Source organism: Camarhynchus parvulus, unplaced genomic scaffold, assembly GCF_901933205.1.
Source record: "Camarhynchus parvulus unplaced genomic scaffold, STF_HiC, whole genome shotgun sequence".
Lineage (NCBI taxonomy): Eukaryota > Metazoa > Chordata > Aves > Passeriformes > Thraupidae > Camarhynchus > Camarhynchus parvulus.
This window is the reverse complement of record NW_022148424.1, coordinates 128,802-186,004: the sequence shown is the minus strand read 5'-3', so window position 1 is coordinate 186,004 and position 57,203 is coordinate 128,802. Positions and strand designations below refer to the sequence as shown.

The following is a 57,203-nucleotide window of genomic DNA, read 5'->3' as shown; positions in this document are numbered from 1 at the left end:
TAGGCCCGAGTGGCTGGCTGGCTCCTGAAAAATCGGGCGATACGCGGGATGCCTCCCAGACCCAAGCTGGCACCAGTGCCAACTCGGGCTGGTTTGATAGTGCCAACGGAGTCCCACAATCTGCCGTCACGGACCGGGGCTGGTGACTTTTGTTTAAGAGGGAAAGGCCCGTTGTTTATGTCTGGGGGCCATAGGCCCAAAGTGACCGGCTGGCTCCTGAAAATCGGCGATACGCAGGATGCCTCCCAGACCCAAGCTGGCACCAGTGCCAACTCGGGCTGGTTTGATAGTGCCAACGAAGTCCCACAATCTGCCGTCAAGGACCGGGGCTGGTGACTTTTGTTTCAGAGGGAAAGGCCCGTTGTTTATGTTTGGGGGCCATAGGCCCGGAGTGGCCGCCTGGCTCCTGAAAATCCGTGATACGCAGGATGCCTCCCAGACCCAAGCTGGCACCAGTGCCAACTCGGGCTGTTTTGACACTTCAAAGTGACTCCTGCAATCTGCCATCAGGAACCTGTGCTGGTGAGTTTAGTTTTCCAGGGGAAAGGGCTGAACTTGCTGTTTGGGGGTCAGTGCCTGGCAGTGGCCCGCTGGCTTCTGAAAATCTCCAATACGCAGGATGCTTCCCAGACCCATGCAGCCACAATTTGCAACTCAGGCTGGTTTGACAGTTCAAAGTGACTCCTGCAATATGCCATCAGGAACCTGTGCTGGTGAGTTTTGTTTCCCATGGAAAAGCACAGAGGTTTGTGTTTTGGGGCCTGTGCCTGGCAGTGGCCGGCTGGCTCCAGAAATTCTGCAATATGCAGGATGCCTCCCAGACTCAAGCTGGCACCAGTGCCAACTTGGGCTGGTTTGACAGATCAAAGTGACTCCTGCAATCTGCCATCAGGAACCTGTGCTGGTGAGTTTTGTTTCCCAGGGAAAAGGGCCGAGGTTGTTTGTAGGGGGGCAGTAGAATGTAATCTTACCCCTCCATGAGTTGCAGCTGGGATCAATTACTAGAGATTAAGAACACCTGTAACTAATGAGAACAAGTGTCATCCAAGGGTGTACCAAGTGGAGGAGTCAGATGGCTGCTGCAAGGATCCAGAGGAGTCACTGCTCAGAAGAGCTGCTCCATGAGAAGCATCAAGACGGTATGAAGGTCAGAAACTATGGGATCCTTGCACCGCAATGATAATAGAACTGTTGCCGTGCACCGTCATAAAATATAAGGCAACGGTTGGTGTTTGGGGGCCAGTGTCTGGCAGTGGCCGGCTGGCTCCTGAAATTCTGCAATATGCAGGAGACCTCCCAAACCCAAGCTGGCACCAGTGCCAACTCAGGCTGGTTGGACAGTGCCAACAGGCTCCTGCAATTTGGCCTCAGGAACCGGGGCTGGTGAGTTTTGTTTTCCAGGGAAAAGGGCCGAGGTTGTTGTTTGGAGGCCTGTGGCCCGGAATGGCCAGGTGGCTCCTGAAATTCTGCAATACACAGGATGCTTCCCAGACCCAAGCTGGCGCCATTTACATCTCCAGCTGGTTTCACAGTTCAAGGTGACTCCTGCAATCTGCCATCAGGGACCGATGCGAATAGTAAAATTTATTGCAGTATTATCTTTCTGGTTTTACTATGCTTTTAAGAAATCCTTTTCAGGTAGTACTGCGGCAAGGATCAGAATCATGGAAGGAGGGTGAATTCACACCAGCAGGATCAAAGGACTCTTGAAGAAACCTGAGCAATGTACTATCACATTTTCAACCGGGTGATACTGAACTGACTTTCCAATGGGGACTGAGTGGTAATAGTTTAGAAAAACCCAAATGATCCAAGATATGTACAAAGAAAAACACTGAATTAAGTAGTAAGACAACACTTATACCACTGGTTTCAAGCACTGCCTGAATAAAACATCTCCTTCGGGGAGGAATACTTCAGATAGAAAGATCAGGACTGTTTTTGTATTCTGACCTTAGCCTGAGAATTGTACGGGGGAGAAGGGGAATTACCATTTCCATCAGTAAACTTAATTTGATTCATCCCACTACTGGACATGCTAGCTGGGTTATAAGTAAATGCTTGATGTGTGAGAATAATTAGCATTGTAGTTCACAAAATTCATGTTCTTATTGCAAAAATGTTAAAGTAACAACTTAGTTTTGTGGATGGGAATTATAAGTGCCTGTTGAATGAGAGATACCTGAGGAATGGTAAGCGACCACAGTTAAAGGGTGTGAAAACCAATTTGCCTGGGAATTAGTTAAGAGAAAGTGACAAGGAAATAGAGGACAAGACCAGATTGTCCTCTGAATTTCGCCACCAAGAAGATCAAATACACCTGCTGTGGGTTGCAACCTCACAGGCATGGGAGGTGGGAGTATAAGCCATACTGGACCTCTGTTACTCCTGTTTCTGGCACTCATTTGCTGTCTTTTCCCTTTCGGGATGTCAGCAAGATCGTGTCACAAATGCTACAGGAAGCATCACATGGAAAGAAACCAAAGTTCCTCTTTTATTACACACACCTATGTCAACGGCCACTGTTATAACCCATCCAAATTAAGAATCTGTAGGCAAAACAGAGTGAATTATGGGATTACAAGAAACTTAGGAAAAAGTGGTAATCGATTTGGAACTGAATGTCCAAAAGGAGAGAGATGGATTTGTTTTAAATTTAATCTTGAAGATATGGTTCAAGATTTGGTAAAAAAAACAAATAATAAATGAAGAGGTAAAACCAGCACAGCAATTTAACTCTGTATTGACCCTAAATTATCTATTGAGTCATATTACAAGACTCCAGGCAGTTATAGAAACAATAGCAAATAAGGCTGCCCAGACATTTAAGGTAATATCAAGTCAGCTAAGCCAAACAAAAACTGTAGGGTATCAGAATAGGTTGGCTTTAGACTATTTATTGGCCAAAGAAGGGGATGTTTGTGGAAAGTTTATTATATCAGATTGTTGAAAATTGATGACCACAGAAAAGTCATTCTAGAAAAAGCAAAAGAAATCAAAGAAGATATATATATGCATGCGTATAATAACCCCCGTGGCTGGCGGCCGGCGGCGCAGTGGGCGGTGTGGCTGCAGTGCAGTGGGTGGGGCGGCTGGCGGCGCAGTGGGCGGGGCGGCCGGGGCAGCCGGAGCGCAGTGGGCGGGGCATGGCGGGCGGTGCAGGAGTCTTGCTTTACGGCACCTTTTACGACAGTCGCGCTTTACGGCAGCTTTTACGAACGTGAGTAAAATACTGCCTATATGGCACAAAATAGTGCCTGTAAAGCGTCAAGATGTAACAAAGACCTATGACACAGAAGACAATGGACGCGGACTACATAACACAGACACGGGTGACACAACATAGACATAGATGGCATAACGCAGAGACAAGCGGCAACTGCCGAGCGCTTTCAACTTATGGACCCGAGATTCCTAGCGCAAGATGAGCCAGAGGCTGATGATGCCAAAGGAAAGAAAGCCCTATGACAATGGCATGTGATGATGAAATGTAACTCATTAAAAGAAGTTAGTGCCAAAGCAGTTAAGAGGATGGTTGAGGGGCTCAGTAACCTTAGAGAAAGAAGCGGATTGCCGGGTGACCGTGGCTGTAGCTCCGGCCCCTTTGTCCCTCAGCCCGCAATGTCCCCTCCCAGTCCCTCCCAGTATAAACCAGTAACCCCTAAACCCCTCCCAGTCCCTCCCAGTATAAACCGGTAACCCCCATACCCCCTCCCAGTATAAACCAGTAACCCCTAAACCCCCCCAATCCCCTCCCAGTCCCTCCCAATCCCCTCCCAGCCCCTCCCAGTATAAACCAGTAACCCCTAAACCCCCCCCAGTCCCCTCTCAGTCCCTCCAATCCCGTCCGAGTCCCTTCCAGTATAAACCAGTACAAACCAGTTGTCACGGTTTGACGCTGGCACAATGCCCGCGCCCCCATGAAAATACCTTCTCCCTGGTGTGTGCTGCGAGATGCGATGAGGAAAAAGCAAAGCCGGCCCCCACTTAGGAATAAAGAAAATAAACCCACTTTATTAACTAAGCTACAACTCTAAGTAAAAAGAAATGGAAAATGAAAACTTTCCAAAAACATTTTCTCCTCCCCCCACCAAATTTCCAGTACATCTATCTGCCAAATCACCAACTCTCGGTCCATCACCACCCTTTACCAAGTTATCACCACATGTTATCAAGTTTCTGGCACATGTTATCAAGTTTCGAGCCTGTCCTAGGCACATGTTATCAAGTTTCCAGCACAAGTTATCAAGTTTCCGGCACATGTTATCAGTTCCAAGGTAGCAGTCCCGGCACAGGCTGCACTCTCTCTCTCTCCCCTGGGGGCGCTGCCCGATGCCTCCCGGTGCTTCTCCCACCTTTCCACCCTCGGGGGCCCCTTCCCCTGCCCTCTCTGTCCAAGGCCCGGCTCCCTTCGCCCCACAGCCCGTCCCCCCCCCACCCTCCCGCCCCACCCCCGCCCACACCCCCCCACACCCCCCACCGCCCGACCTCCAAGCCCGCTCCCCGCCCCACAGCCCGGCTTCCCAAAGCCCGGCTGCCCCCGCCCCACAGCCCGGCTCCCCCCGCCCCGCAGCCCGGCTCCCCCCGCCCCACGGCCCGGCTCCCCCCGCCCGGCCGCATGGCCGCCCCCGCCCCGCCCGCAGCCAGGACAGGGACAGAGACCCGACCTCGTTCCCCGCCGGAACCCGAGAGAGCTCCGGCCGGAAGTGCTCTGCGTTTAACCCCCGCGCGCTCCGAGGCGCGGCCACGTGCCGCGTGCCGATATCCAACGCTGAATATTCAACGCTCAATATCCAACGCTGAGCGCCCATTGGTTGAACCGCAGCATCCCAGAAAACTCACTTCCGGTCAAACGGCGGCAACCAGTAACCCCTACCCCGCCTCCCAGTATAAACCAGTAACCCCTACCCCGCCTCCCAGTATAAACCAGTAACCCCTACACCCCCAGTGTAAACCAGTAACCCCTACACCCCTCCCAGTATAAACCAGTAACCCCTACCCCCCAGTGTAAACCAGTAACCCCTACCCCCCTCCCAGTATAAACCAGTAACCCCTCCCCACCCCCCAGTATAAACCAGTAGCCCCTACACCCCCCCAGTGTAAACCAGTAACCCCTACACCCCTCCCAGTATAAACCAGTAACCCCTACCCCCCAGTGTAAACCAGTAACCCCTACACCCCCTCCCAGTATAAACCAGTAACCCCTACACCCCCCAGTATAAACCAGTAACCCCTACACCCCCACCCAATCTCTTCCCAGTCCCTCCCAGTATAAACCAGTAACCCCTACACCCCCCCCAGTCCCTCCCAGTCCCTCCCAGTTCTCCCAGTACAGCGCACACTGGACACGTTTCTGTCAATGCTTGGATATTTTATTGATATGGGGAGGGGAGGGGTCCCAGGGGTGTTTTGGGGAGGGGTCCCGGGGGTTTTTTGGGTTTTTTTTTGAGGGTTTTTTGAGGGTTTTTTGGTTTGGTTTTTTTTTTTTTTGAGGGTTTTTTTGAGGGTTTTTTAACTGGGTTTTTTTGATTTTTTTTTATGGTTCTGAGGGGTTTTTTAGCAGGGTTTTTTTTTGGGGAGGGGTCCTGGGGGGTTTTTTGAGGAGGTTTTTTGGGGGGAAGGGTTGAGGATTTTGAGGGTTTTTTGGGGGGTTATTGAGGGTTTTTTGAACTGTTTTTTATTGGGGGAGGGGTCCCGGGGGAGTTTTTTGACCAGGGTTTTTTTGGGGTTTTTTGAGCGGGGTTTTTTTAGCAGGGTTTTTTTTGGTGGGTTTTTTTGGGGTTATTTTGGGGTTTTTTTTGAGGCTTTTTTTGAGGGTTTTGAGGGGTTTTGGGGAGTTTTTTGAGATTGTTTTGGGGGTTTTTTTGAGAGTTTTGAGGGTTTTTTTGAGGTGGGATTTTTGAGTGTTTTAAAGGGGGTTTTTGGGGTTTTCTGAGAGGTTTTTTTTGAGGGTTTTGAGGCTTTTTTGAGGGGGATTTTTGAGGGTTTTCCTGGCGGGTTTATTGAGGGGAGATTTTTGAGGGTTTTCAGGGGTTTTTTTGAGAGTTTTAAAGGGGTTTTTGGGGTTTTTTTTGAGGAGTTTTTTGAGCAGGTTTTTTTTTTTTTTTGGGGGGATTTTGGGGGTTTTTTTTTGGGGGGGGGGGTCTCTCAGGGGCTGGCGGGGGCGGCACGGCCCCGCTCCCGGTGCTGCCCCGGCTCAGGGTCCGGCTGCGGCCGCGCTCGGCCTCGCCCGCGCTGATGGAGCCGGAGCCGGTGCGGGAGCGCGACAGGCGCGTCATGGCGGAGGCGGCCACTGCGGGGACACGCCCCCTTGGGACATGCCCCCTGCTGTCCGGGACACGCCCCTTCCCTGCCCAGACACGCCCCTTCCCCACCGAGCCACGCCCCCTTCATCAGGGAACCACACCCCTTGATGTAAACCACACCCATTACATGTTTAACTCCACCCCTTTAAGTAAGCCACACCCATTCCCTCCAAACCACGCCCATTCCCCATTAAACCATTCCCATTCCCTACTTACCCACACCCTTAGATGTAAACCACACCCATTTCCCATTAAACCCCACCCATTTACCCAAACCACACCCATTTCCCATTAAACCCCACCCATTCCCCCAAACCACACCCATTTCCCATTAAACCCCACCCATTCCCCCAAACCACACCCATTTCCCATTAAACCCCACCCATTTTCCCCAAACCACGCCCATTCTCCATTAACCTTCCCCTTCATGCAAACCACACCCCTTCCCTCTTAAGCCATGCCCCCTTGCTTCAACCACACCCCCTTTCATACAAAGCGAGGCTCCGTCCCCAAGCCACGCCCCCTTCCCGAAGCCACGCCCCCTCACCCTTTGTGTCAATGCACATTAATGAGTAAATCATGCATATTATTGAGCTCTCATGCATATTAATGACCCAATTATAGATGTTGAGTTTTCATGCATATTAACGAGCGCATTATTCATATTAAAGAGCCCATCATGCATGTTGAGTTTCTCATGCATATTAATGAGCATATTGTGCATATTAATGAGGCCTATCATGCATATTAATTACCCCAACATGCATGTTTAGTTTCTCATGCATATTAATGAGCTTGCAAGCATATTAACGAATCCATTGTGCATGTTGTTTCTCATGCACATTAATGAGCCCCTCATGCATATTAATGAGGTAATCGTGCACATTAATGAGCCCACCCTGCATATTAATGAGCCCATCATGCATGTTGAGTTCCTCATGCATATTAACAAGCCCTTCATGCATATTATTGAACCCATCATGCATGCTGAGTTCCTCATGCATATTAACAAGCCCTTCATGCATATTAATGAACCCATCATGCATATTGAGTTTTCATACATATTAATGAGCCCATCATGCATGTTAATGAGCCCACCATGGATGCAGAGTTTCTCATGCATATTAACAAGCCCTCATGCATATTAATGAGCTCACTCACTGTAGCCCATCCCCTGCAGGAAGTACTTGATCGCCTCGGTCAGACGGCCGGGCTGGGGGAGGGGGCGTGGTCAGCGCTGGCCACGCCCACTGAAGGCTGGCAACACCCCGAGCGATGGCCACGCCCCTCAGGCCACGCCCCCATCGACCTCTGACCCCTCACCTGGGCAATCTGAGGCTGTCCGCCCCCGTCGGCCATCTGCAAAGAGGCGTGGTCACTCAGGGGTCAGGGGTCACTCAGGGGTCAGGGGTGATTCAAGGATCAAGGGTCACTCAGGGGTCAAAGGTCACCTTCAGGAACGACGTCTGCGTCGGATCCAGCTTGGCGTTGCACTCCACCTTGGGGGCGGGGAAAAATGGGTCAGGGGGCGTGGCCAATGGCTGGGGGCGTGTTCAAAGTGACCACACCCCCCAAGTGACCACGCCCCCTCCCCCAGCCCTGCCCCCACTCACCACGGCGTCCTCGTGGGGGGCCTGGTCACCGACCACCAGCAGGGCGGGGCAGCTGGGGGTCAGAGGTCACAGAGGGGTCACTCGGGGTGACTCAGGGGTCACTGAAGGATCACTCAGGGGTCAGGGGTCAAAGGTCACTCACCGCAGGTTCCCAGCCCCGCTCCGTTCCAGGCCCAAGTCAGCGCGGCTGAGGGGGCATGGCCACAGGTTAGCCACGCCCACTATGATCGCATGCATTGTAACCCCGCCCACAGTGGCCACACCCCTTTCTGACCCCACCCCCACCCCTTCAGGACACACACATCACCCCCTCCCTTTTGACCACACCCCTTTCCTCCCTTTGGCCACGCCCCAATCTCTAAAGCGACAGCCCCAACAAAGCCACGCCCACCAAAGCCACGTCCACTCACATTAAAATCAATAATTAGGAAACCCTATACATTTTTATTGGCTTTTAGCCACGCCCCCTCCACACCACACCCTCCCCCGAGGCAGGCCACGCCCCCAGGGCAAGCCACGCCCCCCCAGAAGCTGGTCACGCCCCCTCACCTGGTGTACATGCTCCAGAACAGGGCGGGGTTGGGCGCGGCCGCCAGGTGCTCCCGGACCCGGCGGACGGGGGGAGGGGCGGCGGCCAGCTCGTCCTGGGTGACCCCAGAGTGACCCCTGAGTGACCCCCGGAGTGACCCCTGACCCTTGAGTGACCGCCCACCAACTGACCCCCGGAGTGACCCCTGACCCCCGGAGTGACCCCCAGAGTGACCGTGACCCCCGGCTGGAAAAACCCTCACAAAAACCCACCAAAACCCCAAAAAACCAAAAAAACCAAAAACCGCCAAAAAATTTAAAAAAAAACCAAAGCCCCCAACTGCCCCCCAAAAAAACAAAAAAAACCCCCAAAACCCCCCAAAACCCTCAAAATCCCCCAAAAATCCCACCCCCCCAAAAAACCCACCAAACCCCCCAAAAAACAAAAAAAAAACCCCAAACCTCCCCAAAAATAATAAAAAAATCAAAAACCCCCAACCCCCCCCAAAAAGCCAAAAAAAAAACCCAAAAAAAACCCCAAAATCTCCCAAAACCACCAAAAATCCCCCAAACCCCCCAAACCCCCAAAAATTTCCCATAACCCCAAACACACCTCAAATAACCCAAAAAGCTCCCCAAAAAACCCTAAAACTCACCAAAACCCCCCCAAAAACCCCCAAGAAAACCAAAACCCCCCAAACGTCCCAAAAATACCCCAAAAAACCCTCCAAAACTCCCCAAACCCCCCCAAAACCCCAAAAAGCCCCAAAATCTCCCCAAACCTGGGTGAAGAGGTGGTTCAGGATCATCTCGTTTGTCGACATCGTCAGACCCGAAAGCTGGAGGGGGAGGGGCTTTGTGAGACGCCTCCCAAAAAAAAACCCAAAACCCAAAACACCAAATTTCTCCCCCAAAAAACCCAAAAAAACAAAAAAAAAAAAAAACCCCAAAAAAATCCACCAAAAAAAACCCCAAAAACCTCAACCCCCCCCCCAAAAAAGCCCCAAAACAACACCCAAAAAAAGCCCCAAATAACACCCAAAAAAACCAAAATAAAGCAAAAATAAAAATAAAAAAAACAAAACAAAAAACCCAGAAAAAAAACACCCTGAAAAAACCACCCCAAAAAACCCCAAAAAGAAACACTCCCAAAAAAACAAAAACAAAAAAATTTAAAAAAAAACCCACCCCCCAAAAAAAGGAAAAAAAACTCAAAAAACCGATAAAACCCCCACCCTAAAAACCCTAAAAATAAACACCAAAAAACCCCCAAAAAACCCCAAATAAACCACGCAAAAAACCCAAATGTTCCCCGAGTCCCCGCCCCCTTCGCCCCACCCCCGGAAGCCCCGCCCCTCAGGCCCCGCCCACCTTGCTGGCGGCCCAGTCCATCCATCCCTTGGCTTTGGGGTCGAGGTTGAGCAGCACCAGCCCCTCCACGGCCTCGGGGTGCAGCAGCTGCGGGACCCCAAAATCGCCCAAAATGGACCCAAAAATGGGCCCAGAATCAGCACAAAATCAGCACAAAATTATCCCAAATAAACCCCCAAATTATTCCAAACAAACCCCCCAAAAAAACCCAAAATTATCCCAAATAAACCACAAATAAACGCCAAAATTATCCCAAATTAACCCCCGGGGGGACCCGGAAATCAGCCACAAGGGACCCAGAAATGGGCCCAAAATCAGCACAAAATTATCCCAAAATAATCTCAAAATCAGCCCAAAATAAACCCCAAAATTAGCCCAAAATGGGACCCAAAAATGGGCCCAAAATTATCCCAACTTAACCCCAAATCAATCTCAAACAAATCCCAAAATTACCCCAGAATTACCCCAAATAAATCGCAAATAAACCCCAAAATTACCCCAAAATGGTGACCCAAATATGGCCCCAAAATGCCCCCAAGATGGTGACCCAAATATGGCCCCAAAATGAGCCCAAATAAACCCAAAATGGTGACCCAAATATGGCCCCAAAATAACCCCAAAATAACCCCAAATAAATCCCAAATAAATCCCAAAATGACCCCAAAGATGACCCCAAACCCCCAGTCCCCCCCAGTCCCGCCCCAGTTTCCCCTCCCCCACTCACCCCGAACTTGGCCAGCACGAAGGCCCCGGCCCCCACCCCCACCCCGACGATGCTCCGGATCCTGTCAGGGGTCAGAGAGGTCACAGAGGGGTCAGAGGTCACACGGGGGCGTGGCCTGACCTTTGACCACGCCCCCCGAGCCCCCGAGCCCCTCCCCCACTCACCCCAGGCCCTGCAGGACGCCCGGGAGCGCCTCGGCCAATTGCTCCAGGGAGGGGTACTGGTACCTGCAGGGTCAAAGGTCACCCGGGGTCACCTGGGGTCACCCGAGGGTCAGTCGGGGGTCAAGGGATGGGGGAGGGGCAGTTTTGGGGTTTGGAGGCGGGGTTTTTGGGGGCGGGGTTTTGGGGGGCGTGGCAGGTTCGCGGCGGGGCGTGGCTACCTGGGGGGGTAGGGCGGGGTTTGGGGGAGGGGCAGTCTTGGGGTTATGGGGATTGTGGGGGAAGGGCAGTGAGGGGGCGGGGTTTTTGTGGAGGGGGCGGGGCATACCAGGGGAGCTAGGGCGGGGCAGTTTTGGGGGCGGGGTTTTGGGGCCAGGACCGGTTTGGGGGCGTGGTTGTAGTGGAGGGGGCGTGGTTAAGCAGGGGTAGGGTGGGGTTTGGGGGCGGGGGTTCCCAGGGGTGGGGCGTTACCAGGGGGGCGGGGCAGTTTTGGGGATTTGTGGGAGGGGTTTGTGGGTTTGTGGGTGGGGTTTCAGAGGAGGGGGCGTGGTTACCCGGGGGGGTAGGGCGGCGCCCCCTCCTCCATGCCGGGCGGCTCCAGGTGCACCAGGTGGAAGCTTCTGGAAATCTCCAACATCTCCGGGTGCCCGAAGAGCTCCGAGAAACACGTCAGGTCTGGGGGGGGGAGGGGCCAGGGGTCAGGGGTCAGCGGGGGGGATGGGTCAGGTAAGGTCTGGGGGGGGAGGGGCCAGGGGTCAGGGGTCAGGGATCAGCAGGGGAGGGGCCGGGGGATGGAGAGGGGTCAGCCAGGGTGGGGGAGGGTCTGGAGGGTGGGGGAGGGTCTTAAGTGGTGGGGGAAGGGCAGGTGGGTGGGGGAGGAGTCAGCAGGGCGGGGGAGGGGACGCACGGGTGTGGCCCACATCCGGGAACGTCAGCAGGGCGGGGCGGCCGGGCCGGGGGCACCCCGAGGTCCAGGCGTGCACGACCCCGAACGGCGTCTCCAGGAGGTGCTGGGGAAAGGGGCAGAGAAACGACCCCAAAAATTGGGGGTTTAGACTCAAAAACACGGGGATTCCCAAACCTAAAATACGGGGATTTGAGCCTCAGAAAAATTGGGGTTCATACCACCAAAAAATGGGATTTTAGACCCCCAAAAAATGGGATTTTAGACCCCCAAAAAATGGGGTTTTAGACCCAAAAAAGGGCGATTCACGCCCCAAAACATCGGGATTCAAACCCCAAAAATCGATATTCCCCATTTCCGCCCCACATTCCCCTTTGACCCCAAAATCCCTGAAATCCCAAATTCCTGAAATCCCAAATCCTCAAAATCCCAAATTCTCCAAATTCCCCAAATTCCTCAAAATCCTCAAATCCGGAAATCCCCAAAACCCTAAAATCCCAAATCCCCAAAATCTCTAAATCTCAAAAATCCCAAATTCCCAAATCCCAAAAATCCTCAAAATCCTCAAACCCCAAATTCCCAGAATTTCCAAATTCCCAAATCCCCAAAATCCTAAATCTCCAAATTCCAAAATCCCCAAATCCCTGAAATCCCCCAAATCCCCAAAATCCTCAAATCCCAAGTCCCAAATTCCAAAATTGTCAAAATCCCCCAAAATCCCGAAATTCCCAAATTCCTAAAACCCCAAATCTCCAAAATGCCCCAAATCCCGAAAATATCGAGTTCCCAAACCCCCAAATTCCTGAATCCTCAAATTCCAAATCCCCAAAATCCCCAAAATTCCCAAATTTCCAAATTTCCAAACTCCCAAAATCCCAAATTCCCCCCCCCCCTTCCCTGCCCCGCCCCGAACTCCCGGAACTTCCCCCAAAATTCTCCAAAATCCCCCAAATTCCCCCAGATCCCCTCGCCCGCCCCTCCCCCCCGGCCCGCCCCTCCCCCCACGCGGCCCCGCCCCCGATTTTTCCCCAAAAAACCCCAAAAAATTTCCTAAAAAAAAAAAAAAAAAAACCCGCGGGAATTTGGGGGTGGGGGGAGGGGCGGGGTGGGGGGGGAGGGGGGCGTGGGGGGAGGGGTGGGGGTCGCGCCCCTCCCCCCCCCCAAACTCACCTTGACCTCGGCGGGGGGAGGGGCGGCCTCGTGCAGCTCCATTGACCCTGAGCTAAAGGGAGGGGTGGGGGGGGGAGGGGCCGGGGTCAGAGGTCACGGCCACAAACCCCTCCCCCCACCCACCCACCAGCGCCCCTCCCCCCAGCGCCCCTCCCCCCACCCCGGGGTCGGAACCTGCGGCCACCTTGGGGCGCCCTCTGAGCGCGGCCCCGCCCCCACCCCCGGGCCCCTCCCCCACCCCCGGCCGCCCCTCCCCCACCCGCGGCCCCGCCCCCCCGGTTCCCACGGGGTGGGGGAGGGGCGCGGTCCCGAAATAGCCCGGGGGGGGGTGGGAGCCCCGCCCACGGCCCCTCCCCCACCCGCGGATCTTTAATTGCTTTAATTAACTCAGCTCTGACGAGCTTCGTTCTGCTCTTAATTAACTGAAAATAAAACTTTGAATTAACTTAAAAAACTTTTAATTAAAATGTTCACCCTTAACGAACTTCTAAAAAACGTTTAATTAAGTCCATTCCTTTCTTAGTTAACTTTGAAAAACTTTTAATTAACTTTAAAAAACTTTTAATTTATTTTTCTCACCCTTAATGAACTTTAAAAAAAACTTTTAATTAAGTTAATTGCAATCTTAATTAACTCTGCAAAACTTTTAATTTAACTTTTTTCTCCCTCAATCAACTTTTTAAAAAGTTTTATTTAGTTTGTTCCGTTCTTAATTAAATTTCGAAAAAGTTTAATTGACTTTTTTCACCCTTAATGAACTTCTAAACAACCTTTAATTAATTTTTAATTAACTTTTTTTGCCGTTGATTAGCTTTGAAAAAACCTTTTTATTAATTGAATTCTTAATTAACTAAATGTGTTCCACCCTTAATAAACTTTTTAAAAACCTTTTAATTAACTTTTTCCACCCTTAATTAACTTTTGAACAACTTTTAATTAACTTTGCTCCACTCTTAATGAACTTTCCGACTTAATTAACTCGACTCAACCCTTAATGAACTTTTTTCCCACTTTTAATTAACTTTATTCCAGCCTTAATTAGGTTTTAAAATAGTTTAATTAACCGTTTTCACCCTTAATATTTTGTGATTTGTAATTAATTCCACTCCAGTCTTAATGAACTTTTAACCAACCTTTAATTAACACCACTCGACTCATAACGAACTTTCAAACCGCCTTTAATTAATTAGCTTTAATGAGCTTTCACTAATTAATCACCGTTTGTCGCGCTCACGAACCGCCGGCCGAGGCCACGCCCACCCCTCCCTTCATTAATCACTAATTAATTAATTAATTAACTGGCCTGCAGGGAGGGGGAGGGGCGGCCTGGAATGTAAACGAGCTGGAATGTCTGGTTAATTATTGAGTAATTAATTAATTCATTAATCAGGGAGCAGCGCGAAGGGGGATGGAGCGGCCCAGCGGGAATTGGCTAATTAGCCGCTAATTACTGATTAATTAAGCCTCTGGGGTTAATGAAGCCCCTGCAGGCACAGCCTCAATTAATTAAGCAGGGTAATTAATCAGCCTTTGCTAATTAACAGCAGGCGCCGTTGGCATTGGTTAATTAATTAATGGCAAGGATGAGCCCTGAGTTAATTAACCTGGGGGGGGTAATGAAGGGTTAATAATTAATAATTAATGATCAGCCTGGGCTAACGAATCATTAATTACCCTGACTAATTAATTGAGGGGCTATTTAGCCTTAAATAATTAATTGCAGCAGTTAATTAACCGTGACAGCGCTAATGAACCCGGGGCAGTTAACGGGGTGGGCTAATTAATCCAGAACGATTAAGGAATGGGGATTAATTAGCCTGGAATGCTTATTAATTAATTAATTAACAGAACGAGACTAACGAACCTGGAAGGATCACTGGAGGGGATTAATTAGCCTGGGGTAATTAATCAATGGTTAATTAACCATTAATTAATGGGATTAATTAACCCTGCCCCTGAGAGGTCGCCGCTCATTAAGGGCTGCTAATTATAGGGGGGGTAATTAATTAATTAATTAATTAATTACAAGGAATTAAGGCAAGATCCGGAGGGGACAAAGACTGGGACAGCATGGAATTAATGAGTCGGGATTAATTAATGACCCGAGATTAATGACACAGAATTAATGACACGGAATTGACGAGTTGGAATTAATTATTGACACGGAATTAATTAATGACACGGAATTAATGACACAATTAATAAATGACACAGAATTACTTAATGACATGGAACTAATAATGTGGAATTAATTAATGACACAGAATTAATTAATGACACGGGATTAATTAATGACATTGAATTAATGACATGGAATTAATTATTGACACAGAATTAGTAAATGACATGGAACTAATAACGTGGAATTAATGACACGGGATTAATTAATGACATTGAATTAATGACACGGAATTAATGACACGGAATTAATTATTGACACAGAATTAGTAAATGACATGACTAAAGTAATGACACAGAATTAATTAATGACACGGGATTAATTAATAACATTGAATTAATGACACGGAATTAATGACACGGAATTAATTATTGACACAGAATTAGTAAATGACACAGAATCAATAAATGACACGGAATTAATAAATGACACAGAATTAATTAACAGCACGGCATTAATTATTGACAGGGGATTAGTGACTCGGACTTGGTGACATGGAATTAATGACACGAGATTAACGACTGGGAATTAATTAATGACAAGGCATTAACAACACAGACTTAATTAACGACACAGGACTAATTAATGACACAGAATTAATTAACGACACGGAATTTGGCGGATTTCCAGGGAATTAAGGCAAAATCCAGCGCAAATCTGACAACGCGGGAATTAATGACTCGGGTTAATTAATGACACAGGGTTAATTAATGACACGGGGCTAATTAATGACACGGGGTTAATTAATGACACGGGGTTAATTAATGAGACTGGAATGTTACAGAATTCCCGGGGGTTTCCCCGATTTTTCCTATTTTTTCTCATTTCCCCCCAAATTTTCCCATTTCCCCGCCCTCTGCCCAATTTTTACAATTTTTTCTCGTTTTCCCCCAAATTTCCCCCCCCAACTTTTTAGGGACTTTTTTGGGAATTCCCAGGGAATTTTGAGGGGATTTTCTGGGGTTTTCCCGAGGGAATTTTTGGGGGGATTTTGTGAGGATTTCCAGAAAATTCCCAAGGGGTTTTTGGGGATTTTTGGGGGATTTTGTGGCAATTCCCAGGGGATTTTTGGGAGATTCCCAGGGTATTCCCAAGGGATATTTTGGGGGGGATTTTTTGGGGATTTTTTTTGGGAGATTGTTTGGGGATTTTTGGGGGGATTTCCAGGTGATTCCCAGGAGATTTTTGGGGAGGATTTTGGGGGGATTTTGTGGGAATTCCCAGGGATTTTTGGGAGATTCCTAGGGTATTCCCAGGAGATTTTTTGGGATTTTTGGGGGGATTGTTTTGGGATTTTTTGGGGGATTTCCAGGTGATTCCCAAGAGATTTTCTGGGATTTTTCGGGGGGAATTTTGGGGGGATTTTGGGGGATTTTTTGGGGGATTTTGGGGGGATTTTTTGGGGCATTTCCCGGGATATTCCCCACGGGACCAAGGCACCGCCCCCCTCTCACGGGGGGGGGGGGCGTTCCCAAGGCACAACCGCGCTGACGTCATCCCCGTGACATCATCATCGTCACCCCGAGGATGACGTCGCCCCCGCCGCGATGACGTGGCGGAGGGGGGCGTGTCTCCCGGGCTCGTCCAATCGCGGCGCCAGGGCGGCCAGCAGCGCGCGCAGGTGCCGCGCCCCCTCGCGCGCGGCCGCCAGCACCTCCTCGTGCTCCGCGTCCGGCGGGGCGGGGCGTGCTTCCGGCCCCGCCCCTCCCCCTTCCCCCGTGACGTCACAGGCGACGTCATCGTCGTCCTCGTCGTCGCTGTCGGCGGGGGCGTTGTTGGTGATGAGCGACAGCCCGAGCACGCGCAGCCCCAGGTGGCGCGCGGTTTTTTCGACACCGTCGCTCTCCCGGGGAGAACGGGGGTCAGCACACCTAAACAAATACACCTGGGAATAAACCTGGCACCGGATAGACGGGCACACGCGGGGGTGGGGTCAGGGCACACCTGGGCACACCTGGGCACCTGGGTACCTAACCTGGGGACACCTGGGAATAAACCTAACCACACCTGGGCACACCTGGATAGACCTGGGCACACCTGGGCACACCTAAATACACCTGGGAATAAACCTAACCACACCTGGGCACACCTGGGGATAAACCTAAACACACCTGAGCACACCTGGGCACACCTAAATACACCTGGGGATAAACCTGGGCACACCTGGGCACACCTGGGGATAAACCTGGGCACACCTAGGGACACCTGGGAATAAACCTAACCACACCTGGGCATACCTGGGCACCTGGGGATAAACCTGGGCACACCTGGGCACACCTGGGCACACCTGGGCACACCTGGGGATAAACCTGGGCACACCTGGGCACGCCTGGGGATAAACCTAAACACACCTGAGCACACCTGAGCACACCTGGATACACCTGGGCACACCTGGGGATAAACCTAAACACACCTGGGCACACCTGAGCACACCTGGGCTGGATTTGGGTCTGGATTTGGGGCTGTTTTGGGTCTGGATTTGGGTCTGGATTTGGGTCTGGAATTAGGACTGGATTTGGGACTTTTTTAGGGTGATTTGGGGCAATTCAGAGCTGGTTTGGGGCTGGATTTGGGGTAAATCAGAGCTACTTTGGGGCTGGATTTAGGACTAGAATAAGGCCTGCATTTAAGGCCAGATTTGGGGCAATTCGGAGCTGGTTTGGGGTTGGATTTGGGGCAATTCAGAGCTGGTTTGGGGCTGGATTTGGGTTAATTTGGAGCTCCTTTGGGGCTGGATTCAGGGCTGGAATTAGGCCTGGCTTTAGCACCACATTTGGGGTAATTCGAAGCATTTTAGGGCCAGTTCTGCTCCTCTTCTCGCTCTGACTTTCGCCTCTTTCGGGACCCCCCCTTTGGGGATTATCTCAGGACCCTTTCTTAGCCCCTCCCCCTCCCTCCCGAGCCCCGCCCCCGCCCCAAGCCCCGCCCCCGCTCACCGACGGCGTGCGCCCCCACCCTGCGCAGGTAGCGGCACTCGGCCGGGGTCTCGTAGCTCGGCCCCCCCACGCCCACGTAGACCCCCGAGCGCGCCCGCAGCTCCTTGGGGGCCAGGGCGAGGGCCAGGCGCCGCAGGGCCGGGTCGTAGGCGTCCACCATGGGCGGGAAACGGGGACCGAACCTGAAAACGGCACCAGAATTAACCAAAAATGGCCCTTTTTAGCCCAAAAATGTCTGTTCCTAACCCAGCCCCAGGCGCCGCAGGGCCGGGTCGTAGGCGTCCACCATGGGCGGGAAACGGGGGCCGAACCTGAAAACGGCACCAGAATCACCCCAAAATATCCATTTTTAGCCCTAAAATCAGTCCTAAAATTGGCTCTGAAATGTCTGGTTTCAGCCACAAAATCGGTCCCAAAATGCCCATTTCTAACCACAAAATCGGCCCTAAAATATCCATTTCTAGCCCCAAAATCAGGCTCAAAATCGGCCCTAAAATGTCCATTTCTAACCCCAAAATCAGGCTCAAAATCGGCCCTTGTAACCCCAAAATCAGCCTCAAAATCAGCCCCAAAATGTCCATTTTTAACCCTAAAATGAGCTCCAAAATCAGCCCCAAAATGTCCATTTTTAACCCCAAAATCGGCCTCAAAATCAGCCCCAAAATTTGCATTTCTAACCCTAAAATCAGTCCCCAAACCAGCACAAAAATGTCCATTTTAAACACCCAAATCAGCCCCAAAATGTAAATTTTTAACCCTAAAATCAGCCCCAAAATTGACCCTAAGATGTCCATTTTTACCCTCAAAATTGACCCCAAAATGTCCATTTTTAACCTTAAAATCGGTCCTAAAATCAGTCGCAAAATGTCCATTTTTAACCCCAAAATCAGGCTCAAAATCAGCCCCAAAATGTCCATTTTTAACCCTAAAATCAGTTGCAAAATGTCCACTTGTAACCCCAAAATCAGCCTCAACATCGGCCCCAAAATGTCCATTTTTTACCCTAAAATCAGCCTCAACATCAGCCCCAAAACGTCCATTTCTAACCCCAAAATCTGCCCCAAAATGTCCATTTCTAACCCCAAAATCAGCCCCAAAATGTCCGTTTTTAACCCCAAAATCAGCCCCTAAATGTCCATTTTTCCTCCTGCAAAAAACCCTTTTATTCCCCAATTCCCCCCTTTTCCCAAAACCCCCCTTTTTTGCCCCAAACTGTTACCTGTCATCATTGGGCCCCACGAGGGGCGAGCGTCCGGCCAGCCCGGCCAGGTCGATGTGGTCGCGGATGACCAGCAGGTGCCCGGGGCTGAGCTCCGGCCGCAGCGAGCCCGCGGCGTTGGTCAGCACCAGGGTGTGGACACCGAGCAGGGCCATGGTCCGGATGGGAATGACCACCTGGGAATGGTCACTCAGTGGTCAGTTATGGTCACTCAGTGGTCAGTTATGGTCAGTTATGGTCAGTTAATGGTCAGTTATGGTCAGTGGTCACTCAGGGGTCACTCAGTGGTCACTCTGCGGTCACTCAGTGCCCATTGGGCGTGGCCAGGGGGCGTGGCTGAAGGATGGGGGTGGGGCAGAGTGGCCAGGCCTGTGGGATGAGCTGGGAAGGGGGTGTGGCCTCACATGTGGGCGTGGCCCCAGCTGTGCCCTGCCCTCAGGTGTGTTTATCCCCCCAGGAGTGGGCGTGGCCCAGCTGTGGGCATGTCCCCAGGAGTGGGCGTGGCCATGAAACTCACCTGGCTGGGGGTGTGGCCCTCGTAAAGGTGTGGGTGTGGCCGAGGAGTGGGCGTGGCCCAGGTGTGCCCTGCCCCCAGGTGAGTTCATTCCCCCGGGAGTGGGCGTGGCCCGGGAGTGGGCGTGGCCCTGACTCACCTGGCTGGGGGCGTGGCCCTCGTAGAGGTGGAACCGCCCCTGCAGGACGGCGCAGGGGGCGGAGCCGAGGCGCCCCACGACCAATCGGCCGGCGTGGCCCTGCACTGGGGGCGGGGCCGGGGGTCACCATGCCCATCTGGGACGCAGGTGACCCCCAGGCCCGCCTGGAACCCCAAAATGTCCCGAATACCGCCCAAAAATACCCAAATCCCCCAATATATCCCCAAAACAGCCCAAAACATCCCAAAATCCCCCAAAATAGCCCCAAAACGCCCCAAAAATACCCAAATCCCTCCTAAACCACCTAAAATCCCGCCCAAATCCCCAAAAACATCCCAAAATCCCCCAAACCCACCCAAAATCCCAGAGGATCACCTCCAAAACATCCAAAATCCCCCAACACACCCAAACCCACCCAAACCCACCCCAAAATATCCCCAAACCACCCAAAACCGCCCCAAATCCCCCAAATCACCCAAAGTACTGCAAAACCACCCAAAATCTCCCAAAACCACCCCAAGATCCCACAGAGCCGGCCCGAAACCACCCAAAACCCTGCAAAAAACCCTAAAATCTGTCAAAAACCCCCCAAACCACTAAAATCCCCCCAAACCATCCCAAAACCTGGCCACAAGCGCCCAAAATCCCTCCAAATCCCCCAGAACCAGTTCAAAACAACCCAAAACCCTGCGAAACACCCAAAATCTCCCAAAACCACCCGAAATCGCCCCAAAATCTGCCCCAAATCACACAAAATCCTGTGAAACACCCAAAATCCCCCGAAATCCCCCAAACCACGTCACGGTATGTCGCAACAGTCAAAGCTCTGTCAGCTCCCAGTCCCTCCCAGTCCCTCCCAGTCCATCCCAGTATAAACCAGTAACCGCTCCCAGTCCCTCCCAGTCCATCCCAGTCCGTCCCAGTATAAACCAGTGCTCCCAGTAACAGCTCCCAGTATAAACCCCGCTCAGTCCTGCTCTGCCCCGGTACCGGTGCTGCGCGGGAAGTGCGGTATGTCGCGATAGTCGATGGTTTGGGGTCGCCCCCAGCCCCTCCCAATCCATCCCAGTATAAACCCCGGTCAGTCACGGTACCGGTGCTGCGCGGGAAGTGCGGTATGTCGCGATAGTCGATGGCTTTGGCCTCCGTCAGCTCCTCGGCCAGCGCCCCCAGCCCCGAGCCGCACACCAGCGCCACCCGCGGCGGCTCCCGGAACTGCGCCCGCAGCCAGCGCGCCGCCTCCGAGCACGCCTCGAAACTGGGGGGGGGAATGAAGCGGTGTGGACCGGTAGGGACCGGTATGGACCGGTATGGTATACGGTATGGACCAGTATGGACCAGTATGGACCAGTATGGACCAGTATGGACCAGTATGGACCAGGATGACCTCAGGATGACCCCAGGATGACCCCATGACCCCGAAATGACCCCGGGATGACCCCAGAATGACCCCGGAATGACCCAAAGTGACCCCAGGACCCCCGAGACGACCCCAGATGACCCCAGGACCCCCAGGATGACCCCGGGATGACCCCACAAGCCCCAAATGACCCTAAACTGACCCCAGGATGACCCTGGGATGATCCCAGGATCCCCAAAATGACCCCAGAATGACCCCCGGAGTGACCCCGGAGTGACCTCACCCCGCCCCTGACCCTCGCCCTGGGCCCGGGCCCGGGGCCAGCCGGACTTTGGGCCCGGCCCCGCCCCCAAAAACCCCGAAACCGCCCCAAAACCGCCCAAATTCCCCCCAAACCCGCGCCCCCCCCTCCCCTCATTACCATAATTTGGGGAGGGGGCGCTCCGAGACCCCCCCAGGCCACGCCCCCCCGCCCGCCGCTGATTGGCCGCCGGACCCCGCCGGGCCGCGATGCCATTGGACGATCCCACCCCCCCTCCATCTCCCCGACCCCATCCCATCCCCGAAAAGACCCAAAAAGAGCAAAAATCGCCCCAAAATCGCCCCCGGCCGCCCCCCCTCACCTCCCGTCCATCTCCGCAGCGTCTGAGCCGCGGGCCCCGCCCACAGCGCCTTATATGGCGGCGCTTCCCCTGACGTCACCGGCGCGCCCCCCGCGCCTCGCCCAATCGGAGAGCGCTGCCGCGTCGCCATGGAGACGGGAAGAAGGAGCGGCGGGAGGGGTGGCCAATCAGAGCGCGCGGCGCCGGGGGAAGCGGCCAATGGGAGGGCGCGGTGGGCGGGGCGGTGCCCGGAATGCATGAAATGGAGGCGGGGGATGTCACGTGATGAGTGAGGAGCCAATGGGAGCGCGGGGAGGGGAACCCGGAAAAGATGAGCGAGGGCGTTGTCAAGGCAACGCCGAACAAAAGAGAGGCGGAGGGGTCACGTGGAAAAGCTGGGCCAATAGGAGCGCGAGGAGAAGAACCCGGAAGAACGGAGCGCAGGCGTTACCACGGCAACCATGAGTGCTGCGGAGGCGGGGAGCGTCACGTGACGCGGCGCGGCCAATGGGAGCGCGCGGTGGGGGACCCGGAAAACCCGGGCGCGGGCGTAGTCAAGGCAACGCCGGTTAAAAGCGAGACTGGGAGGATCACGTGGTAAAGCAGGGCCAATCGGAGCGCGCGGTGGGGGACCAGGAAGAGCGGCGCGCTGGCGTTGCCAGGGCAACGCCGAATTAGAATGCAGGCGGAGTGTCACGTGATCCACGAAGAGCCAATAGGAGCGCGCGGCGCTCCTCACGTGAGGCAGCGCGGCCAATGGCGGCGCGGGCGGTGGCGGGGCCGCCCCCGCGTGACCGGGATGGGCCAATCGGGCTCGGGGGGGCGTGGCCGCAGGGCGCTGTCATGGCGGACGGGGAGCGATCGCCGCTGCTGCCGCCCGAGGCGGGGCCGGGCCCGGGCGGGGCCGCGGCCGCCGGTGAGAAGGGGCGGAGCCCCGCCGGGTGGGCGGGGTTTAAATCGTGGGCGGGGTCTGCGTGAGGCGCCAAATCCGGAGGGGCGTGGCTTAGCGCGCTCCGGGGAGGGCGTGGCTTTGTGGGCGTGGCTTCGTCCGTAAATCACCGCTCTCCCGTTGGCAGGCGGTGCGGGGGCGGGTCCGGGCGAGGCCCCGCCCCCTTACTCGCCGTTGGGCAGCCCCGAGGCGCCGGGGGCGGGGCCTCCGGCGGTCACGTGCCGCGTGTGCCAGCGGCCAATCAGCGTCGAGGGGAAGACGCACCAGCACGTGGTCAAGTGCGGGGGGTGTGGCGAGGCCACGGTGAGGGGGCGGGGCCTGGAGGGGAGGGGAGCGGGGCGGGGTCTGAGTGGGTGAGGCAGGGATGGGCGGGGTTTGGGGTTATGTGGGCGGGGTTTGAGCGGGTGGGCGGGGCTCTGAGGGGCGTGGCTTGAGGGGGAGAGGCCGGGGCGGGGTTTTATGTGGGTGGGCATTGTCTGAGTGGGCATGGCTCCATGAAGGGGCGTGGCCTCACTGTGGAGAGGTCTGGGCGGGGTTTGGGGTGGGTGCCGGTGGGATGGGCGGGGTTTGGGGTGGGTGGGCGGGCTTTGGGTTGGGTGCCGGTGGGATGGGTGGGGTCTGGGGTGGGTGGGCGTGTCCCCCGCTGAGGCCACGCCCCGCTCCCGGCGGCAGCCAATCAGGACGGCGCCCGGCGGGAAGAAGTACGTGCGGTGCCCGTGTAACTGCCTGCTGGTGTGCCGGGCCTCGGCGCAGCGCATCGCCTGCCCGCGGCCGTACTGGTCTGTACTGGGAGCACTGGGAGGGGCTAAAGGGGAGCTGGGTTATACTGGGAGGGCCTGGGAGGGGTTTAGGGCTTACTGGTTTATACTGGGAGGAGTTTTGGGGGTCACTGGTTTGTACTGGGAGGGGATTGGGGGTCACTGGTTCGTACTGGGAGGGACTGGGAAAGGGTTAGAAGGGGAATTGGAGTTACCGGTTTGTACTGGGAGGGGGTTTAGGGGTCACTGGTTTATACTGGGAGGGACTGGGAACCATTCTGGTCCGTAATGGGAGCCCTGGGAGGGACTGGGAGGGGATTGGGGCTTACTGGTTTATACTGGGAGGGGATGTGGGGGTTACTGGTTTATACTGGGATGGACTGGGGAGAACTGGGAGGGGCTGGGAGGAGTTACTGGTTTATACTGGGAGCACTGGACGCATCCCTCGGGTGCCCCGCCCCCTTCCCAGTCCCTCCCAGTATAACCCAGTCCCTCCCAGTATAACCCAGTCCCTCCCAGTCCATCCCAGTATAACCCAGTATAACCCAGTAAGAGGAACCAGGGCTGCACTGGGCGTACTGGGGGGTTCCCAGTCCCTCCCAGTACAACCCAGTTCTCCCAGTAAGAGGATCCAGGGCCGCACTGGGGGCACTGGGGGGTTCCCAGTCCCTCCCAGTACAACCCAGTTCTCCCAGTAAGAGGATCATCAACCTGGGCCCGGTGCAGACGGGCGCGCCCAGCCCTGACCCCGCCCCCGGGGGCGTGCGCGTGGCCTGCGCCCACTGCGGGGGGCCCTTCCTGGTGAGACACGCCCCTTCGGCCCCGCCCACCTCATTGTGCATGCAAAGCCACGCCCCTTCCCTGGCCACGCCCCATTAAACCACACCGCGTTTTCATTAACCCACTGCGGGGGGCCCTTCCTGGTGAGACACGCCCCCTTCGGCCACGCCCACCTCATTGTGCATGCAAAACCACGCCACTGCCCTGACCACACCCCCACTTGCGACCCCACCCCATTAAACCACTCTCCCGTTGTGGCCACGCCCCTTCCTGATAAGCCACGCCCCTCCTGCTTCAAGTCCCACCCTTTAAAGTTCCACCCACTTAGGCCACACCCACTTAAGCCTCTTCCACTTTAAGCCCCACCCCTTAAATCCCCACCCATTTACTCCCCTTTAAGCCCCACCCCTTAATGCCCCACCTCTTTAAGCCCCACCCACTTAGTCCCCACCTTTCAAAGCCCCTCCCACTCACCCTTTAAAGCCTTACCCTCTTAAGCTCCTCCCCTTTAACCCCACCCATTAAAGCCCCGCCTATTTAAGCCCCTCCCCTTTAAACCAAACCTTTTTACCCCCGCCCCTTCAACAAATCCCACCCCAAACTCCGCCCCCTGAACCCCCAATCCTCTCCTGCTTCATGCCCCGCCCCCTCTGGCTGCTTAGCCACGCCCCCGTGTGACCACGCCCCTTTCCCCGCAGTGGGCGGAGCTCCCCGAGCGCTCATTGGCTCGCTGCCCGCACTGCCGCAAGGTGTAAGTCAGGCCCCGCCCCCTTTATACGGAGACCACGCCCCCTCATATGTGTGGGCGTTGCCACGCCCTTTCCGGATCTGACCACGCCCCTCTGGCCCCGCCCAGGTCTGCGATTGGCCGGCGGTTCCCACGGCGACGCTGCCTCTGCTGCCTATTGGCCGCCCTGCTGATGGGCGGGGCCGCGGCCGGGCTGGCGGTGAGGGGCGGGGCCAAAGGGGGCGGGGCCAGAGGGGCTGCAAGAGGAGTTTGGTGGGGCGTGGGCAGAAAGGGGTGGGGCCAAAAGAGGAAATGGGTGGGGCTTAAAGGGGAGGGGCTTGAAGGGGTGGGGCTTAAGTGGGTGGAGATTAAGAGGGTGGGGCTCAAAGGCATAGGGTTTTAAGGGGCAGGGCTTTAAAGGGCCGGGCTTGAAAGGGGAGGGGCTTGAAAGGGTAGGGCTTAAAGGGGAGGGGCTTAAATGGGGAGGGATATTTAAGGGGTGGGACTTAAGTGGGAGGGGCTTGACAGAGGTTGGCCTTAAATGGGTGGAGCTTGAGGGGGAGGGGCTTTAAAGGATGTGGCTTTAAGGGGTGTGGCTTGAATGGGTGGGGTGTAAAAGGGGAGGGGCTTTAAAAAGTGGGGCTTAAGTGGCCGTGGTTTTAAAGGGTGTGGCTTCAAGGGGAGGGGCTTTTAAGGGTGGGGCTTATGTGGGGGGTTTTAAGGGGTGGGGCTTAAGTGGGTGGGCTTTTAGTGGGTGTGGCTCTGAGGGGCGTGAGAAAAGTGGGTGTGGCTTGAAGGAGCACGATGTAAGAAACAAGAGCAGGGCGTGGCCAGGGGGGCGTGTCCAGAGGCTGACCCCGCCCCGTGTGGCCCCGCCCCCAGGCCGGCACGTGGTGGGCGTGGCGCCGGGGGGCGCGGTGGGTGCCGGCGGCGTGCGGCGCTGGGGCGGGGCGCGGGGCGTGTCTGCTGCGCGCGGCCTATTGGGGCTGCGTGCGCGTCAGCCAGCCCCTCCCACCGCGCGCCTGACCACGCCCACCCGCCCGGACACGCCCCTCTCCCGGTGGGACACACCCTTTTCCTCGCGGGACACGCCCACTTCTTCATGGGACACGCCCCTTTTCATCAAAGGACATGCCAGTGGGCGTGGCTTGTCACTATGATGTCACACAGCCACGCCCCTTCGCCATTGGACGACTCATCCCCTTCCGGCCCCGCCCCTTCTTTATTTTGCATGGTCCCGCCCCTTTCCCGCATGTGCCCGCCCACTTGTACATAAGCCCCGCCCCCTTTCCGTGTACAGCGTTATTTATTGGCCACGCCCACCGAGGGGGCGTGGCCGCATTGTAAATAAACCCGAAACCGGCATTTTTCACCCCAAAATTCACTTTTATTAAAAGAAAAACCAAAGGGGCGGGGCCTGAGGGGGCGGGGCTGGGGGAGGGGTCTAAGGGGGCGGGGTCTAAAGAGGGGGAGGGGCCAGAAGGGTTTTGGGGCAGTTTTGGGGGATTTTGTGTCCGAGCAGCGGCAGCAGCACCTGAGAGACCCAAATTTGGGTAAATTGGGGGGAATTTCGGTAAAAACGGGGGTGGGGCATCGTCTTGGGGCTGATGACGTCAACCTAACTGAAATTTGGGTGGTTTTGGGGAAATTTGGGTAAAAACGGGGCAGAGAACCATTCTGAGGCTGATGATGTCATCAGAACCGGAATTTGGGCATTTTTGGGGAAATTTGGGGTAAAAACGAGGTTTTGGGTCAGTTTGGGGAGGTTTTGGGTTGATTTTAGGACATTTTGGGTCGATACTTATAAAAACCAGAGAAAGCCATTTTGGCTTTGATGACATCATCAACAACGAACTCTGGGTCATTTTGAGGGAATTTCAGCCGATTTTGGGACGATTTCCGCCCAGCCCAACCAACTTTAACTTTGACTCATTCCAAGCCAGTTTTGGGTCAATTGGAGCCAATTTTGGGCCAAAATGCATCTAATCAAGAATGTCAAATTTCGAGTGATTTTGAGTGAATTTCAGCCGATTTTGGGTCAGCTTAACTCAATTTTGGGGCAAAACACGTCCAACTAAATGTGTCTCACTTTGACTGACTTGGAGTGAATTTGAGCCAATTTTGGGTCAATTTGAGCCAATTTTGATCTAAAGTACTTCTAATTAAAAGCGGACAATGGTATCGAACTACAAGTTTGGGCGATTTTGAGCGAATTTCAGCCGATTTTGGGCAAAAACATATCCAAGACCAGAGCATGGCATGAAACTCGAATATTGAGCGATTTCGAGCGATTTTGTGTGAATTTGGGCCAATTCTGAGCTAAATCGAGCCGATTTTGGGCCAAAACATATCCAATTAAAAGCATCTCTAACTCTGAGTGATTTTGACTGAATTTGAGCCAACTTTCAGCCAATTTTGGGCCAAAACCACTGAACTGAAAGGCAAAAATGCTACAAACTCAAACTTTGACCGATTTTGACCCAATTTTGGCGGATTTTTACCCAGTTTCCGCCCCTTTAAACGGCCAGCAGCGCCGTGATGGGGCAGTGGTCGCTGCCCTGGACGGCGCTGCGGATCTTGCAGTCGCACAGCGCCCCCAGCAGGCGCCGCGACACCACGGCGTAGTCCAGCCGCCAGCCCACGTTGCGCGCCCGCGCGTCGCCCAGGTACGTCCAGAAGGTGAAGGCGCCCCTGGCCTCGGGGTACAGGTGCCGGAAGGAGTCCACGAACCCGGAGTCGAGGAGTTTGGAGAAGCCCTCCCTCTCCTGCGGCGTGAAGCCGGCGCTGGCGCGGTTGGCGCGCGGGTGGCACAGGTCGATCTCGGCGTGCGCCACGTTGAGGTCGCCGCAGAGCAGCACGGGCTTGCGCGCGTCCAGGCGCTGCAGGAAGCGCAGGAAGGCGGCGTCGAAGCGCAGCCGCGGCTCCAGGCGCACCAGGCCCCGCCCGGCGTTGGGCACGTAGGCGCACACCACGAACAGGGAGGGGAACTCGGCCGTGAGCACGCGGCCGTCCACGTCGTGCTCGGGGTCACCTGGGAGGAGATAAATGGGGTTGGGAATGACTGGTCTATACTGGGAGAGAGCTGGAGTGCATTGGGAATCACTGGGATGGGATTTGAGGGGATTGGGAGGGACTGGGAGGGATTTTGGGGTGGTTTGGGGCAGTTTGGGGCGATTTTGGGGCCTCTCTCTGCGCAGTTTTCAGGTCAGTTCCATGGCAGTTTTGGGCTGGTTTCGGGGTGGTTTTGGGTTGATATATTTGGGTGATTTTGGGCTGGTTTTGGGGCAGTTTCAGGGCGGTTCTTGGGGCAGTTTGGGGTGATTTCAGGTCAGTTCCATGGCAGTTTTGGGGCACTTTTCAGGGTGGTTTTGGGGCAATTTCGGGGCAGTTCTGGGTTGATGTATTTGGGTGATTTTGGGTCGGTTTTGGGGCAATTTCAGAGTGATTTTTGGGGCAGTTTGGGGTGATTTCAGGTCAGTTCCAGGACAGTTTTGGGGCTATTTTGGGGCTGTTTTTAGGGCGATTTCGGGGCCATTTTTAGGGCAATTTATGGGCAATTCCAGAACAGTTTAGAGACCAATTCTGGGGCAGTTTTCAGGGTGATTTCCAGGACAGTTCCGTGGCAGTTTTGGGGCGATTTTGGGGCTGTTTTTAGGCCGATTCAAGGACGATTCCAGCACAGTTCTGGGGCTGTTTTTAGGCCGATTTAAAGGCAATTCCAGCGCAGTCCTGCGGCCATTTTCAGTGCGATTTCAAGGCAACACTGGGGCGTTTTTGGGGCGGATTCTGGCCATTTCGGAGCGGCTCACCGATGCCGTAGGTGACGTCCAGGGGCTCTGTCTTGGCCAGCAGCCCCACGCCGCTGTAGCCCGGCCGGTCCTTGGCGCTGCTCCAGAACTGGTGCGGCAGCCCCGGCAGCTCCCGCAGCTCGGCCGGCACCGCCGACGCCGCGCACTTGGTCTCCTGCAGGCACAGCACGTCCGGCGCCTCCTCCTGCACCCACTGGGGAGGAAAAGCACGAAAACGGTGAAAATCTATCTGAAAATACCTAAAAATGGGGAAAAGCCCCATCAAAACCAGTGAAAAACGGCCCAAAATTAACCTAGAAACGGCGAAAAGCTCCTCCTGAACACACTGGGGAGAAAACACCCCAAAACGGTGAAAATCTATCTGAAAATACCCAAAAAACGGTGAAGAACTGTCCAAAATTAACCGAAGATGGAAGAAACTCCTCCCACTCACCTTGGCCCCGCCCCTGCATAGCCACACTCTCACAAAGCCCCGCCCACTCACCTGGCCCCGCCCTTGTGCCGCCCCCATGCCCACAAGCCCCACCCCTTACCTTGGCCCCGCCTTTTTTCAGCCACGCCCTCAGCCCGTCCACGTTCCATGACGTCACCTTGAGCGTCCAGCGCCGCCCGTCGGGCGTGGCCTCGCGGGTGGGCGGGTCCTCATAAAGCGGGGCCGGCGACGCCTTGGGGGCCTTGGCGGGGGCGGGGCCTAAAGGGGGAGGGGCCAATGGTTAGTACTGGTTTAAATTGGTCCATACTGGTTTATAATGGTTTATACTGGTCACTCACCGGCCTCGTCCCCGCTCCCGTTCTCCTCCTTCTTCTTCCCGCGCTTCGGCATGGCGCCGGCCCCGCCCCTTCCGCCGCTGGACACGCCCTCTCGGCCTTTAAGCTCCGCCCCTGCGCCGGAGAGAGAGGAGGACGTCATCGGCGCGAGCCAATGACAGCTCGCCGGGGGATTTAAACCCCGCCTCCCCCTCAGACTGGCCAATCAGCGCGCGCCGCGGCTTTAAACCCTCCCCTCACAGCCCAGCCAATCAGAGCTCTCCAGGCTTTGAGCCCTCCCGCCTCCCCTCACTGCCCGGCCAATCAGCGCTCGCCATGGCCTTAACACCCGCCTCCCCTCACAGCTCTGCCAATCAGAGCGCGCCTCCCTACACGCCGCGCCAGCCAATCAGCGCCCGCCGCCGCCACGTGCGGCTTTGGGGGCGGGGCCGGGCCTGAACCGGGAGCGATCGGCCCCGAACCGGGCCCGAACCGGGCCCAACCCGCCCGCTCCGCCCCTCCTGCACCGTCTGTCAATCATCTTCCGCAGTGCCCAATCAGCGCCCGCCGCTCTCCCGGTTAAACCCGCCCCCCCATCCGCGGTCCCTTCCCCCCAACCAATCAGAGCGCGCCGTACCTCAGCGCGCGGGACCAATCAGAGCGCGCCGTACCTCGGTGTCCCCGCCCCCCCCCACCCGGGGCCAATCAGAGCGCTATGTACCTCAGCCCCTGGGACGACCAATCAGCGCCCGCCGTGCCTCAGCGCGCGGGACCAATCAGAGCGCGCCGTGCCTCAGAGCGCGGGACCAATCAGCGGCGGCGGCGGGAGCGGCGGCTCCGCGCGCGCGGGAAAGCGTGAGGGGAGCTCTGGTCAATGGGGGGGCGTGACCGGAACCGGAAACGCCCCTGAGGCTGGGAGAGGCTTGAGGCGGGAAACGGAAGTGACGTAGCGGAGCGGCGGGAGAAGCGCCGTGAGGCGGAGAAGCGGCGGCGGCGGCAACACCGGGGGAAAGCCCCGTGCGTGACGTCATGCCGACCGTGCTGGGCCTGGAGGGCTCCGCCAACAAGGTGGGGGCGGGGGTGGTGCGCGACGGCGCCGTCCTCAGCAACCGCCGCGCCACCTACGTCACGCCGCCGGGACACGGTGACGTCACTTCCCCTTCCTTCATTCTCCCGTCCCGGTTCCGGTGCCGGTGCCGTTCCCCGGTGCTAATCCCTCTCCCTCCGCAGGGTTCGCCCCCGGGCCCACCGGGCGGCACCACCGCGCCGTGGTGCTGGGGCTGGTGCGAGCCGCGCTCAGCGAGGCGGGGCTGCAGCCCCGCGACCTGGACGGGGTGGCCTTCACCAAAGGTACCGGGCCCGGAACGGCACCGGGAACGGGACCGGGAACACACAGAGACCCCGTAAATCGCTGTTAGACCCTACAGATCCCACAGATCCCATAAATCCCCCATAAATCTTTATAGATCCCATAAATCCCCCATAGGTCCCTCATAAATCACACATAAACCACGTAAATCCCCCATGGACCCCATAAATCCCCTATAGATCTCCTCTAGATCCCCCGTAGGTCTCCTACAGACCCCATAAATTTGGTTTTTGGGGTTTTTATTGGGATTTGTGGGAATTTTGGGGAGTGTTCTGGGGTTCCCATTGGGGTTTTTGGGCGGTCCTGAGGGGATTTGGGGCTCTCGGGGGGTTCCTGTAGGATTTTGGGGGAGATTTTTGGGGTTTTTGGGGTGTTTTGGACCCTCCCACTCACCCCGGGGGGGGATTTTTGGGGGCTTTTGGGTTGTTTTGGACCGTCCCCCTCACCCAGGGGGGGTTTGGGGGAATTTTGGGAATTTTTGGGATGTTTGGACGCTTCCACGCACCCCGCGGGAAGGGGGGGTTGGGCGATCCCTTTCACCCCCGGGGGGATTTGGACCCTCCCACTCACCACGGGGAATGGGGGGGGTTCTGGACGATCCCATTCATTCCTGGGGGAGGGTTTGGACGATCCCATGCACTCCGGGGGGTGGGTTTTGGGGGGATTTTGGGGTTTTTTGGGTTATTTTGGCAGCTCCCACTCACACTCCGTGGGGTTTTTTTAATTTAATAATTTATAATTTATTTATTAATTATTGATTGGTTTGTCGCGGCGCCAGGCCCGGGCATGGGCTCCCCTCTGGCCGTGGTGGCGGCCGTGGCCCGGACGCTGGCGCAGCTCTGGGGGCGGCCCCTGCTGGCTGTCAATCACTGCCTGGGCCACATCGAGATGGGCCGCGCCGTCGGCCCCGCCCCCGACCCGCTCGTGCTCTACGTCAGCGGCGGCAACACCCAGGTGCCGCCATAGGGGGCGATAGGGCCGCGATAGGGCCGCGATAGGGGGGGATAAGGGGCGGGGGGAAGGGGCAGCGGCCAGTATCGTGAGATATCGTGATGGGGGAGGGAGGGAATGGCCGATATCGCGAGGTATTGCGATGGCAGAGGGAGGAAGTGGCTGATATCATGGGATGTCACAATGGGAAAGGGAGGAAAATGGCCGATATCGCGGGGTATCGCGACAGAGGTGTGAGGAAATAGCCGATACCGCGACGGGAGACGCAAGGAAGGGCCCCTGTCGCGATAGCCACGCCCCCTGCCCCGCCCCCAGGTGATCGCGTACGCGCGGCGCCGGTACCGGATCCTGGGCGAGACCCTGGACGTGGCCGTGGGCAACTGCATCGACCGATTGGCCCGGCTGCTGCAGGTGGGACACACCCACCGCGACCACGCCCACCGGGACTGGCCCCGCCCCCAGACTGACCCCGCCCCTTTGCCCGCAGATCCCCAACGCCCCCAGCCCCGGCTACAACGTGGAGCAGCTGGCCAAGAGGTGAGCCCAAAACCGCCTGGAATTGACCCAAAAGTGACCCCGAAAGTGACCCCAAAACTGCCTGAAATTACCCCAGAACTAACCCCAAAAGTGACCCCAAAACCCCCTGAAATTACCCCAAAAATGACCCCAAAAATGACTCCAAAACTGACCCCAAAACCCCCTGAAATTACCCCAAAACTGACCCCAAAAACTCCTGAAATTACCCCAAAAATGACCCCAAAAGTGACCCTGAAATGACCCGAAAATCCCCTGAAATTACCCCAAAACTGAGCCGAAAACTGACCCTAAAATGGACCCTGAAATCCCCCAAAGTGACCCCAAAACCCCCAAGGTGACCCAAAACCCCAGGATTTTCCCCCAAATTCCTTTAACTGACCCAAAACCCCGGGATTTTCCCTCAAATTCCTTTAACTGACCCAAAACCATGGGATTTTGCCCCAAATTGCGTTCGCTGCTGCCAAACCATGGGGTCATCGGCCCCAAGGCAGGGCGTCTCCTTCTCGGGGCTGCTCTCCCACCTGCAGGTACCAAAAACCCGGAAATTCACCCCAAAACCGACCCCAAACCCGCACAGGGACCAAAAACCCGGAAATTCACCCCAAAACCGACCCCAAACCCGCACAGGTACCAAAAACCCCCAAATTCACCCCAAAACTGTCCCCAAACCTGCACAGGGACCAAAAATCCCCAAATTCACCCCAAAACTGTCCCCAAACCTGCACAGGTACCAAAATCCCCAAATTCACCCCAAAACTGACCCCAAACTATCCGAACCCATAAAACCTTAAAGCTGACCCCAAAACTGACCCAAAAACCCCAAAACTCACCCCAAAACTGACCACTAATCATCCCAAAACCCTAAAACCTTAAAACTGACCCCAAAATCCACCTGGGGTTCCCGAAAACCCCTTGGGGACCCCAAAATCCCTGGGATTGACCCCAAAATCCGCAATCTGATCTCAAAATCCCAAAACCGACCCCAAAATTTCTGGAATTGACCCCAAAATTCACCTGGGGATCCCAAAATCCACCTGGAGACCCCAAAAACCCCAAAACTGACCCCAAAATCTCTGGGATTGACCCCAAAATCCCAACACTGACCCCAAAACTTTGGTTACCCAAAATTCACCCCAAAATTGAGCCAAAAATCCCAAAATTGGCCCAAAAACCCAAATCTGACCCCAAAACCCCCAAAACTGATCCCAAAATATCTGGGATTGACCTCAAAATCCCAACACTGACCCCAAAACTTTGGTTACCTAAAACTCACCTGAAAATTTAGCCAAAAATCCCAAAACTGACCCAAAACCCCAAATCTTACCTCAAACCCCAAAATTGACCCAAAACCCCTCAAAAGTGACCCCAAAACCGCCCCAAAAACAGCAAAAATTGACCCCAAACCCCAAAATTCACCCCAAAACCCCAAAATTGACCCAAAACCCCCCAAACTGCCCCAAAATTTGGGTCTTTCCCCCCAGGCTGTGACCCCGAAGCTGCTGGAGTCGGGGGAGGCGACCCCGGAGGATCTCTGCTTCTCCCTGCAGGTAATGAGCCGTTAATTAGGGTGATTAATTAGGGTAATTAATGAGGGGCCGGATTAATTAACGGGGATTTTGGGGAGTTAATTTTGGGTGCAATTTTGGGGCATTTTTGGGGCATTTTTAGGCCATTTTAGGGCCATTTTTGTGCTGGTTTTTGGTCCATTTTAGGACATTTTTAGGCCATTTTTAGGACATTTTTGGTTCATTTTAGGGCATTTTTGGGCCATTTTTAGGACATTTTTGGGCCATTTCTGTGCTCGTTTTTGGAACCTTTTTGGGCCGTTCTCAGGAAATTTTTGGGATGTTTTTGGTCTGTTTTTTGGGGAGTTTTTGGGGCATTTTCGGGGCCATATTTTTGAACAGATTGAGGGCATTTTTGGGTCATTTTCCGGGCTGATTTTGGGCCATTTTTGGGACAGTTTTTGGGGACATTCTTGAGACAATTTGAGATATTTTTGGGATATTTTTGGGATATTTTTAGGGACATTTCTGGGCCTTTTTGTGGTGGTTTTTAAGACTTTTTCGGGATGGTTTTGGGACATTTTTGAGGCCACTTTTAGGACATTTTTGGACCATTTTTAGGCCGTTTCTGGGTCATTTTGTCAACATTCTTGGGACAATTTTGGGGACATTTTTCGGGTGATATTTCGGCTGTTTTTGGGGTAGTTTTTGGGACAATTTTAGGCCGACTTTGGGCCAGTTTTAGGACATTTTTGAGGGCATTTTGGGACATTTTTGAGGCCAGTTTAGGCCACTTTTAGGACATTTTTGGACCATTTTTAGGCCGTTTCTGGGTCATTTTGTCAACATTCTTGGGACAATTTTGGGCCATTTTGGGGACATTCTTTGGGTGATATTTGGGCCATTTTCGGGGTAGTTTTCGGGTCTTTTTTGTGCCATTTTTAGGACATTTTGGGGCATTTTTGAGGCGATTTTTGGGCCATTTTTGTGCTGATTTTTGGGCCCTTTTTAGGCCATTTTCGGGATGGTTTTGGGCCATTTTTCCAGCATTCTTGGCAGAATTTTGGGGACATCTTTGGGGTGATATTTGGGCCATTTTTGGCGGTGTTTTCGGTGCCGTTTTTGGGTGATTTTGCCCCGTTTCTGTGTGGCAGGAGACGGCGTTCGCCATGCTGGCCGAGGTCACCGAGCGGGCGCTGGCGCTGACCCGCGCCCGGCACCTGCTGCTCGTGGGGGGCGTGGCCTGTGAGTGGGCAGGGGCCTCACCGGGAGGGGGCGTGGTCACACCTGGGGTGGGCGGGGTCACACATGGGGTGGGCGGGTTCTTATGGAAATGGGTGGGGTCTCACCTTTGGGTGGGCGTGGCCTCACTTGGGGTGGGCAGGGTCACACCAAGGGGTGTGGTCTCCATGGAAAATGGGCGTGGTCACGCCTGAGGGGGCGTGGCCATCCAAAAAGAGGCGCTGTCAAATGGCCACGGCCTAGCTCTGCATAAAAAGGGGCGGAACTCCATTTGCATGCAGGGGCAGAGCCAGGGGTGGGCCACGCCCAGGTAACGCCCACCCACCTGTGCGCAGGTAACCACCGGCTGCAGGAGATGCTGCAGAGCATGTGCAGGGCCCGGGGGGCGGAGCTCTGCCCCGTCGACGACAGGTGAGGGCGTGGCCTCCCTCTAGGGGGGCGTGGCACACCTTTGGGGTGCACCTCTGACCTTTGACCCTGCAGGTATTGCATCGACAACGGCGCCATGATTGCCCAGGCCGGGTGCGAGATGCTGAGGGTGGGGCAAGTGACGGAGCTCAGCCAATCAGGGATCACGCAGAGGTGAGGGGGCGTGGCCGGGTGGGCAGGGCCGGGTGGGGATTGGCCAGGCTCTGACCTTTGACCTCTGGCTGCGGCAGGTACCGGACGGACGAGGTGGAGGTGACCTGGCGGGATTGAGGTGGCCACGCCCACAATGGCCACGCCCTTTTAATAAAATATTCCCTGTCTCTGTCTTCTGGCCACGCCTCTTTTTTTGTGCATGGTGTCATTGGATTGGTCACTCCGCCCATCTAGAGGGGAGCCACACCCCTTCCATTGGGTTACATTAATGCCTTATCTGTCAATCAACAGGTGAAAACCACGCCCCTTGCATTGGGTTTTAATACATTACCTGTCAATCAACAGCTGTGAGCCACGCCCCTTTCATTGGGTCACATGGGTACCTTAGCTGTCAATAATCAACTGTAAGCGACGCCCTTCTGTCCATCATGCCTCATTTACATAACCTCACCCCTCTCCTGCCTATTCCCCAATCGGATTTGTGGGCCTTGAACCGCCGGCCAATAGGAGCGTGGAGGGGGCGTGGCATTGCAGAGGGGCCCGGCGGGCGAAGGCGGGAGCGGCTCAGTCTGTGAGTGGCCGGTGCGGCGTTCGTGTGGCTGAGGAGGAGGAGGGGAAGTGGCGGCTGTGGGGTAATGGATCTCTGTCTGTCTGTGTGTTTCTATCGCGACGTGTGGCCCGATCGCGATCCCGACCCGCGTTCCCCCCGTCGCCGCCAGCCGCGGGCGCTCGGGGTTTTAGCGGCGTCGCAGAGCAGCAGCGGCGGCGGCTCCTTCTTCACCCGGCGGGGCAGGCAGGGAATGCTCCGGGGCTCCGCCGGTATTTGGGGGGCCGCACAAACGCTCCGGGGGGCTCCTGGGAATTAATTAATTTGGGCAGGGATTAATTATGGAGGAATTAATTGGGCTGTTCCGGTCCTGCTTCCGTCCCGTTCTGACTCCGCTTCTCTCCCCTCAGGCAGAGCCGCTGGCGGGAGGCGCCTTCTGGAGGATCGCCGCTGTATAACGTTCCTTTTTTGGGGTGGATTTTCTTAGTTTTTCTTTTTAATTTTATTCTGGGTTTTTTGGAGAGTTTTTGTTGAGTTTATAGGCGTTATTTTAAGGTTTTTTTGCTCAACTTGAAGATTCTCAGTTCATTTTCCGTCACATTTTTCTCCCCGCCACCACGTGTCCCCCCATCCTCCCCTGTAGACCAAATTTCTTGTACTTTATTACAGATTTTAAGGCCGATTTAACGATTTTTCATTGATTTGTAGCTTTCGGTGGAATTTTAAAGCTTTTTTACCCTTGCTGGGATAATTTTTCCCCTCAGGAATGAGCCGCTGGCAGGAAGCCGCGCCCTGAGGATCTCGGCGCAATAAAAGTAAAGTTTTAAACCATTAATTTACATTTTTAAATTAGATTTCCCCTTCAAGGAGCTCTTTTCGCGTCTTCAGCTGCCAGTTCGATTTTTTAAAGGAATTTTCGGAAGTTTTTTGCCCGGTTTGAGGCGATTTTGCCTCAGAGTTGCACCCTCAGGACTTCCCCCCCGTCCCACGTGTTCTTCCTCTCCTTTAACTTTACCCAAAGATGAAACACATTGAAAGAAAAAACTATAAAACCTTTCAGACGAGGTTTACCTCCTGATTATTGCTTTTAATCGATTTTAAATTTTTTTTTGTCTTTTTTTCAACTATTCCCTCTGCACCGGGAAAAAAACACCAAAATACCCGATTTTATCCCTTTCTTTACTATTTTTATTTTTCGTTTTCTTCAGTTCCATTGTTTCTAGTGAGATTTTGGGGTTTTCACTCTTTAATTTCTATTTTTCCAGGGCTTTTTAGGTTGTTTTGGTGTTATTAATACATTTATTTTATGTGTTTATGTATGTTACATAATATTTAATTTAATGTTTATTTTATTGATCGCTGAAATAAATCCTGCTTCACCGCGGAATTTACTGAATTTGTTGAGGGCTAAAAGATAAAATTTATTTTATTTAAATACTTTTAAAAGTAAAATTGGCAAACCTTTGCGCCGATTCCCACCGTGAGGGACCCGCGAGGGGGCGGGGTCAAAGCGCGGCGGGAAGACAAAGGGGCGGGGTTTTACCTTAAAAGGACGTATGGCCCCGCCTTTAGGGGGTGGGGCATGCCCTTAAATGTCAATGAGGAGGCGTGGCCTCGCCTTATTAGGGCAAGGGGCGTCCATCATTTTAGGCGGGGACGGCCGCCTTTTTAAGCGTGAGGCGGCAGCCAATGGGAGCGCGGCTAGGTGGAAGGGGCCGGAAGTGGTGACGGCGGGAGCCAATGGGAGCGCGGCTAACGGGCAAAGGCGGGAGGAAGAAGCCGGAAGTGGGCGCGGCGCCGCTGTCATGGCGGCGCCCGAGGAGGAGGCGGCGGCGCCGTCGGACGGCGGAGGAGGGGAGGGCGGCGATGAGGAGGCGCTGAAACGGCTCGAGGTGGGGGAGGGGAGGGACCCCCGCCGGGGGGAGGGGCGGGGCACCGGGGGGCGGGGGGGGACCCCCGGGCTGGGGGAGGGGAGCCCTGAGGGGGTGAGGGGGGTTTGTGATTCCTGAGGGGAAATTGTCCCAAAATGGCTCAAAATTCCCCAAAAATCACCTCAGAAACCTCTGGGGGGCGGCTGCGACGTTTTGGGGGGATTTTGTTGCTTTTTTAATATTTTGGGGGGTGTTTTGGGGATTTTTGGGGTTTTTTGGGGGTGTTTTGGGTTAATTCATGGGTTTTTTGCGGTATTTTTGGAGTTAGTTAGGAGCTTTTTTGGTGTGATTCTGGAGGTTATTTTCTGGAGTTTTTTGGGTTATTTTGGAGGCGATTTTGAGTTAAATTTTAGCTGAATTTGGTTTATTCTTCGGGCTGATTTTGGGCTCTCTTGGGTTACTATTTCAGAAGTGTTTTGAGGGGATTTTGGTTTATTTTGGGGGGTGATTTTGGGTCATTTTAGGTTATCTCTTGGGCTGATATTGGGTTACTTTTTGGTCTGATTTTGGGTTATTTTTCGAGGCGATTTAGGGTCATTTTTGACGGTTTTTTTGGGTTATTTTGGAGGTGACTTTGTTTTGTATTTTTGGTTATTTTTGGGTAATTCTGGGGGTTACATTTTGTACTGATTTTGGGTTATTTTTCAGTTGATTTGGGGTTTTTTTTGAGGTTTTTTTAGGTTATTTTTAGAGGTGATTTTGGTTTGATTTTGGTTTATGTTTTCGGTTGATTTTGGGTTATATTTTGGGGAAATTTCAGGTTATCTTGGAGCTGGTTTTGCGTTCATTTGCCGGTGATTTTGACATTTATTTTTGTGTTATTCTTTGAGATTTTTTGGGGCTATTTTGGGTTACTTCTGCGTTTCTTTGGGGATTATAATTTGAGCTGATTTTATTTTATAATTCCAGTTGGTTTTGGGTTGATTTTCGGTTACTTTTGAGCTGATTTTCGGTTCATATTTCTGGTTGATTTGGGGTTATTCATGGCTTGGGTTATATTTTGGAGTAATTTCAGCCTATTTTGCAGCTGATTTCAGGTTAATTTCGAGGTGATTTTGGGTTATTTTTCAGTTAATTTTGCGCTGATTTTGGGTAATTTTTGAGCTGATATGGGGGTTATTTTTGCATTGATTTTGCCGATTTTGCCCCTCCCAGGCCCTGGTGACAGACCTCTACCACTTCCGGGACTCCCTGCCCTCCCGTGACCCCGCCCACGGCCCCGCCCACAGCCCCGCCCAGGACCACGCCCATGGCCACGCCTCCGACCCTGCCCAGGACCCGCTGGTGGCGGAGATGGAGCGGACGCTGAAGCTGATGGAGCAGATCCACGGTGGGGGCGTGGCCTGGGCGTGGCCAGGGGGCGTGTCCCTCCGAGCCCCGCCCCTAACCCCGCCCCCTTTCCCACAGTGTCCCCCGAGGGGCGTGGCCGGGCGCTGGTGCTGCGCGCCCGCGCGCTGGGCGTGGCCCCCGAGGTGGGCGGGGCCAGGGCCGAGCTGGCGCTCGGCCACGCCCTGAAGCTGGACCCCGCCCTGGGCGTGGCCTGGAGGCAGCTGGGGGAGCAAAGATGGCGGCGGGGGGACCTGCGGGGGGCCCGCGAGGCCTTCGGGGGGGCCCTGCAGCAGGTGGGGGCGGGGCCGCGGGGAGGGGGCGGGGCCTGGAGGGGTTTGGGAGGATTTGGGGATTTTTGGGGGATTATTTCAAAATTATTTTTGCATTTTTGGGTGGGTTTTGGGGCTTTTTTGGGAGGAGTTTTGGGGTGTTTTGGGGTTTCTGAGTGTTTTGGTGGTTTGGGTGGTTTCGAGGGGTTTTGGGCGATTTTTTGGGTGGTTTTTCTGCGTGGTTTTTGTGGGGTTTTGGGACCTTTTTGGGGTGTTTTTTGGGGGGATTTTAAAGTGGTTTTTAGGGTGGATTTTCAGGGGTTTATTGGGAGTTTTTTGGGGTGGTTTTGGAGGTTTTTGGGATTGCTGGGTGGTTTTTGGGTTTTTTGGGGGGTTTTCTGTGGTTTTTGGGTGTTTTTTTGTGAGGATTTTTGGGTTACCTGCCTGCTCATGGGTGTGGCACGGGGGCGTGGCCACGGTGCATGACCCCGCCCCTTTCTCTTAGGGGGAGGACCCCGAGGCCCGGCGCCTCCTGTCCATGGCCCTGCGCGCCCAGGGGGCGGGGCCAGGCCCGCGGGGGGAGGGGCCAGCCTCCGGGGGGGCGGGGCCAGCCCCGGGGGGCGGGGCCTTGCGCGAGAGCCTGGCCCAGGCGGAGGCGGCCGTCAGGTGCGACCCCAGGGACGGCCAATCGTGGTGTGAGTACACCTGGCAGGCAGGTGAAGGGTTAAACGGGGCTGGGAGGGGCCCAGGTGTGCCCAGGTGTGACCTGGAAAGGGTTAAACAGGTGTGGGAGGGGCCCAGGTGTGCCCAGGTGTGGTTTAGCTGTCCCCAGGTGTGCCTTAGGTATCTCAGGTGTGTTCAGGTGTGCTCAGCTGTGTTGTCAGGTACCCCTCAGGTATCTCAGGTGTGCCCAAGTGTGCTCAGGTGTGACCTGGAAAGGGTTAAATGGGGCTGGGAGGGGCCCAGGTGTGCCCAGGTGTGCTCAGGTGTATCTCAGGTATCCCCAGGTGTGGTTTACCTGTGCCCAGGTTTATCTCAGGAGTATCCCAGGTGTATCCCAGATGCCCCAGATGTATCTCAGGTGCACCCAGGTGTGCCCAGGTGTGACCGGATGTGCTCAGGTGTGTTATACCTGTTTCAGATGTCCTGGGTAATGCCCACGTGTCTCTGTTCTTCGTGGGGGGGCAGAGCCCCGGCAGCGCCCGGCGCGCGCTCGCGGCCTACGCGCAGGCGGTGAGAGGGGGCGGGGCTAACCGTGGGGGCGGGGCTAACCCGGGGGCCGGGGCTTGACCCGGGGGCGGGGCGAATGGTGGTGTGGTTAAACTGGGGGTGGGGCCAGGCTGGGTGCAACACTCATAGGCGGTGGGGGGGCGGGGCTTAACCTGGGGGGCGAGGCCACACGGGGGCGTGGTCTGACAAGGGGTGTGGTCTTACTGGAGCCCCGCCCACTTTCCCCTCCCCCACAGGAGCGCGTGGACCCCGCGGCCGCCGCCAACCCCGACCTGCACCTGAACCGGGCCACGGTGAGGGGCGGGGCTAGAGGGGGCGGGGCCTATAGGGGAGGGGCCTAAAGGGGTGGGATATAAGGGGGCGGGGCTTGAGCTGCAATCCCTTCCCAATCCTTCCCAGTATAACCCAGTTTAACCCAGTTTAACCCAGTTTAGCCCAGTTTAACCCAGTTTAACGCAGTTTAATACACTTTAACCCACTTTAACCCAGTTTAACGCAGTTTAACCCAGTTTAACCCTTTCCCAGCTGCTGCAGTACCTGGAGCGGTTCCAGGGGGCGCTGGAGGGGCTCAGCCGCGCCTCCGACCTCGCCCCACAGTGGGAGGAGCCTCGGCGACGTCACCAGCAGCTGATTGGCTACCTGGGGGACCTGTGCCGCCTGCTGGAGACGCGGGTAGGGGCAACTGGGGTCACTGGGTTATACTGGGACGGACTGGGAGGGACTGGGAGGGGTTTTGGGGGTCACTGGTTTATACTGGGAGGGGTTTAGGGGTCACTGGTTTGTACTGGGAGGGACTGGGAGGGAACAGGGGGTGGAGTCACAGCTGGGCGTGTCTCTGACTTTGCCCCGCCCCCAGGGGAAGCTGCGCGGGAAGCGCCGCAGGGGCGTGGCCGGGCCGGTGCCCCTCCCCCTGCTGGGCCCGCTGGGCGGGGCCGGGGGGCCGCGCCCCTCCCCCATCGCGGGGCTGCGGCCAGGGCCCAACCCCCACAGGGTGGTGCTGGGCAGGGCCCTGTTCAGCCTGACCCCGCCCGGGGGCGTGCCCTAGTGAGTCACACTGGGTATACTGGTTTGTACTGGGATTGACTGGGATTGACTGGGCTATACTGGGTTATACTGGGCTATACTGGGTTATACTGGGGTATACTGGGCTATACTGGGCTATACTGGGCTATACTGGGCTATACTGGGCTATACTGGGCTATTCTGGGTTATACTGGGCTATACTGGGCTATACTGGGCTATACTGGGCTATACTGGGCTATAATGGGTTATACTGGGCTATAATGGGGTATACTGGGCTATTCTGGGTTATACTGGGCTATACTGGGCTATACTGGGTTATACTGGGCTATACTGGGGTATACTGGGCTATACTGGGTTATACTGGGTTATACTGGGCTATACTGGTGCTGGGCAGGGCCCTGCTCAGCCTGACCCCGCCCGGGGGCGTGCCCTAGTGAGTCACACTGGGTATACTGGGATTGACTGGGATTGACTGGGATTGGCTGAGATGAACTGGGAGGGACTGGGAGGGGTTTAGCGGTTACTGGTTTATACTGGGAGGGACTGGGAGGGAACTGGGATGAACTGGGGGTTACTGGTTTACACTGGGATGAACTGGTTAACACTGGGATGGACTGGTTTATACTGGGAGGCGCTGGGATGAGCTGGGCTGCAGGAGTGGGCGTGGCTGTTACTGACTCCTCCCCTTCGATGATGTCACAGCACGATCGGGCTGCAGGACGGGGGCGGGGCCGTGGCTGCCGTCACCGTCTATAACTCCGCCCCCAATTGGGGCGTGGCCGTGGGCGACGCGGTGGGCGTGGCCGAGCCCGTGCTGAGTCAGCACCTGCACCAGCACCAGGGACAGGTCTGTACTGGGCTATACTGGTCTGTACGGGGTTATACTGGGAGGGACTGGGTTATACTGGGAGGGACTGGGTTATACTGGTCTGGGCTGGTTTGAACTGGTTTGGAATGGTTTGGACTGGTTTGTACTGGTTTTTACCATTTTTTCTTCTTTTTGTCTGGTTTTTTCCACTCAAACTGGTCCAAACTGGCCCATACTGGCTTATACTGGTTTTTACAATTTTTTTCAAATTTTTTCTGTTTTTTTCTATATTTTTCCACCCATACTGGTCCATACTGGTTTATACTCTGTTTTACCATTTTTTCCACGTTTTTTCTCTTTTTTTCCACCCAAACTGGTCCGTACTGGTCTGTACTGGTTTATACTGGGAACTGGGATGAGCTGTGAGGGTTTTTGGGGAATTTGGGGCTCAAAAATGGGCAAAAAATGGGATTTTTTAGTTTTTTTCCTGCTTTTACTGATCCATACCGGTCCATACTGATCCATACTGGTCCATACTGGTTTTTACTGGTTTTTACTGGTTTTTTACTGTTTTTTACTGGTTTTTCCCCTTTCCAGACGTTCTCATTCGTGTCCCTGCGCGTCCCCTCCCCCCTCTCACTGGTGGTGAACGGGAAACGCCCCCCGGGCCACGCCCTGGCCCCGCCCCGCCTGGCGCTGACCAATCCCAGTGCGATGCCCGAGGAACCAGCCACGCCCCCCGCCCGGTGCTGACCACGCCCACCCGGCATCATCCAATGGGGGAGTTTGGGGCAATAAAGGAGAATTTTGGGAAATTTGCGTGGTGCTCTGTGGGGGAGGGGCATGGGCGGGGCGGCCATCTTGGATTGGGTCACATGGTGGTGGCCATCTTGGATTAGTGGGAGCCATCTTGGATTGGGTCACATGGTGGTGGCCATCTTGGATTAGTGGGAGCCATCTTGGATTGTGGCACATGGGGGTGGCCATCATGGGTGGGGTAATGGTGGCGGCCATTTTGGTTGTGTCAAAAGGGGGCAGCCATTTTGGGTGGGGGTATGGGGGCGGCCATTTTGGATTATGGCATGTGGGCAGCCATCTTGGATTGTGGGGGTCATGGGGCGGCCATCTTTGATTGCAGCACGTGGGGGTGGCCATCTTGGATTGCAGCACATGGGGGCGGCCATATTGGCTTGATGTACAAGGGCCGCCATCTTGGACTATGTCACATGAGGGCCACCATCTTGGCTGGGGCATGCCCCGCCCTTCCTGGGCGTGTCCCGCCCCTCCCCCATGACCTGCCCCCCTCGCCCCTCCCCAAAGGCCAGGCCACGCCTACAAACATCCGTCCTTTAATCGTCATCTCGAGGTATCAAAATTAACCGAGGGGGGCGGGGCTCGGGGGGGCGGGGCCGTGTGAGGTCGGGAGGGGGGCGGGGCACAGGATAAAAGGGGGCGGGGCCAGAACTACGGAGGGCGGTGTGGGGGGGGAAGGGGGAGGGGCCACAACAGCACGAGCACGGCGGGGGCGGGGCAGGGGGCGGGGCCGGGCGGGGGGCGGGGCTCAGGGCTCGTCCTCGCCGTTGGCGCTGTCCCGGTCGTCCTCGCCCTCCTCGGGCTCCTTCTCGTCCCCCTTGAGCGACTCCAGCTGCCAAAAAAGGGGCGGGGTCAGGGGGGGAGGGGCGGGGTCAGGGGGAGGGGCAGGGGCTGCCCCTCGCCCCGCCCATGGCACCGCCCCCCACTGAAATGGGAGGGACTGGGAGGGCACTGGGGGGTTACTGGTCTGTACTAATTTATACTGGTCCATATTGGTCCATACTGGTCTATACTGGTCCATACCGGTCCGTACTGGTCCATACTGGTCTATACTGGCCCATACTGGTCTGTACTGGTCCATGCTGGTCCGTACTGGTCTATACTGGTCTATACTGGTCCATACTGGTCCATAGTGGTCCGTTCTGGTCCGTTCAGGTCTCTCACCTGCTCATCCCCCCGCTCCTCGCCCTCGTCGTCGTCCAGCAGGTCGCCCTCCTCGGCCGAGTCCTCGTGGCCGCCCTCGGCCTTGGCGCCGCCGGCCTCGTCCTTCTTGGAGCCGGAGCCGCCCTGCTCCTCCTCGGCCTTGTCGCTCTTGGCCTCTGCGTCGGGGCGAAAACGCGCGGAATTGGGAAAAACGGGGGGAAAATGGGAGAAAATGGGGAAAAGTGGGGAAAAATTGGGGAAAAAATGGGGGTTTGAGGGGAAAATGAGGGGGATTGTGGAAAACGGAGAAAAAATGTGGGGGTTTGGGAAAAATGGGGAAAAAAGGGGAGAAAATGGGGGTTAGGGGCGGAAAATCGGGGAAAAAATGGGGGTTTGGGGGTAAAAATGGGGCAAATTTTGGGTTTGGGGGAAAACGCGGGGAATTGGGAAAAACGGAGAAAATGTGGGGGTTTGGGAAAATGGGGAAAAAATGGGGATTTGGGGTGAGAAATAGGGGAAAAAATGGGGGGTTTGGGGGTAAAATGGAGGCAAATTTCAGTTTTGGGGGTAAAACAGGGAGAAAAATGTGGGGGATTGGGAAAAACGGAAAAAATTGGAGAAAATGTGAGGGTTTGGGTGAAAAATCAGGGAAAAAATTGGGGGTTTGGGGGGAAAACGTGGGGGATTGGGGAAAACGGGGAGAAAATGTGGGAAATTGGGAGAAACGGGGGGAAATGTGGGGGATTGGTGAAAATGGGGGGAAATGGGGGAAAATGGGGGTTTGGGGCGGAAAATCAGGGAAGAAATAGGGGTTTGGGGTGAAAAATGGGGCAAATTTTGGTTTTGGGGGGAAAACATGGGGGATTGGGGAAAACGGGGAAATTGGGGGAAAAATGGGGATTTGGGGTGAAAAAAACCAGGGAAAAATTGGGTAAAAATGGGGAGTTGGGGATGGGGAAATGAGGGTTTGGGAAAACGGGGAAAATTGGGGGAAATTGTGGGGTTTTAGGAAAATCAGTGTTTGGGGGGGAAACAGGGTTTCGGGAAAAAAGGGGTTTTGTGAAAATCGGGGAAAAATTGGGGGTTTGAGAAAAATGGGAAAAACAAAGGTTTGGGGGGAAAAATGGGATTTGGGGGAAATTGGACAGAAATGGGGGTTTTGAGGACACAAATGGGGATTTTGAGGGTGTGGGGGAAATTTTGGGGATGTTGGGGTTCTCGTCCCCCCAAATTTTGGATTCCCCTTCGCCAGATTTTGGGATTCAAAACCCCCTGAATTGGGGTCCCTGATCCCCCAAAATTTAGGGGTTCCCACCTCCCAAATTTCGGGTTCCCATCTCTGGGTTTTGTAATTCCCGTCCCTCTGAATTTTGGGGTTCCCGTCCCCGCAGATTGGGATTTCCAAGCCCCGAATTTTGGGTTTTTGGCCCCAAATTTGGGGTTTGCTCACTCTGCTCCCGCTCCAGCCGCTCCAGGCTCTCCAGCAGCGCGTCCACCTTGGCCTTGATCTGCCCCAGCTCCTTCTTGATGGACTGCAGGTCGTCCCCTTTCACTGCAATTCACCCCAAAATCCGCTCAGATTTCACTGAAATTCACCCCAAAATCCCCTCAGATTTCACTGGAATTCACCCCAAAAATGTGGTCAAGCACGGCCATTATGGGTTGGGACAGCCATTGTCCCCTTTCACTGGAATTCACCCCAAAAATCCCCTGAGAAACGGCCATCTTGGACTGGGACATGGGGGCCGCCATCTTGGACTGGGACATGGGGCAGCCATATTGGATTGGGTGCCGCCATATTGGATTGTGCAATGGGAGCGGCCATATTGGATTACTCACGGCAGCGGCCATATTGAATTACATTCCCCACCCACATCACCCCGTGGCAGCCATCTTGGAAATCCATAGCCACACCCACACCTCACACACCGAGCCCCGCCCTTTTCCCTGCCCCATTTCCCATTTCCCCGCCCATATTTACGTTTCCCCGCCCATATTTACGTTTCCCAGACTTTGATGACGATCCCCTCTGCCCGGATTTGCTGTTGAAGCTCTTGCCCCGCCCCTGCCCCATATTTACATTTCCCCGCCCATATTTACGTTTCCCGGATTTCGATGACGATCCCCTCTGTCCCGATTTGCTGTTGAAGCTCTTGCCCCGCCCCTTGCCCCGCCCATATTCCCATTTCCCCGCCCATATTTACGTTTCCCGGATTTGGACGATGACCCCCTCTGTCCAGATTTGCTCTTGAAGCTCTAGCCCCGCCCCTTGCCCCGCCCATATTCCCATTTCCCTGCCCATATTTACGCTTTCCCCCCATTGCCTTTGGACGCGCCCCCTCTGTCCGATTTCGCTGTTGACCTCTGTAGCCTGTTGAAGCCCTTGCCCCGCCCATATTCCCGTTTCCCCGCCCATATTTACGTTTCCCCGCCCATATTTACGTTTCCCCGCCCATATTTACGTTTCCCGGATTTCGATGACGATCCCCGCTGTCCCGATTTGCTGTTGAAGCTCTTGCCGCCGGGGCCCATTTCCCGATTCCCGCCTATCTTTACGTTCCCGCCCATATTTACGTTCCGGCGGGGCTGTACGATGCCGCTGTCGAGGGGATTGCTGTTTGCTCTTGCCGCACCGGGCGGCACAGGGGGGTCGGGGGCGGGCGCCCATTACCCATTCCCTGCACTGGTTTATACTGGTACCGGTCATAGTAATCCCGCTGGGCGACCAGCTAACGAGCTGGTGACAGGGGCTCGTCAGAGCCAAACGGACGGCGTGTTCCGCGAAATGGGCAAAACCGCCCTGAAAATCCCCAAAACCGCCCTGAAAATGGGCAAAACCGCCCTGAAAATGGGCAAAACCGCCCTGAAAATCCCCAAAACCGCCCTGAAAATGGGCAAAACCGCCTTGAAAACCCCCAAAACCGCCCCGAAAATCCCCAAAACCACCCCAAAATGGGCAAAAACCGCCCTGAAAATGGGCAAAACCGCCCGAAAATGGGCAAACTGCCCCCGAAAATGGGCAAAAACCGGCGAAAATCCGCCAAACCGCAAAATGGGCAAACTGCCAAAATGGTGTATACTGGTCCGAAAATGGGCAAAATCCCGAAAATGGGCAAACTGCTCGAAATCAAACATCCCGGAAAGAACCCGAAAATGGGCAAAACGCCCCGAAAATGGGCAAACGCCCGAAAATGGGCAAAACCGCCGAAAATGGGCAAAACCGCCCCGAAAATGGGCAAAACCGCCCCGAAAATGGGCAAAACTGCCCCGAAAATGGGCAAAACCGCCCGAAAATGGGCAAAACTGCCCCGAAAATGGGCAAAACGCCCCGAAAATGGGCAAAACCGCCCCGAAAATGGGCAAAACTGCCATGGGAAAACTGCCCCAAAATCCCCAAAAACCGCCCGAAAATCCCCAAAACCACCCGAAAATGGGCAAAACCGCCCTGAAAATCCCCAAAACCGCCCGAAAATGGGCAAAACCGCCTGGAAAACCCCCAAAACCGCCCCGAAAATCCCCAAAACCACCCCGAAAATGGGCAAACCGCCAAAATCCCCAAAACCGCCCCGAAAATGGGCAAAACTGCCCTGAAAATCCCCAAAACCGCCCCAAAAATCCCCAAAACCACCCCGAAAATGGGCAAAACCGCCCTGAAAATGGGCAAAACTGCCCTGAAATGGGAAAACTCCAAATGGGCAAAACGCCCGAAAATGGGCACCCCGAAAATGGGCAAAACCGGCCCGAAAATCCCCAAAACCGCCCCGAAAATCCCCAAAACCGCCCGAAAATGGGCAAAACTGCCCCGAAAATCCCCAAAACCGCCCCGAAAATCCCCAAAACCGCCCCGAAAATGGGCAAAACTGCCCCGAAAATGGGCAAAACCGCCCCGAAAATGGGCAAAACTGCCCCGAAAATCCCCAAAACCGCCCCGAAAATCCGCAAAACCGCCCCCAAAAATCCCCAAAACCACCCCCCAAAATCCCCAAAACCACCCCAAAAATCCCCAAAACCACCCCCCAAAATGGGCAAAATTGCCTGGAAAATCCCCAAAACCGCCCCGAAAATCCCCAAAACCGCCCCCCGCCCCAAAATGGGCAACGCCCGAAAACTGGGAAAGAAATCCTCCCAAAACCGCCCCAAAAATGGGCAAAACCGCCCTGAAAATCCCAAAACCGCCCCAAAAATGGGCAAAACTGCCCCCAAAATGCCCTGGGATTGACAGAAATCCTCCCAAAACCGCCCCAAAAATGCCCTGGGATTGCCCAAAAATACCCAAAACTGCCCCCAAAATACCCAAACCGCCCCAAAAATACCCTGGGGCACCCCATAAATACCCTGGGATTGATCAAAAATACCCAAAACTGCCCCAAAAATAGCCTGGGAGTGACAGAAATCCCCAAAACCCCCCCCAAAATCCCCTGGGATTCACAAAAATACACCGGGATTCATAAAAATACATCTGGGATTGCCCAAAACCCTCCCAAAACCCCCAAAATCCCCTGGGACACCCCAAACCCTCCCAAAATCCCCAAAACCTCCTCAAAAACTCCCTGGGACTCCCCAAAACACCCCCAGGATCCCCAAAACCCCTGGGATTGCCCAAAATCCCCAAAACCGCCCAAAAAACCCCTGGGATTCCCAAAACCCCCTCGGGACGCCCCAAAACACCTTTGGGACACTCCGAGCCCTCCCACAATCATCAAAACCCCACAAAAAACCCCAAAACCTCCCAGAAACCCCCAAAACCACCCCGGGACACCCCAAACCCCCCAGAACCCCCCCAAAATCCATGAAACTCCCAAATTTTCCCAAAACGGCCGCGATTCGCCCCAAAATCGCCCCCCGGGACACCCCAGAGGAGGGGGGACGGTGACAGGGGGTCCCAAATCCCACCTGGGCCCCCCAAATTTCCCTTTTAGAGCCCCCAAAACCCCTAAAAATGCCCCAAAATCCCCGAAAACCCCGCAAACCCCCACATTTCTCCGAGAATTTTCCCAAAACAGCCACAATTTGCCCCAAAATCGCCCCCCAGGACCCCCCCAAGACGAGGGGGACGGTGACAGGGGGTCCCAAATCCCACCTGGGCCCCCAAAACCCCCCAGATTTCCCTTAGAAATGCCCCAAACGCACCAAAAACCCCCAAAAGCCCCAAATTTGCAGATTTCTCCCAGACTTTCCCAAAACGGCCGCGATTGGCCCCGGAATCGCCCCCCAGGGTCCCCACCTGACGAGGGGGGACGGTGACGGGGGGGCGGCTACTGACCCGTACATCTCGGCCGCCGAGCGCTTCACCCCCGCCTTGCCCCGGTTCACCTTCGGCTCGGCCGCCAGGTTGATGTCTGCGGATTTGGGGCACTTTGGGTCAGTTTGGGTCAGTTTGGGGCAATTCGGGGTGATTTGAGTCATTCTGGGGTGATTTGGGGTGGTTTGGGGCAATTTGGGGCCAGTTACTTGGGTCACCTTGATCGGGCTGATTTGGGGCAGTTTGGGTCACTTTGGGCAATTTGGGTGATTCAGGGTTATTTGGGGTGGTTTGGGGCTGGTTTGGGGCAGTTTGGGGTGTTTTGGGTGATTCAGGGTGATTTGGGGCAGTTTAGGCGCCATTTTGATGTACGGATTTGGGGCAGTTTGGGTCAATTTGAGTAATTTTGGGTGATTCGGGGTGATTTGGGGCAGTTTAGGTCATTTTGGGGTGATTTGGGGCAGTTCGAGGAGTTTTGGGGCAGTTTGGGAAGGGGGGTCACCCCAGGAGGTTCCAAGAATGGGGAGAAAAGACCCGAAAATGGCTCAAAATGAGCCCAAAATGACCACAAATGATCCCAGGGATGACCCCAAAGTGACCAAAAACTGACCCCAAAGTGACCCCAAAAATGACCCCAAAGTGACCCCAAAATGACCAGCAGTGACCACCAAAACTGACCAGTGACTCCAGACTGACCCAGGGTCCAAACCAGCTCCAAAAACCACCAAAACCACCCCAACATGACCACCAGCAGCCAAAAGTGACCGTGAGTGACCACAGTCACCTCCCTGACCATGTGGAGTCCAAACAAGCTTCAAAAAACCCTAAAATTGACCTAAAATCACCCAAAATGACCATGAGCATCTATAACTGACCATGAGTGACCATGGCCACCTCGCTCCTGAGCTCCCTGACCCCAATTGGTCAGACCTGAGGTGGGGATTCTTTTGTCCCACTCAGAGACTCCATAACACCTCACAGAACCTTGCTCAAAGCCCTCAAAGTGGCCATAACTGACCATGAGTGACCATGGTCACCTTGCTGACCACCTCCCTGACCATCACTGCTCAAACCTGAGGTGGGGATCCTCCTGTCCCACCCTCAGAGACTCCATAACACCTCACAGAACCCCATAACTGACCATAACTGACCATGGGCCACCTCAATGATCACCTCCTTGACCATCACTGATCCAAACAAATGTGAGGATCCTCCTGTCCTCTCCTCAGACACTCCATAACACCTCACAGAACCTTGCTCAGAGCCCTCAAAGTGACCATAACTGACCTTAAGTGACCATGGCCACCTCGCTCCTGAGCTCCCTGAGCACCACTGCTCAAACCTGAGGTGGGGATCCTCCTGTCCCACCCTCAGAGACTCCATAACACCTCACAGAAGTCCACAGGCCACCATAACTGACCATGAGTGACCATGGCCACCTCGCTGACCACCTCCCTGACCATCACTGCTCAAACCTGAGGTGGGGATCCTCCTGTCCCACCCTCCGAGACTCCATAACACCTCACACAACCTGCCAGAGCCCAAAGACCATACTGCCATAAGTCCATGGACAGCCCTGAGCTCCCTGACAGTGGCCAGACCGAGATGGGGATCCTCCTGTCCCACCCTCCCAGACTCCATAACACCTCACACAGCCTCACTCGGAGCGACCAGAACTGCCCAGGACAGATGACCGCGAGTGACCGCGAGCGACCGCGACTGACCTAGGACCTGGCCGGCGATCATCCGTCCGTCCTCCCGGCCCCGCGGCGGCCGTTGTGCACGGCGTTGACGTACTGCGGCGAAGCGATTGGTGCACGGAGGAAAACGATTTTGCCGTACTTGGAGAAGATGGCCTCCACGTCGCTCTTCTTCACCACCAGCGTGTTCAGGTTGCCGATGAAGACGCGCGAGTTCAGCGAGCGCGGGTCCGTCTTGTTGGTCACGTTGCTGGCCATGGTGGTGGGCGGGGAAAGGGGCGGGGCCTGGAAAGGGGGGGAGGGTGGGGTCAGTGGGTGGGGCCACCCGAGAAATGATAACAAAAGGTTCTTAAAAAAAACAATAAAAAATTACATAGAAGCGCCCAAAAAAATAACAAAAAATCACCTGGAACCAGCCAAAAAAAACCCCCAAAAATCCTCCAAAAATCACCTAGAACCACCCGAAAAAAACCCAAAAGAAAAATCACCTGGAAGCACCAAAAAATAACAAAAGTCCTCCAAAAATCACCTAGAACCACCCAAAAAATGAAAGGCTCTAAAAAACACCAAAAAGCACCTGGAACCACCCAAAACTTCAAAAACACAAAAACATCCAAAAACCACCCAAAAATTGACAAAAACCTCTAAAATTAAACACCAAAAAGCACCTGGAACCACCCAAAAATAACCAAAAAGCTCCCAAAACACCCAAAACGCTCCAAAACCGACCAAAACAATACCTAAAACCAAACCTCGAACCACCCAAAAAATAACAAAAATTGACCTGGAGCCACCAAAAAATTAAATTAAAAAAAAAAGCTCCAAAAACCGCCTGGAACACCCCAAAAATAACCAAAAATTACCAAAAAACCCCCAAAATCCCTCAAAAATGACCAAAATCCTCCACAACCACCTGGATCCACCCAAAAACTGAAAAATCCCAAATCCAACTGGAACCGCCCCAAACACCCCAAAAATGAACTAAAAATACCCAAAATCCCCAAATGCACCTGGAACCCCCAATTTGCATCTCATTAGCATCTCATTAGCATCAGCAGCACCTACCCCCATCACCCTAATTAATGCGTTTTGTTAATGGCTCCCCACGGTAGCCACGCCCCTCACTAATTATGGTAATTACCCTGCCCTCATTAGCACCAGAGAGGGTAATTAGCATAATTAATTATGAGCCATTAGCCTGCAGCCTCCCCACAATTAATGCTAATTAGCCCCAATCTTACCAACTGCTAATGAATTTTAGCTAATTATCCAGCCCATTAATTAAAGGTTAATTAACAAAAAACTAAAGGTACCCTGCCTGTTAATTAGGGATTCATTAGCATAAAACTTAGTTTCCTACTTGTTAATCAGGGATTAATTAGCATAAAACGTAAAGTACCTTGCTTGTTAATTAATGGTAAATTAGCATAAAATTTAAGATGCCCAGCAGCGCTAATTAGTGCTGTTGTTGCTGCCATTTGTTAAAAAATTAATTATGCTAATTAACAACCAGCATGAAAGATGCTAATTAGCATAAATACTTAATTCTGAAATTATTAAAACCATTGATTATGCTAATTAGCTCAAAAACCCAATGACTGCTCACAATGCCTCATTAACATCCCTAACGAGGGGTCCCAGCCCCTGATTGGACACCTCAATCAGCCCTAATTTGCATATGAAGGAAGCTCCGCCTCTTACCGTGGGGGGAGGGGCTCCGGTGGGGGGGGAGGGGCGTCCGTGGGTCGGCGGCGGCGAAGGGGGAGGGGCAAAGGGACGGAGGGGGCGTGGCCAAAACGGGCAAGGGGGCGGGGCTTAGCGAGAGGGGGAGGAGCTGAGCCAAAGAAGCCCCGGAGGGGGAAAAAAAAAAATTAAAAAAAAAAATTAAAAAAAAATTTTAGAAAAATAAAAAAATCTTGGGAAAAACCAATTAAAAATATAAAAAAAAAAACAACTAGAAAAATAAAAAATTAAAAAAAAAAAAAAAATTTAAAAATTTTCCTGAATTTTTCCCCGGAAAATGCAGCAAGGGGGGAGGGGCAGGGGAGGGGCCAGGCCCCGCCCCCAGCTTCATTTTGGGGCCATTTGAGGCCTTTTTGGACCATTTCTGACCACTCCAGGGCCATTCCGGGGCCGTTTCGGGGCATTTTTGGCCTTTTTGGGGCATTTTTGGCCGTTCTGGGGCTGTTTGAGGTGACGGGGGGAGGGGCCGTGGGCAGGGTGGGGGAGGGGCGCGATGGGCGTGGCTTGGGGGCCGGGGTGGGAGGGGCAAAACCCGCATAATGATTTATTTGGGAGGAGCGAAGGGAGGGGGAGGAGAAAAGGGGAGCAGAAAAATAACAATAATAATAATAATAATAAAAATAAAAAAAAAACCAACAATGATAAAAAAAAACCGACAATAATTGAAAAAAATGAAAACTTGTGGAACTTACGGTCGCCGCCGGCTCAAAAAAATCGCGCTGTGGACAAAAAAGAGACAAAAAAAATGCAAATTGGGGGGCCGGGGGAGGGGCCAGAGGGGGGAGGGGCCGCCCCTCCCCCGCCTCCGCCCCGCCCCCAGCAGCGCCCCTCCCCCACCGCAACAAAACCCCCAATAATTTCAATTCATTCTTCGATTTTCCCCCCTTTTCTTATGAAAACCTCCAAAATCGGGCGGATTCGGCCCAAAACGGCACCGGGGAGGGGCTGAGGGAGGGGGCGGGGCTAAGGGAGGGGGAGGGGCTAAAGGAGGGGGAGGGGCCGGTCCGGGCGCACCTGCGGAAGGAGAGAAGGTTGAGAGACCCCTCCCCCCCACAGCCCCAGGCCCCGCCCACGCTGCGCACAGGCCACGCCCACCGAGCCCTGACCACGCCCCCTTGCGGAGTGGGGTGGGGGAGGGGTTGGGGCGAAACCCGGGGATTTTGGGAACGGCGGGAATTGGGGCTGGGGGGAGGAAAATGGGGGGAAACGGGGAAATTTGGGGGTTTGGGCCAAAAATTGGGGACTGGTCAGGAACCGGCCGTGGCCGGGAAAAAATGGGGAAAATTGGGGAAAAATGGGAAAAATGGGGAAAAATGGGGGAAAATGGGAAAAATGGGAAAAATGGGAAAAAATGGGGAAAATGGGAAAATGGGAAAAGTTGGGGAAAAATGGGAAAAAATGGGGAAAACTGGGGAAAAATGGGGAAAATTGGGGAAAAATGGGAAAAACGGGAAAAAGTTGGGGGAAAATGGGAAAAGTTGGGGAAAAATGGGAGAAAATGGGGAAAATTGGGGAAAAATGGGGAAAATTGGGGAAAAATGGGGAAAATTGGGGAAAAATGGGAAAAACGGGAAAAATGGGAGAAAATTGGGAGAAAATGGGGAAAATTGGGGAAAAATGGGGAAAATTGTGAGAAAATTGGGAACATTAGGAAAAAAAGGAGAAAATTGGGGAAAATTGGGAAAAAATGGGAAAAGTTGGGAAGAAATAGGAAAATTGGGAAAAATGGGAAAAGTTGGGAAAAAATGGGGAAAATTGGGAAAAATAGGGAAAAGTTGGGGAAAAATTGGGAAAAGTTGGGAGAAAATAGGAAAAGTAGGAGAAAAATGGGGTTACAATGGGGAAATTTGGGACAAATGGGGAAAAATTTGGGGAAAACAGGGAAAATAGGAGGGAAATTGGAAAAATGGGGAAAAGATGGGGGAAATGGGGGAAAATGAGAAAAATTGGAAAAAAATTTGGAAAAATGGGGGGAAATTGAGAAAAATGGGGGAAATGGAGGAAATCTGGGAAAAATGGGGAGAAAATTTGGGGAAGAATGGGGAAAAATTGGGAGAAAACGGGGAGAGATTGGAAGAAAACGGGGGGAAATGGGAAGAAAATTGGGTAAAATTGGGAAAAATTAGAGGAAACTGGGAAAAAATTGGGTAAAATATTGGAAAAACGGAGCAAAAATGGGGGGAAATTGGGAAAAGTTGGAAAAATGGGGGAAAACCAGTCGGATTTGGGGTCAAACTGGTTTAAACTGGGCTGCACTGGGGTGGAACCAGTGTGAGGGGGGGAAACCAGTTTAACTGGGGCCAGACCAGAAGGGTTTGGGGATTCAGCCCGAAAAACGAGGAAAATTCCGACTTTGGGTTCCCAAAATTGGGGGGAAAAGGAGAAAACCCCAGGGATCTAAAAAAGTTTAAAGGGGAGGGGCGGGAAATCCCCAAATGTGCTGGAAAAGGAGAAATTCGGGAATCTGGCGGCGAAACTCAGCGGGAACATCCCCCAGGGGCGCTAATTAAGCCTTTGATGAGTTTAATTAAAAGTTTTCAATGCTCCCAGAGCGCGGGCTGGCCACGCCCACAGCAGAACAGGCCCCGCCCCCTACCCACGGCCCCGCCCCTCCCGGGTTTATTAATCCTTAATTGCGTTAATTACACCCCTAAGGATTAGCCACGCCCCCATGGGGGTTAATTACGCACAGGTAGGGGCTCCAATGTAATTAATTAGGCCCCAGGCGTTAATTAACCCCAGGGGTTAATCAGGGCGAGGCCACGCCCCCCGAGGGGTCAACCCCGCCCTCACGAGGCGTTAATCCAACCCGGAGCCAATTAATTAACCCGTTAATAAACAAACCACGCCCCCGCAGCGACGCTCCGCCCCCCGAGCCAAACCACGCCCCCGGAGGGGTTAATTACGGCCCCGAAGGGGTTAATTACCACCCTCCGCCGGGGCTAATTAGCTTAATGAGCTTTTTGATCAGCTTTTAAAGAGGTTTAGCCCCGCCCACCGCCGCTGTGGCCCCGCCCCTCCCCTCACGGCTCTGAGGGGGCCGTTCCCCCCCCTCCCCCCCCTTTTCCCGCCTCGCTCCCTCACGCGCCGCCGCCATCTCCGCCCCCCCCCCTTCCCCTTCTCCCCTCACAGCCCCGCCCGAGGGATCCCCCCCGAAGGTTCGAGAACCCCCCGGAGTCCCGGCGGGACCCGCGCGGAGCCGCCCCCGCTGCCCCCTCACCGCTCCGGGCACCGCCGCCGCCGCCGCCGCTTCCTCCGGGGGCTGAGCGCAAAATGGCGCCCGCGCCGCCCTCAGCGCCGCGAGAGGCGCCCGGCCCGCCCCCGCCGCCCCGTTCCGCGCGGTGATTCGTTAACACGCACGGCAATCAACGTGTAAACCAATGGGAGCGCGCGGGGCGCCGCGGCGCGGGAGGGGGAGGAGAGGCGGCGAGTGGCTCGGCGGTTGTGTCAATCAAGCGGGGCGCAGCGCTGATTGGCTACACTCGCCGCCATTTTCACGGCTCCACCAACCGCGAGAGAGCGCACGGCGGAGAGCCCGCCCCGGGACGCGCGGCGAGATGTGCGCATGCGCCAGAGGCCGCAGTTGGTTTAAAGAAGAGGGCGGAGCGAGCAGCTCAGCGCTGGCTGTGATTGGGGGAGAGGCACTGAGGACACGCGATGATTGGGCAGCGGCGCTGTCAGTCAGGCGGAGAGGGGCGTGGTTAGGCCTGTCCCATTTCGCGCTGGTTTGAGGCCTTTTGAGCG

General features: G+C 54.6%; 7 protein-coding genes across 8 annotated transcripts; 3 read left to right on the top strand and 4 right to left on the bottom strand.

Moving 5' to 3' along the window:
- Window positions 1-6,114: 6,114 nt before the first annotated feature.
- LOC115916746 (protein NDRG2-like) lies at window positions 6,115-12,994 on the bottom strand. 2 transcript variants are annotated; one of them, XM_030970485.1, is made up of 14 exons: window positions 12,951-12,994; window positions 12,777-12,828; window positions 11,610-11,712; window positions 11,257-11,377; window positions 10,706-10,768; window positions 10,542-10,602; window positions 9,818-9,904; window positions 9,229-9,285; window positions 8,468-8,562; window positions 8,061-8,105; window positions 7,919-7,970; window positions 7,629-7,804; window positions 7,467-7,518; window positions 6,115-6,292 (listed from the first exon to the last, which is right to left on the bottom strand). In XM_030970485.1, the coding sequence occupies exons 2-12, from the start codon at window positions 12,816-12,818 to the stop codon at window positions 7,739-7,741; spliced, it is 792 nt and encodes a 263-aa protein (XP_030826345.1). In that variant the 5' UTR covers window positions 12,819-12,828; window positions 12,951-12,994; the 3' UTR covers window positions 6,115-6,292; window positions 7,467-7,518; window positions 7,629-7,738. The 2 variants fall into 2 exon arrangements, with proteins under 2 accessions (XP_030826345.1, XP_030826344.1); XM_030970484.1 differs by having other exon boundaries at window positions 12,961-12,994.
- Window positions 12,995-16,471: 3,477 nt separating this feature from the next.
- On the bottom strand, window positions 16,472-21,787 carry PNP (purine nucleoside phosphorylase). The gene is made up of 7 exons (XM_030970482.1): window positions 21,747-21,787; window positions 20,858-21,021; window positions 19,764-19,867; window positions 19,111-19,286; window positions 17,892-18,073; window positions 17,193-17,200; window positions 16,472-16,852 (listed from the first exon to the last, which is right to left on the bottom strand). The coding sequence occupies exons 1-7, from the start codon at window positions 21,755-21,757 to the stop codon at window positions 16,472-16,474; spliced, it is 1,026 nt and encodes a 341-aa protein (XP_030826342.1). The 5' UTR covers window positions 21,758-21,787.
- A 781-nt stretch (window positions 21,788-22,568) lies between these two features.
- On the top strand, window positions 22,569-26,306 carry PIP4P1 (phosphatidylinositol-4,5-bisphosphate 4-phosphatase 1). Its single transcript, XM_030970483.1, has 7 exons — window positions 22,569-22,641; window positions 22,802-22,977; window positions 23,347-23,453; window positions 24,128-24,233; window positions 24,911-24,963; window positions 25,069-25,159; window positions 25,822-26,306. Exons 1-7 carry the CDS (start codon window positions 22,569-22,571, stop codon window positions 25,963-25,965), a joined length of 750 nt encoding a protein of 249 aa, XP_030826343.1. The 3' UTR covers window positions 25,966-26,306.
- Window positions 26,307-26,357: 51 nt separating this feature from the next.
- Window positions 26,358-30,605, bottom strand: APEX1 (apurinic/apyrimidinic endodeoxyribonuclease 1). The gene is made up of 5 exons (XM_030970486.1): window positions 30,217-30,605; window positions 29,520-29,630; window positions 29,282-29,439; window positions 28,749-28,941; window positions 26,358-27,970 (listed from the first exon to the last, which is right to left on the bottom strand). Exons 2-5 carry the CDS (start codon window positions 29,569-29,571, stop codon window positions 27,456-27,458), a joined length of 918 nt encoding a protein of 305 aa, XP_030826346.1. The 5' UTR covers window positions 29,572-29,630; window positions 30,217-30,605; the 3' UTR covers window positions 26,358-27,455.
- On the top strand, window positions 30,417-35,852 carry OSGEP (O-sialoglycoprotein endopeptidase). Its single transcript, XM_030970488.1, is given in 11 exon segments — window positions 30,417-30,639; window positions 30,726-30,845; window positions 31,643-31,818; window positions 32,131-32,226; window positions 32,303-32,385; window positions 32,840-32,879; window positions 33,834-33,899; window positions 35,012-35,102; window positions 35,435-35,510; window positions 35,583-35,681; window positions 35,759-35,852. Coding segments are annotated over 11 exon segments (1,002 nt in total). The 5' UTR covers window positions 30,417-30,524; the 3' UTR covers window positions 35,799-35,852.
- A 1,974-nt stretch (window positions 35,853-37,826) lies between these two features.
- On the top strand, window positions 37,827-43,626 carry TTC5 (tetratricopeptide repeat domain 5). Its single transcript, XM_030970481.1, has 10 exons — window positions 37,827-38,120; window positions 39,315-39,489; window positions 39,567-39,781; window positions 40,263-40,452; window positions 40,899-40,990; window positions 41,224-41,280; window positions 41,513-41,659; window positions 41,844-42,031; window positions 42,713-42,857; window positions 43,416-43,626. The coding sequence occupies exons 1-10, from the start codon at window positions 37,827-37,829 to the stop codon at window positions 43,569-43,571; spliced, it is 1,659 nt and encodes a 552-aa protein (XP_030826341.1). The 3' UTR covers window positions 43,572-43,626.
- A 525-nt stretch (window positions 43,627-44,151) lies between these two features.
- Window positions 44,152-56,740, bottom strand: HNRNPC (heterogeneous nuclear ribonucleoprotein C). The gene is given in 10 exon segments (XM_030970480.1): window positions 44,152-44,463; window positions 44,796-44,950; window positions 46,225-46,326; window positions 46,875-46,938; window positions 47,446-47,595; window positions 49,887-50,113; window positions 51,741-51,803; window positions 51,806-52,001; window positions 54,152-54,178; window positions 56,680-56,740. Coding segments are annotated over 8 exon segments (1,014 nt in total). The 5' UTR covers window positions 51,975-52,001; window positions 54,152-54,178; window positions 56,680-56,740; the 3' UTR covers window positions 44,152-44,379.
- Window positions 56,741-57,203: the final 463 nt, after the last annotated feature.

What these genes read in the sequence shown, in the direction of transcription:
- LOC115916746 (XM_030970485.1), bottom strand. Translation starts at nt 12,818, where the DNA reads ATGGAGCTGCACGAGGCCGCCCCTCCCCCCGCCGAGGTCAAG. An exon ending in TGAACCACCTCTTCACCCAG is followed by an intron (nt 8,563 to 9,228) that starts GTTTGGGGAGAT and finishes GGGGTCACCCAG; the next exon opens with GACGAGCTGGCCGCCGCCCC. An exon ending in TTCTGGAGCATGTACACCAG is followed by an intron (nt 8,106 to 8,467) that starts GTGAGGGGGCGT and finishes ATGCCCCCTCAG; the next exon opens with CCGCGCTGACTTGGGCCTGG.
- PNP (XM_030970482.1), bottom strand. An exon ending in GCACTTCCCGCGCAGCACCG is followed by an intron (nt 19,868 to 20,857) that starts GTACCGTGACTG and finishes CCCCGCCCCCAG; the next exon opens with TGCAGGGCCACGCCGGCCGA. An exon ending in GTGGGGCCCAATGATGACAG is followed by an intron (nt 18,074 to 19,110) that starts GTAACAGTTTGG and finishes TGCCGTTTTCAG; the next exon opens with GTTCGGTCCCCGTTTCCCGC.
- PIP4P1 (XM_030970483.1), top strand. Translation starts at nt 22,569, where the DNA reads ATGGCGGACGGGGAGCGATCGCCGCTGCTGCCGCCCGAGGCGGGGCCG. An exon ending in ACTGCGGGGGGCCCTTCCTG is followed by an intron (nt 24,234 to 24,910) that starts GTGAGACACGCC and finishes CTTTCCCCGCAG; the next exon opens with TGGGCGGAGCTCCCCGAGCG. An exon ending in TGCCCGCACTGCCGCAAGGT is followed by an intron (nt 24,964 to 25,068) that starts GTAAGTCAGGCC and finishes GGCCCCGCCCAG; the next exon opens with GTCTGCGATTGGCCGGCGGT.
- APEX1 (XM_030970486.1), bottom strand. Translation starts at nt 29,571, where the DNA reads ATGCCGAAGCGCGGGAAGAAGAAGGAGGAGAACGGGAGCGGGGACGAG. An exon ending in CGGGAGCGGGGACGAGGCCG is followed by an intron (nt 29,440 to 29,519) that starts GTGAGTGACCAG and finishes CTCCCCCTTTAG; the next exon opens with GCCCCGCCCCCGCCAAGGCC. An exon ending in TGAAAAAAGGCGGGGCCAAG is followed by an intron (nt 28,942 to 29,281) that starts GTAAGGGGTGGG and finishes TTTCCTCCCCAG; the next exon opens with TGGGTGCAGGAGGAGGCGCC.
- TTC5 (XM_030970481.1), top strand. Translation starts at nt 37,827, where the DNA reads ATGAGGAGGCGTGGCCTCGCCTTATTAGGGCAAGGGGCGTCCATCATT. An exon ending in TCGGGGGGGCCCTGCAGCAG is followed by an intron (nt 39,782 to 40,262) that starts GTGGGGGCGGGG and finishes CCTTTCTCTTAG; the next exon opens with GGGGAGGACCCCGAGGCCCG. An exon ending in GCCGCCTGCTGGAGACGCGG is followed by an intron (nt 41,660 to 41,843) that starts GTAGGGGCAACT and finishes CCCCGCCCCCAG; the next exon opens with GGGAAGCTGCGCGGGAAGCG.